Consider the following 72,089-nt stretch of genomic DNA (forward strand, 5'->3'; position numbering starts at 1 on the left):
ATTCATTGGCTTGAGTTTCCTCTCACTTTCTTTCTTTGCATGTGGATTGAATATTTCTCTAGTCTAGGCCTATTTTTTTTTATGGTCCTACAGACCAGAGTACAATGAGCCCCATATCTGGTGTCTCCAGGTGCTGCTATAATACAGATAAATAAATGACTGATAACAATACAGCCAGATAAATAAAATGCACTGGCCTAATAAGAACTACTGCATTAGTCAGGCAATTTCCACTCACTGAGGGTGAGCTACCAAAACAAAGCGAGAGATTTTATTTTAGTCTTCATTACTGCATATGTTAAATTACTCTCTGATATTTTTTAAACAGCAAACTATTATTAAATATTACAATTTAAAAGCCAGATCTCACATATTTTATAATTGTGATGTGATAATCCAGAATTTGTGAATTATTGACTGGAAGCCAGACACTGATTTATAACCCTGTGACTCTTAGAAGTATCCCAGGCTCATAAGCTGCCCCCAAGTGATAGATTTTGCATAGAGTTTTCTGACTTCACTGAAATCCATACAGAAACTCTTTCTTCTTGGGTCAGAAACCACCTATTTGGTTGGCACACAAGACATCCCAGTTACATTACAGCTGCCATAGCTTTGGTTTCCTTCTGAGATCGATCTAGTTTAGGCAGCAGCACGCAAGACACTTGCTTTTTGCCAAATCATCCTTTAAGGGCTTCCATAGCAAAGAAAGGTGTTTCTCAAAGTGGTGTATTTACAAATATGGGCTTTACCTTTTCTTATACCTAGACACACACTGTGCAGATTTCAAAACAGGTTTGACCTCTTTGACAAAGAAAACAAAATGTAATTGTAAAATTAGTTTGGATTTAATTTTAAAAAATATTCCTGTAAATACTTTGCTGAATATCACTAATTTAATTATCAACATCCAGCAACAGCTATTCTGAGATGTGAAACAAACTTGAGTTGTACAGAATAGGAAGAAAGGCGATGCTATTTTTCCTCTCAGTTACCATTTAGAGAGGAATATTCTAAATTGAACCTTGAAAGCAATCAAAATCTGTAATGCTTCCTTTTCAAGAGAAAACTCAAATTAATGAAAGATGTTCTAGGAAATAAATCCTAATAAGATTTTTTCCTAGCTCTTGAAAATGGAAAACCTTTCTAAAAGTAATTTATTCTTACTAAGGTGTTGATTGTGTTTCTTTAACACAAAAGGGCTTGGGGGGAAAGAGAGGTGGGGCTTTTTCTATACGAAGAACAGTAAAGAGCACCCACTGCCTATAGTACCTCGATTTGGAAATATAAAGGAGGTACATTCTCCTCTCCACTTTCTCCTTACAAAGCTATAACTGCTTATTCCCGGCATTCTGCTGTTTCTCATATTTTGAGCTCAGCTTTTCACAAGAAAATACAGAATTTGTCACAACAAATTCTGGCCTGTCTTCTGCTGAATTTTGCGTTAAAATGTTTGTTGACTTTTAGCGGCTAATGGTCATTGGGTGGTAACATAAGGCTGGGCTGGGGAGAAATTTTAGGTCCTTCACATTGGTTCTCCTGAAGATCGTGTGGCCACGCAAAAGCATGGGAAATACAGAACAATGGTCAGTTCAGCTTAAAAATTCCCCTCCCACAAGTGCAGAGATCTGGTGATAAGCACCAGGGGGAAGGGCCGGGAGACCATGGAAAGGGGGTGTGAACCACTATGGTGAACATTTGATGCTGCAGCTGGGACCTTGAATTTATTCACCAGCTACCAGGTAAATCCCATCTCACCCCAGCACAATGCAATGGCTTGGGGCAGTGTTGCCCAGCATGAAGGAGCACTGGAGCTCTGCAGTGAATTCCATGCCACCCTCCTCAACTTCTTCACCAAAGCAGAGCTGCCTGTCTGGGCTGATCAGTGGTGCTACATCCAGGGTCTGGTTTGGGGCCACGACATCTATGAAGATCACTCCTACCTCGGCTGCCACCACAATGTTACCAGCTCAGCCGCCACCCCCCCACCCCGCAAATCTGCTATGCCCATGTTCTCTCCAGCTCTATGCCACCACCACCTCTCTGCTTCCCCGTAGGTGTCAGTGGGGATGTCTTCTCTTCCTTGATGGAACATGATCCCCTGTTCCCAGATGATCTGACAAAAGCTACCGTGCCTGCAGAAGGCTGCCCATGAGTGCCACCTGAGTGGGATTTCCACCTCTCAGACGACAAATGAAGAAAATTCAGCTTCACAGGCAGCTCCTTCCCTTTCACCAGGGAAGGGGAAGAAGAGATGGCCAGCAGGAGGGTAAGGGCCCCCCACACCATCCCAATTTAGTCCAGCACTATTCACAGGGACAAAAATGCACCCCATAGCTGGGGAGAAGGGAAATAGATATCAGAGGAGGACTGGAAAATTTCTGTATTTTGGTACAGAAGACTTTCAGAGCTGAAGGCACTGTGATGGGCTGGGTTTCTAGGGAAGGTGAGAGAAAAGGACAGAAAGAATTTCCTCTCTTAGAAGAGAAGATAAATGGGATTATCTAGTTCCCCTCTTTTGTTAAATCAAAGCTGGGTGTAACTTAGATATATATTACAGAAATTGCCAAAGGTAAAGGCGGATTGTATTTTAAATATTTCACACTTACCTGTGTGCATTCCTCATGATTTCAAACCCGCAATAAATAAAGGAAAAAATACTATCACCTATTTTTATGGTTCTCACCCGGCACTTCCTCAGATTCTGACATAAATTTCAGCCTTTGTTTTAGAAACAAGGCTGTTTCTCATGGTTAGAGAGAAAAAGATGAAAAGGTTAAGCCTAAAGTCAAAATGCAGAAGCCACACCAAAGAAATCCAGTGTTTATCTTCACTTCACAGCTCATTTTTTAAGTCTTAAAATACAGTATTTTCAGCGTTCTAGACTGTCAAGAGTGGCATACAAGATATAAAGGAAACGAAGCACTAAGCATACTGGACTTCTATGGTGACATTGTGTTTGCCACAGAGAACCCAGGAAGGTTTTAGAAAGAAAATGATAGCACAATGTGGATGTATAAATATTGTGCAAGTGCTTTGCCTTACTTCTGTCTTTGACAGCTCATGAGGTAATAAACCTGGCATTTTTCAGATCTTTGTACTTTTTCTGCACAGATGGGTGTTCTTGAAATTCAAGAAAACTCAGGTGATTGAGTGGAACAGCTCAACATGAAGGAATAGCGTGTGCTATTTCTCTCTCCACTAAGACACATTTGTAATAATAGTGCTAAGCAATGTGAGTGTAGTTTATCATCTATTGATTTATCATTCACATGGTCATAGACACAAGGAATTTGAGATATTATATAGCAGATGTCTCACTAACTTCCAATTCTGATTTTAATAATTATTCAAAGCAGAACTTAATGTGGACTCTAACCCAGTAGGTCCTGGTGTGCTATTGATGGAGTCCCGCCAGCCCCAGCAAGCTGTGGTCACCTGGGAGTCTCTATGAATATTGTCACTTACCGCCTTGGGTGGCAACGGTCTATACCAGGGATCTCAAATATTTTATATTACTAGGCTGCTCTTAATCCTTAGTATGTGTAGTGCTATGGAACCTATCACGAAGCCCATAAAAGAAAGTATTGCAGCTGAAAGCAAAATTTGCCCATTCCAATGACACCCAAATGTTTTATGAAAAGGAAAAATACATTATATTGAAGACAGTGTGACCACAAAAGGTGGCCAGTTCTGGTAACGTGGTAACGGTTTGTGAATGTGCTCAGTGTGCATTTATAGAAATCTAGAACTTGCTTGCACTGATGCATGTCTCCTAGGGGTAAGAACCACGTGGAAACATGTGAAAAGGAGGAAGGAGACGTAAATACACTAAACCTTCATGCTGATTCTTTTCTGAGTTTTAACTTTTTATGTGCTTTATTACACAGTATGTAGTCACAGTGTCTATATAAAAGAAGTTGTGCCTAATTATCAGGAACCAAGGACTAGCATTTGGGTCATTCTCAGTGTGGGTCCTGGCCACACTGAAAGATGCGTATTTATGAATTAAAATTACTTACTAACAAGGGTAATGTGCTACCATGATATTTGCTACTTAGAATAAAAATCCTGAGAGTGTGTCGAAGTCTCTCATTAAGCTAGTGACTAAACTGAGAAAATAAAATTTAAAAAAAAAAATGAAAATGAAAACCTGAAGACATTCCTCTTGTTCCTGCTCCAGGTACCTTGTCATGGTAGAAACAGAAACCGTGAATGACCCCAAATTAGACAGGGTCAGAGTGCACGTACCCAGATTTATCAATGTGCTCCTTTACAAGGCTATAGGCAAAGTTAGACATCTCTTTTCTGGCACAAATAGCTGCAGATTTATCTTGTTTACTTTACTCTGAGTTACTTTAGATACTGTTTTCTGCCACTTTGCATATTGCCAAAACAAAGATGTTACATCTGCTTCATTTAAAATTCCTATAATTCCTATAATTACAGCCAAGTTTCAAACCAGCTTTGAGCATTTAGCAGAATCGAGCAATAACTTATCCCTTTGTATTTTGAAAATGCTATTGATTTTAATATTTGTCAATGTAAGTAAGTTTTTTAGCATGGTCATTCCGAAAAATTGCCTCTCAGAACACTATTTTCCTAAATTGCGTAGTCTGCGATAAATTATTTTAAACAGTTTTGCGTACATCAAGCAGCTGAGCTGAGTTTGAGGCCACAATAAATGATGTCTTTATCTTATTTTAAGTACTAATTACTGTAATAACCGCGACACCACTGTTGTCCATACTACTTTAGACAGCAGAGAGGTTATAGTTCAGTTTTAATAGTTCAAAACAACTCTTTGCTATATCAATGACAGGGTTGCTTGTTTTCATTTAGTATGTTATATTTTGGAATGCACAAATAATTTATTTAAATAAAAGTATATACAAATATGAAGAAGGAAAAACTCTACAGAATTCAGTACAATGGCTGCATGCACTGGGAATGATGCTATGATTTGCTTCATAGGCGTGGAGTATGAAATGAAAACTAAGAAAAATTTTGGCAGTGTGCTGAAAATCCCATCACCACATCGAAGGTTCTTCAAACCTGCAATATATATTATGAATAAAAAAAACCATTAAAAACATTTTAAAGGCCCTTCTGAAAAATCCAAAGTTAGAAATACCTAAAACGTTCATTTTAATAATAGCAGCTATAAGGAATATACGTAGATATTTGCAGTTAAAAGATTGTATATGCAACTCCCATCAAAGCAGAGGGATCCTGGTAGGCCAAATGTCTATGCTTGGGTACCAGAACTTGTTCCTCCATACCGCTGCCCAGATGGCATGTTTTTACATCACTGCAAAGCTGCTTACGCCATTAAGTAACATTTGAAGAAATTCAGGTAGAAAACTATAGTGTGTTGAAATACAGAGACATTTTTCACTCTTACTCAGGAGTAAACAGTTTCCAAAGAGAAACTGGGCCAAAAAAAACCCCAAAAATAAAAACCAAACCACCCAAACTCCCCCACATGTCATGCTGTTAGCACCTTCAAACAAAACTGAAGTTCACAGCCACTATCCTAATATCATTGTGGTATTCCACCACTTACTATCAAACATTTGAAATATGTTTTGCATGTGATGCTGAGGGTACGATTTGATTTAGAGGACCTCTGCTTGGAAACAGCTGTCTACACAGAAAGGTAGTCAACCCAAGGGAGAACATGGAGAGAAACCAGGGGAAATGCATTTGCCACAAGTTTTGCCACCTAAAAGTTGGGCTTCTAGTCTTGATCAAGCATCTAGTTTGCCTCCACAGTCACTGAAGAGACAGTGACACCTTCAGAAGGCAATTGATCCTGTCCATTTTAGAATGGAAGGCTCATTTTGGAGATACCCATCCTTCCAACTGACTGCAAAGGCAGCCTAGAAAACTACTTCACACTTGATACCTCACTTTTAGAGGCTGGGGGGGGGGGGGAGGGGGATATACATCCTGCTATTGAGTTTTAAAGGTTTTCTCATGACTCCACAGGATCAACAAGATCAGAAACATGACACCTCACATGTTTTTGTCATAAAAACTTATTTGACCTCAAGTCAAGACATCTCCTTTTCTTATTCCTTAACTTCCTAATTTTTAACTTGTTTCTATAAGAATCTCTCTAGGGTTTCTTCACATGGTCAGACACACACCTAGACTACAAAATACTTTGGGGCATAGGTTGGTAAAGTGAAATGTCAAACCAGGTGGTCCAAGAGATGAATACAGTTGTTTCATAGAACCTCAATATTTAGTTACAGAGTTCAGTTCCTAAGAGCTCATGAGGTGTGTTTGTCTGTCACTGATTCACTGAGTGAAAATTACTTCTGCTCTGCAACTGGCTGCATATATACCTATTTCCAAAACATATACTTCATTAAATTAAGTTCAGAATAGTACCAGCCTGCCTTTAATTCATTTAGCCTGGCTTCCTCCAAGAGAAAGGCTTAGGCAGCTGTGCTGTACCTCGGCATATTTGCTGTGTGTCAAACTGTCCACCCTTGCGTAGGTCTCCTAACTTCCCCATCAGCTTTCAAATCCTCTGGACAAGTCAGAGAGAGGTACAGATGTCTCAGAGGTATTAAGTTCCTGATGTGCCTTGAAATACAGGACTAGGTAGAAAGAAGATTTAATTACATCCCCCTACATGGAGGAAAAAGCTGGAGTTGGGTTCAGAATCCATACAGGGTTTTATCCTAGAAAACATATCCATAGGAAACTAGGCATCATTGTTCCCAGTACTCACATGACTGTCATCGATGAATGACAAATACTATAGTCAGTGTAATGCGCTGTTATGGGGGGTATGAAATAAAAATCTGTTTCTCATCAATTCTTGATCTTAAATGCAGTCTAGTTTGTTGGTTTGCTCATGAGTTTTTGCTCCCTGGTGTGTTATAAATAGCATTATTGAAACAATAATAATAACCATAAAGTTTTCTTATGAAGGGGTGAAAATTACAGAGAGTATTAGAGTTTGTGCTACCCTGTGTGTTGCCTCAAATTCACGGCAGCGGAAATTTCCCATTATGCGAGGGCTCTGCCTTGTCATTACCAAAAACAAAATAGTCTAATACATTTCACTGCACTCCGTGCAGTTCTTTACATAAGCATCTGCAGAGAAAACTGCATCCCCACAGCTGTGGTTAGTCATCAAACAATAAGTCGCTGGGTTCCCATGCGCAGAACTGCAAGTCTCATGGACAACCCCTCTTGATGGCAGTAGAAATTTTGGTCACCTTCCAGTGACAAAACCATGCCCTAAGTTCAGTGTTACAGATTATTATTCTTACATACTTAACTAGTCTAATTGAGCCTTTGCACAGCTGATGAAAATGCAGACATTTGTTTGTAGACTCCTGAAATGACTACTGCATAAAGCATTTATTCCTGCAGTAGAATTATGATCAGCAAACTTCAAGCTATTGTTAAAGGCTTAAACTGAGCTCATTCATGCTTGATTGTGAGTAAGATTAGAACTAGTATTTTCTTCCACGAGCCAGAATACCTCCTGCAACTTATTTGTTCAACACACATACCTTTCAGCTGTGTAATTAGTAGTCACTATGACAGTATCTTACATTGTAAAGTGTCATTACCTAACTACATAAACACAGTATGTACATTTGAGATCTCATTGTTGCTTGGACACCACTGTTAGTTTAAACCAAATACAAATGGAAATAGAAAAGCTTTTTTTTCTCCTTTGTAAAATATTAGGTACAGAACCTATGTGAAATACTGTATTTTAAAGACCAGCACAGCTGCACATTTGTGTGTAAGTTACTGTATGTGCATATTTACCTCTCAGACACTTTAAGAGGAAAAAAACTAAACGTGTTTGAGCAGCAAATGAGTAGAAATATGCCATTTGGGAGGCTCTAATCCAGAAATGAATCATCATCAGGCATCAGCATACAATTTTGTGTAATGAAGGCCAGTATGGGTCAAGCCTTGTGGGAATGCTTCCCTTCCTTCAAACAGCATGTGTGGCCTGCTCCCAAAATCAAGCAACAAGGAGATTGGACTATATTTTATCTGGTAAGGCATTTCTTGCATTCACAGATGATGCAAGCTCTTAATAAAAAAGATGTGTTTTAACAACATGTTTATCCTGGTGTTGGTGGCATATGTTTTCTCCCTGTGAAACACATTTATTGATAACAAATGAAACTATTAAATTTAAATGAGAAGTGAAAGCCACCAAAAAACCTCTTCATACATACCTGGATCTAGGAATATTTTCTGTGCTTTCCCTCAACAAGAGGTCTGAGATCAATGTCTCTGGGCTTGATCTCTTTCCATATCTAAGAAAAGGAAAACATGTCAGTTTTCAAAAAGGAATATTAAGCACAATACCATTAGGCTTCTTTTACATTAAAAAAAAATTAACAGAGCAGACACAGACAAGTTTCCAGCAACTATTTTAACTTAACTCGACTTAACCATGTAACAAAATTTTCATTCTTTGGATGTATTTTTTTCCATAATCATGTTGCATGATAGTGTTGAGAAAATCTGACTATTTCTCAGTTTGATGGCTGTTCCTGGATACTCTAAAGCCTTGCACCTTATTGCTGTGAGTACAGAGGAAAGGGCAGGAAGCTGTACACGACGTGACTTCTGAACATGTCATTCCTGCCTGCAAACTCAGTTCCATCATCTTATCAAATTTTGCATTGGTTTAGATGCTACTGTATGGTAAATGAGGATTCAGTTTTATCTATTAAGTGACTAAAAAGCTAACTCAGATATGCCATATCATCCAAGGAACTGGCTGAGATTTTTTAAGATAGCCAGTACATTTAGGGCTGCCCAACACATGGTACATTTGGTTGTAAAAGCCGAGCAACCCCAAGGTAACCGTCATTTTTTAACTACATGGCCACGAGAGAGAAAACTTGCTGAATCGGAGTTTGTTGATTAAATGGTGTATCACCAGTTATCTTTGTCCTGTATTTACACAGTACCTGTCTTCCCATTGCCATTTTTTTAATTTTAAAACTTGGATATTATACATTGTTCAAGAGTTAAAAGTACTGCAATTCCTGGTTCTTGGGAAAGAATTCATTCTTTTTTCCTGAGAAAAGAGAAGCAACAATGAGCAGCCAACTTGACAGACACTTCATCATTATAAGGATTCATTAGCCTAAGAGTGATAACTACAAGAGAATGTTCCCTTGTTTGGAAAGAATTAAGATCATGGTTTGTAACTTGTGTACGTAATTAGACTGAAACACAAAGTACATCAATAGGTAACAGTTTTGTGAATGCTACCGAGTGAAATTCCGATTCCAAAGAAATAAAAAATGTAATTAAGGACAGATTTTATCCATTGCTATCAAGATGTTTCTTCAATGATTTGATCTAAATCTTGTGGGGAAAAAATAAAGAACACAAAAAAAACCCCTTCCCAGACTATATTTGAAAAGCTAGCAGTTTTACCTGTTGATGGCATGACTTGCTGAAAAGTGGAACCATATCTCACCTTTCAATCATTTTATTCAACTTTTTCTATTTTTACATTGCCTTAATCATTTCAGTACATCACTTCAGCTCAAGAAATACAAAACATCAGTTTTAGAATTTTAAAGTCAATTTCTTCATCTAAACTGCCTGAAAGCAGGTGTCTGAAAAGATTCAGCCAGTCATAGGAAAATGCTATTACAATTACGCAATCAAGCATGATGCTCAATCAAATACCTTGCACTCCATCACCACAAAGGGATTTCTTTCTTTCTACTTCCCTACTCCAATTAATATGGATGTGACCCGGACTTAACTGAAGGGGAATCTAATTTGCCATTGTTCTTAAAAGAACTTGATTTAACTAAACTTAGGCAAAACAGCTCACACTTAGGCAAAACTCCCACAAATGTCTCCAGAAGTTTTTTTCAGATTTAGAAATGGGTAACAATCCTCCAGTGTGCAGAATTTCTGTAAAATCATGAAGATTGCAGTGTTGGGGAGATATCTTTTATAAATAAGAGTTCCTTCAGCACCTTGGCTAAACCTGTGTTGCTACCTGTTCTAGACAGACAAACCATGTCCTCACACAGCAAAGCTGCAGACAAGGCTATCACTGACTGCCATCAACCAGGGTGGTCACGGTGCATCCGCTCATCCTCTCTCAAACGCTCAAGGCTTTCGTCTGCCCTGTAATTTTGCCCCTGGGAAACAACCATGCTACAGCCAAACTAAAAAGAGGTCATAGAGAAAGCTAGTATTTTCTTACTGAAGCAAATGCTCTGTGAGATCTTTGCTCTGGCTGCTCCGTGCTTGCTCCCTATCTACTCTGCCCAGCTCTGAAACAATGTGAATGCAGAAAGCCAGGCCTTTATTTGCTGATTTGGGAAACACGTTTATCAAATATTGTCACTATTTTAAAAGAAAGAGTCTCCAAGCTTTGTGAAAATACTTGGTGAGGTTTTATGCTCAGCTTGAGACATCAAGGCCTATTTTTCAAGTGTGCTGATAACCCACAGCTCCAGCTAAAGTCAAAGAGTAAACTGTACTTATTCTGATTAGGGACACGGTATCTCAGACTCAGCAAAGTCTCAAAGCTTCCTCTGAAAACTTGGGTCATGGGAGTCAAATCCCATTGATGTCCAAGGCTGGCAGTGGGAACTGTGGGATCAGGTGAGGGATTCAGAAAACCGCCTAAAATCCCAAGCTCTTCAGATCTGCTCCATTATACATTACAGGACATTTACAGGAAGTGGGAGCCCCAGTACTACCTAAGTCAAACACGTGTATTCTCTGCCCCATCTACGGTTCAAAGCCATTTCCAGCAGGAATGACTTTACTGTTTTGCCACAGCGCAGAAGAGACACAGATGCGAGAACAAACTACAAGAGGCAAAAGGAAGAGGGTCTATTGTCAAGAGACAGTACAAGTAGTAGTACCAAGTAGCAGAAGGAGTAGTGATTCAAGGAAAGATGGGCCCTGAAAAAAAAACTCCCTGAAGAGTGCAGGAGAGTGGTATGAGGCAAGGACCACGGGACAGTTTTGAGAAGAGAGGTGGGACTAATCCAAAGACAGAAATCTGCAGGGTAGGAGTCTGCATCTGTGCTGATCATCTTAGGCTCCCTCTACAGTTATGAAGACCTGACGCCTGAGGAACAACAGATCCCATTGAAAATGAAGAGTCTGAAACAGACCTGGTGACTTGCACCCTACAATACCTATTTCACTCAGCTCACCTCAAAGGTGTATGAAGCTGATGGGCACAGATGTCTAAAGCTGAATGAGATGGATCTGAAGCAGAAGGATTTTAAAGCGGAGAGAGAGAAAGTCGGCCACACAGACTAGGGCTTAAGACAAGAAGTCAAAGATTGTCTGGAAGGAAGAAGCTTCATGGGAGCTAGGGTGAAGACCCTGTGGGTCAGAGTAGCTCAGAGTGGAATGACACTCAAATGCTTTAGTTAGACCAGAAGCAGAAGCCAGGAGGGCGAGCCAGAAGGTCATCCATAATCACAAAAACATCAAACAAGACTAGACAGATGAACCCGAAGAGGTAAAAAGCATCAATCTCATCCTGTTCCAGCATGCTCTTACTGCTCCATCTCCCCAGCCGCACAGTGACCAGGCACCAGGTCTGGCAACCCCTCCATCTCCCCCCATTACAGAGCTCCACACACAGAAGGCAGAGGCAAAAAGCTGTAAGAAGAAAGCAAACTTTGAGCACATCTGCTGAAACAGACCAAGTGATCGTTACTAAACTAGTCCAAAATACTTCAAAAGTTACTGATTCGTTTTGCAAGTGACTGCCTTGCTTCCAAAACAGGGAATCATCAGGAGCTCAATTAAGCTTTCCAAGTGGAGGTGGCAATCACTTAATTCCTGCACTGTTAACTCACCACACAGTGGAAACAGCAGCTTGTTTGTTTGTTTGGTTTTGTTCAGCTATGTATTCAGCTTTAAAATGCATATCATGAAGTCGCCATTGTGGTAGGCTTTTTTTCTGCCAGCTTCCTTGTACTTCCAGATAAATTCTGTTCCCTTTAAATACGAGAGGGTGGGTGGGAAATCTACGTAAAACCTGAAGAACAAAATTTAAATTCTATATTGTTTTATTCATCAGAAAAAATAACATTTCTGAACCCAAATCCATAAGAAGAAGGAGAACAGCCTCAGTCTTGTACTTGAGGCAGCTGTATATGTGCACCTCAAGAATTAGAAGGAAAAAACTACACAGTCCACGATAAGGCAAGCACACAGGACACACACTAGAAGTGGAGGGTGAATACCGAAAGGAGAGCTCATTTGTTTGAGTTTGGGGGTTGTTTGTTTTTAAATATGACCTGGTTTGGGATAAGAATCACCTTTGAAATCAGAGATGAATGAAACAAAAGAAGAGATGAGAGACCAGCCTAGAGATCCCAACTCATGCAAGGAAAAAGGGCAGCAGAGGCACAACTCAAGGATCAGATTATTTTAGCAGTAATCTAAACAAAAAGTTATCTGAGCACAGGCTATTGCACAGAAGCATACCATATACATGAACGAGCTGTGAATATTGCTTTAAAAGTCCAGGACTGAAGAACTGTATTTCTATCAGCCTCTTCATCTGTGTTATGCTATTAGTACGCTGGCAGGCAATGTTATGGGTTTGCTGGGAAAGCTCTTAGTTATGCCATGGCCTCCCTTCTAATTTAATTCTTCAGACTTCTAGAGGGACAAATGAAAGCCTAATTTTAGACGTCTCATCTGGTTTTGATAATAAATGAACAGATAAACGTCAAAGCTCTTCTGGGTCACACACTGTTCAGGGAACTCAAAGGAAACTTCTATTAATCACACAGCCTGAACTGGACAGATGCTCCCCCCCCAAAAAAAAAATATTATATTATTATTGTCACTTTTTTCAGACTTTACCACTGCTTTAACAAGCAACAGCGTCTCCAGAAAGCCAGTTGAGAGCAAGACAGGCTTGGGTCACACTGTATCAGCCTGAGATCTTCTTTGTGGTCTTCAGAGAGTTTTTGTTAGTACTAGTGAGTTTTTCAGTGCTCACAGCTGCGTTCAGCAACTGGAAAACCACAAAACATCTGAACACTCACAACTACAACAAGGCCAGAGGGGCACATTTTCCTCATCAAAATCTTCACCGGAGATGGTGGCAACAACAGAGGTGCGAAACCGTGCCTACAGCCCTATCTCACCTTCACCAGCTTCCAGGCTAGTTTTGGTTTCCTCTCTCTTTTTTTGGAGGGTAGGGGAGGGCTCCCTGCCCTGTGGTTCACACTCCTGCCTGCCAGCCTGGCTGTGCCAGGGCTAGAAAAGCAAAGGCAGTGTCGATACCACTGCCCCTTCTGCCAACTTGGGTGGTGGAAACTCAGCTTTGGACCCAGAGGCAACTCAGGGATGCATGGCTGTCACTTTCTAAAGGGCATCTGTGCACCCCATCTTTCTCCGTGTCGGTGGGGGAAGCAACAGAGAGGGCACCTCTCTTTCCTTCCCTGAGTCTCACCAAGGGAAGAGGCAGCCCGGCGGGCAGGGAGCGGGGCTGCTGGCCGGGCTGCTCTGCCTACCTCTGCCTGGTGATGAGGTTGATGTAGTGCCTCAGCGCCGAGTAGTATCTGGCCATGTCCTCTGCCGGGGCATCCTCGCCGGGGCTGTCCGGTTTGGAGGGGTACGCCTCTGCCAGGGTGCCCAGGCAGACCAGCAGCGACAGGGCGAAAGGCAGCACCGACACCCACAGCCTCACGGTGCCCTGCATCTGCCCCGCGGCGGGCGGAGGAGAGCCGCCGTCAGACCCTGCCTCGACGGCAGCGGGGCGGCCGCCTCATCGCCCCTCATCCCCGTTCCCGGCTTCATTCCCATCCCCGTTCGTTCCCATCCCCGTCCCTGTGCCCCCCATCCCTGCTCCCGTTCCCGGCTCCGTCCTCATCCCCATCCCCGTTCCCATCCCCGTTCCCATCCCCGTTCCCATTCCCACTTCCATCCCCGTTCCCAACCCCATTCCCGTTCCTATCCCCGTTCCCGGCTCCCGTCCCCGTTCCCATCCCCATCCCCGTTGCCGGCTCCCTGCCCGCCCCGTCGCGGCACTCACGGCTGCAGCGGAGCGTCTCTGTGCTCAGCGAGGCGCTTCTGTCCGTGGGTTCGGGGCTCCCGAGTGCGGGGCTCGGCGCCTCGCCGGGCTGTTTTAAGGCTTTCCCCGGCAGGCAGGAGGGGCCTCGGGCGATCACGCCTCGCCGGCTCCGGTCTCTCGCCCCGACCCCCCCTTCCCCCCGCCCCGCTCCTCCTGCCCCTGCCCTGGGTGGCCCCGAGGGGGTGCACCCCGCATCCCCCGCATCCCCCCCGCGGGATGCAGCCCGGCTCTGCCCGTGGGAACGCGCTGTCCGTCACTGCGGAGCCGCCCTGGGAGCCCGGAGCCGGCAGGGGAAGGGGAGCGACTGAGGGGAACGAGTTTACCGCGTCCCTGTTCCACCACCCCGAGCTTCTTAGGAGTGATGCTGAAACAAAGCCAAGAAAGCAAATTGGTTTGGGGCGACCAAAACTAAGAAACCATAGCCCCTGGCTCGGACACCACGCCTAAGAAATGAGAAATTCTCGAGGCTTAACTCCCAGAGGCGCTGGCAGCAGAGCTGCAGCAAGGAACACCAACCTGCCGTCGGGGTGACCCTCAACACCCCTGACCAGGGCTACCTGCTCAGTGGTTTTGTTGTGTTTTATTTACATGCCTGAGCGATCTGCCTCAGAAAACAGCTCACCAGTGCCATGAGATCACAACAGCCTTTCCAATAGCTGTCGCGACCCAAGGGAACTACTGTTGAATCTAGGACGGCTTCTCACAGCGAAGGGCTTCTCACGGGTTCTCACTATAGGGACTGATCCGGCCAAAGTGCCAGATTTAGGTGTCTCCCTAAACTTTTCCAGATCTAGAGTTAGTGGGAGAGATGGAGACCCTGACAGTGATCTGGTCCCTTGCACAATGGAGCTCTGAGATAAGAAGAGAGGGCGTCTTCGAGCAACACACCCTTCACTGATCACGGCAGCACCTGACTACCACAGTGCCCGGAGCAGGATAAGGTGAATCCAGCCCAAATAAAGTTTCAGAATTTGTTGAAGAGTTTGGTGGAGTTGGAAACTATTCATACGTATTAGTAGAATTAAGTTAATTCTTTAGAAACAGGTAATTTGATTAGCATCTTGATGACCAATGACTAATTCCAGTTGGAATGACAAATCATGACTCTGATCATATCTTATTTTTACTTTAATTTGAAGGTAAAATAACAACCACCCAAGTAAGAACATTAGACATACTGACAGAAAGCTTTAAGATGTATTCTAAAATTACATCATACATATATTACTGTACATGTAATTGCTGATTCTTATAGTTATTATCATATGCAGTTATTGGTTTAATAATAATCCAGCATATCCTGAAAAACAATATTCAGTTTGCACAGCAAGAAACCTTTTTTATCACTCCAGAAACAGAATTTCAGCATTATCTAAAAAATAGCTATCAAATAAATTTGCTCTTGCAGCATGCGAGGAAGCTCCCTGAATCGTGTCCATTTCAAGCCATGAAAGAAAAGAGCACTCTAGAGCTCTTAACGTCAGGTGATATCTTGAAATCTTCATGACTCCACAGTGCATTGGTCACAAAACTTACAGCAATATTACAGGCTGCCTTTTATCCCATCCTGAGTGAATAATTTTCCATGGCACAACCAGCAACCCTCGCTCCTAATTTCAGCAGATCTGTGCGTAGGGTGACATCACATCTTACAAAGTGGCCTCACTGCATCTCCATGCTCTCTGTCCTCAACACCAGCAGCACTCCTGCACATTCGTTGTCCTCGTGGTGGCTTAACAGAAGCAGCTGATGTGACAGTCTGATACCTGCGACACTGCAAATGCCCTAGAGAGCAACTGTGATTTGGTTCCACCAGTTTCCCTTTGCCACACTGAATCCAGTAAAATGCCAATCCAAAGCTTGCATTGATCCAGTTTATTAGCTTTTGTGGGGTGGAAGGAAAAAGCAGGGACAGCATCTAGACTGAAGCATCTGAAAAGCGGTGCCCCAACGACAGCTCCCACCAGCTCTAGCCCGATTCTGTAGTAACCACCTCTAATCAGTTCATAGGATTGGGGGGCACTTTTTCATCATCAAATTCTTTCACCAATTACAACTGAGGCTGCTTCTCTCTCACCAGCACAGCTATTTTTATAGTATCAATCTTCAAGGTAGTTCAAAGGAAGAGGATTAAGCTAACACACTAACAAAGCAGAACAAGACAAGCATGAAGCCTGGCATCCACGTGCTCACTTGGGCGGTAAGGAGGCAACAACATTTCCCCACCATGGGTACATCTATATTTCTTGACACAGCATTATGTTGTGCTGCCGTGTTTTGGCACAGCACAGCTCCAGAAACCCTGGAAGAGTCGCTGTTCTCTTCCTTCTACCTCCTGGTGGTGAGGTACAAGCAGTGATCTGCTCCCTACAAGGAAATGATCAATGAATCATACCTGCTAGTCCCACTGCAAAATGCGGGGTCAGGAGCTTCCCTCAAAAATAAGGTACAGATCCCACTAACAATCAGAGTCCCTCACAGTGTGAGGAGGAGTGAGGGAAGCCTATTCTCTTATGCAGGAGGAGGAAGCAAATTTGCCTCCCGTACACTACAGCAGCTCCTGCAACTGCAGGCTGCTTGGCAGGGTCTGGGGAGAGGTTTTCTTTTCTGTGGCACCATGACCGCAGTCAATTAATTTGCTGTATGTTAACTTTGGATGAAGCAGTATCTCCCAGCTTATGCTGAGTTCAGACTAACCCTGAGTGGCTTAAAGGTTCACAAGATGTTAAACCTTAGCTAGCATCTCCAGAACAGCTCTTCTTTCTGAACAGTTTCAGCATTTAATTTGGAAAGCCCAAAACACTGAACCCAACCTTTTTTTTAATCACCTTGCTTTCCATGGTGCCTCTTTCTGTGACAGTATTGAGGCATTGCTCGGCTCCAGGTTTGTGCTTATGCCCCATTTCATAGTTTAAGACGAAGTATATAACTTAGAGCTTTCTTGAGTTTGGAAGCTTCCATGTTTGAAGTCATTCTGTAACTTATTACAAAATTCTCCTCTCTCTTCTTCTGTCAGAAACAGTGAAAATCCAAAAAGGCTCATCCAATCCCTATCATAAAATATATATTAAGTTTAAATAATGCAAACAAAACATACTTTGGATATGTAACATACTCATCAGTATAATCTCAATGCAACAAATACTGGCATTTTTAAGCTGATGAAACAAACCTTATACCTGAAGTTACAGACATATATAGGCTCCAGTGTATCAGTGAGACTGAGTGTCCCTGGGTCACAGTGGTCTTAATGGGTGTTTTATGAGTGGTTTCCAGAGTCAAGGCTTCCTGCACAACAACTGCCAATGATTAGTCTACATGGATGCTTGACCAGCGTTGCTGTCCTCACAAAAAGCAGGCAGGAATTTATATTCTGGCAAATGGCAGAACTTTCCACAAGCAGCTGTAGGACAGCAACAGTAGAAGGTGAGGGTAGTTGGAAAGAAATTAGTAAGACTCAGAAGAGTTGGATAGAGTTAAAGAATGCAGTCTGGGAGAGAGAGTAGAAAGACAAAGGCATAACTCAGGTATGGCAGCACTTAAATATTCACATATTTTCTTTGCCAAATACTATGCATGTGCAGATGTGCAACTCTTAGCTACAGTATAGCTACGCAATCAAGAGCTTGAAGAGCTACATACAGAGAGAAAAACAAGCGTTTCAAAGCTCTGAGCAGGTATCAATGCCAGGTAGAGCACTGATTGGGGGGAAATAGTGAAAAGGAATATGACAGATAAATTTTGCCATTTCGCCTACATTTTAGCGTCATGACATTTAAAGATTCAACAGACAGCTGTTTAGACTACAAATTTCAGACTACACTAAAAACAGGACAATTTCCAAGTTATCAACATATTAAAAGCGAGATAAAATTATTCTTCAGCAACACAAGAAAAAAATTCAAGTCATTTATTAATGGATATGTGTATGATTGCATTAAACAGGGGCAAATATTTGCCTTACTTAAAATGAAATTCAGTGTGATTAACTTTGAACAGAATGTTATTTGTGGCATGTTTTCTGTGGTAGGTACAGAATTAAAGCTGTTCTTTTTATTACAAATACAAATAATGTAATTTTCTCACTGAAGCAAAGTAAGATTTTGTGCATCAGTCCTTGTTTTAAATACAAGAACAAGATCAATCTCCTAGTACAGTGAAAGTGTAAAAATTGGAGTCCCAGGAAGAAAAGATCTGTGTGGTATGGGAGACCTGGAAATGGCAGATTTTATCAGCTGATGTTGCTTGTGCTCTTGTGGTTAAAAGGTCTCACTAAAGGTTTCCATAACTGAGCAAACCTTCCAGAAATGCTGAATCTTCAGGACCAGAATTTCAGTCAGATAAGCAGTGTATAATTATTCAGTAGTCACATGAATTTATCTGAACCAATTTGGATAGAAAATGGGGCTAATCCCACAAAATCAAGCACTCACACACTTTAACAATACTGCTGATTTCAGCCTGCTTACCAATAGCTTTGTAAAAGCTTCTCATTGTGCTTTAACACATCACACCAGTAACCACATTTCCAAACTTTGAGGTGTCCCTTTGCATACTTTTATTCGCTTCCCCTGTACATATCAATAAGTGCTGAACAGAACACCGTCTAATCCTGAAGCAAACACCCCATCCTGTCTGCACAGCACTAGTACTGTTTTCAAGAGGCAACCTGTGAGTCCAGCGAGCGTTATGCACGTTTTTAATACTCCATCAAAAAGTAGGGCTCTGCCTAAGTACAGACTACATGAAAATATAAGAGGGAAAAAAGAAAAGCAACTAATGGATCAAACCAAAGGCTCATCTATCTTGTCTTCGATGGCATCTAAAAGCAGATTCCTGTCAACAGGAAAAGCACATTATGCTCTTTTCCCACTCTTCTTTTCCCAGACTCTAGGAAGTTGCAGCTTAGGGACTTCCTACGTAGCAGCTGAGGTTTTCTAGACTATAGTAAGTTTTGAGCATCACCAGCCTCCTGTGGCAAAGTGTCACAGGATTTTTGCTGTGGATTATAGGGCAGGAATGGAAGTCATCAGCTGGCACTGTTCCTCCGTTACTGCTTTGTTGTGACTCTCTGCTCTGCTATGTTCCCTCTTCCCACAGACTGGGGGTAATTCAGTACCTTGGTACCTGGGAGATGGTGTTAGTCACATGCCAAAGCGGTGAGTGCCTAAATTGTCATGGTAACACAACACAGCAGGTACCAAGATACCATGCCAAGCCATAAAACCATCGTGGCATCTCCTGTCCTCCAGCAGGGAAAAGGAAAGACAGCTCTCCTTGATATGAACTACTTCTGGTGATGTAAGAATGACTTCCATATACCTACTTGGCTGTCACTGCAGACCCAAGATGAAATACAGGTAAGTTCTTTGCTATTTAAAGCAGTATTTTTCATAGCTTCACATCAAAGGCCCTGCAAGCATTTGACTCACAATCTCAGCAACATAAGACTGGAAACCAGGAAAATAAAACCTGGTTTCAGTGGATTTTAAAAAGAAAGTAGTTGTTCTTGTTTTCTGAAAACACAGCCAGAGAGACTTCTGAAATTCTGCAACAAAGTCAGAGAGGCATCAGCAATTGCCCTGAGGACACATGGTGCAATGTAGAGTTTTGACAGGAACACCATGGTACCCAAATAATAAACAACCCTAAACCTAGTATTTGCAATTGTAATGACATTTGTTTCGCTAAACCTTCTTTTGTTTTCCACTCCCTGAGGACAAGAGAAAAACAGAGACAGATTAGTAGGATGGAGATCAGAACACTACCTCTGGCAACACGTCTACTGCTGAGACCAAAGTCAGTAAGGAATAACTTGCAAGAAGATAGAGTTTTAAGGCAAATGAATCGAGTATTTGTATCAGAAACAGAAATTTCTCCACACCAAAAGACAGTGATTTTTCATGTGATTTTCCTTTTCACATAAGGAAGTTGACAAAGTAGTCATGACTTAAAGATGACCAGAATTACTAGAATTAACTGTTCTCTGCTTCACTGTATGCCTTGACTTTGATCCCTTTAGAGAGGGAAATTGGAGAGAAAGTGAGCAAAGTTCAGACAGGCTACACTGTCAAATCATGCTCAGTGACTCTGCCTGAAAAGGAAACAGGACTTGCCTGAAACATAAGAGGTATCTGAGGCTGATGGGATTGTGCCAAGGACTGAAGAGATCCAATCACACTTACATGGAGAACTGTCACATATTTACCTGCAGGGAGTAAATCAGAGAGGCAGATATAAAAAAAGACATCTGTAAAACTTCTGAAAAGCTCAGCTATGTGTGTTCATTTGCAGAATATTACCACTTACTGATATGTGTACAGAAGTGAATTCATCTACATCCAAGGCACTGAAGCTGAAAAATATCCTTGTGCTTAAAACGCAGGTATTATACACAAAGAACATCTTCTCTCCTGGCAGATTCATAGTCCAAGCACAGTCAGAATTGCTTTTGCTTCCTGTCCTGCAACACTGATACAGCTGAGAGTTAACTGCATCCTGGATTGAATGTGTTGAATGCTTTATTACTTGTCACAGCATGCAGCACAGAGAACCTTAAGTGCCAAAGATGCAGCACTTTTTAAAAGGAGATCTAACCTTGAAAACAGGAGTGAAAAAATTATTAATTCCATGGTAATATGGGATGCTCTTTGCCTCTGCTAGCTTTGGCTATCCAGAAAGTAGGCTCCTGCACTAAGAATTTGTCCAGGCTCTCCTTATGGTCAAAAAAATAAAACAAGGCAGGCAGCTGCAGAGCAGTTCACCTAAGACAGATGTCCATCACAACTGGGACCCCAACAGGAGATGCTCCTCTCTCCCCGTCATCTTAAAACACAGAGATCATAGACTACCCAGTCATGCACAGTCAAAGAAACTGAAGAACAAAATGCACACTGGTGACAGGAATCTTTCATCATCACTAGGGCTTGTATACCACAGAGGACCACAGCAGTTGTCCATACTAGAGATTATTATTCATTTATACCCTGACATTCACATTTGAAGCAACATTCCTAGGATTTAGGAAAGGGACATACACTTAGGATAGTGTTGTACCAACTGTGCTGGTCTCACTGAGCAGGGACACATGGAAATGTTTTGATATGCTTCTAAAACAATGTCCAAGTGGTGTTGGCTGTGCACTGGCCTTGTGTAGTTCAACTATGTCTTAGCTAATAGTCTTTTAACTCCTGCTAAATGGGCGAGTTCCAGCAAATAAACTCTTAGAATCATAGAATCACTAGGTTGGAAAGGACCCACTGGATCATCGAGTCCAACCATTCCTAACAATCCCTAAACCATGCACCTCAGCGCCTCATCCACCCGCCCCTTAAACACCTCCAGGGAAGGTGACTCAACCACCTCCCTGAGCAGGCTGTTCCAGTGCCCAATGACCCTTTCCGTGAAAAATTTCTTCCTGATGTCCAGTCTGAACCTCCGCTGGCGGAGCTTGAGGCCATTACCCCTTGTCCTGTTCCCTGTCACTTGGGAGAAGAGGCCAGCTCCCTCCTCTCCACAACCGCCTTTCAGGTAGTTGTAGAGAGCAATAAGGTCCCCCCTCAGCCTCCTCTTCTCCAGGCTAAATAACCCCAGCTCTCTCAGCTGCTCCTTGAAGACTTGTTCTCCAGCCCCTTCACCAGCTTCGTTGCTCTTCTCTGGACACGCTCCAGTCTTGTAACAGTAAGAGCGAGCTTATTTTATATATTACAAGCATAACAAGAACAGGAACTCTAGCACATTAACATATCTTCTAAAGTTCTTACACTGTTATAACTAATTATCTATTTCATAATTTAGTTCTTACCATTTCCTCTTAATCCACTCACAATTTTTTGAAAGGCACTAGGGTCCTGGCAATGTAGATTAAAACACATCTTCGACAAACATGACTGCAAATAGATTCTGCCTGATTTAATTACTTAAACTTTTTTTTCCTTTGCTTGCATTTTGACAATATTTGTTTATATTTAGTAACATCATATATTATTTTATTAAAATTAGCAGTGATGTTATTTATGCAAATAGAAGCAATTGAGCAAGATGTGATACAGTGCCCCTCATCCTACTGCTGTGCTGTCTGTCTGGAAAAGACAAAGGTCTTTATAAGAGCTGTAGTACTTGAATGGAAACCAAATTCTGGGATGAATCTGTGTGGGTCAGATGAAGAGATCAGCTGCAGGCTGGAAGCCAAAGGCAACATGACACAGTTACATGTACAATACTAGGGCTCTGCTGATAGCTGGAGGGATGGTCTACAGAGAACACTGTAGATCAGGTGTTGATCCTTCTCAGATTTTCAAAAGCTTCAAGCAATAGCTTCATGGAACAATATTTTAGTACAGCTTTTGCCCTTTGCTCTGCAAAATACACCTGGCAAAGCACAGATGTGCTATACAAGGTGTCCATCCTTCAAATCTTGAAAAGTCTGGATGTCAGTCAGCTCTGGTTTTGTTTACATAGGCTTGATCCTTTCATTCCCATTTGTTATCCTTGTGTTTGAAGAAACTACTGTGATGAAGCTGTCATCTGCCACCACTTTGCACAACCCCCCAACAATTTCCTGGCCATCTGGCAATGGGAGACTGTCAGTTCACTGCTGTAGAGTCAGCACTTGTTCACAACAAACACATTGGCATCAAATTCATAATTTTTACACAAGGATCAAAGTATTATTAGTCAAAAAAGCATATAAGAAATTGCCAAACCTGAAATTGTTTGCACACTTCAGTATGTTCAAACGAAACTAATAAAACATTGTTCTCAAGAATCAAAATCTCAGCTGCACAGAGAAATTCCTCAAACCTTATTTGTTTGTTTCATAGCAGATTTGATAGATATTTGTAAATCAGCTGAGATTTTACTAGTTATTAGAATTGACATAATCACTAAATACAATGCAGAGATATTCTGGTATTTGGTTGGATATTTTTTCCTATGTATTTCTGATGCTCTTAATTGTTCAGAATGGTTCCCTGTTTCTCAGACAGTTTCCAGACAGTTGGGGCTTTTTGCCAAGCAGAAGAAAATCACAGTCAAAATGCTCCATTATTTAAAGGTGTTAGATCAAACCAATCCCTACCGTAACTTTCTCAGACTCAGTGGTGCTATTGAATTTTAGTAGCTTCACTATTGTGATGAATTATGCTTTTTACGTACTGACCTTAGAATGCTAAACTAACATGACATTACTTTTGTGTTATCATGATGATATTGAGTTTATATTTCCAGGTTTTAGATTTTTTTTTTTTGTACAGGTAACAGCAATATGTGGGCTAAAGTCAAGCAAAATCTCCCCCAAACCTGATCAAGTAGTCAGAAGCACACAGGAAAACTTTCAGAACATTGGTTTCTCTTGGAGTTATAGCCACTTTCACTACTGGAAAAGACCATACTAATAAATCAGCCACCAAGGCTAGATAACTACTGATGGAAATAGTTTTAAATATATTGCAACAGGATGTGTTAGCCTATTTAATTATAGTGTGGCCACCTGCTCATTTCTTATCGGGGTCAGGACTCTCATCACCTATGTTTAAAAACCAGTCTTTGATACATTTTCAGGTAAAACTTTAATCTTGTTGTTTACTGCGTCTGAAACCAGTGTTTCCAGCATTTCCGTCTCCAGAAGATCTTAATACAGCCACCCTGTCACGAGATGGATGATAAAAGTACAGTAGAAAAAAACAAAGAGAAAGAAGACCCTTGGAGTCTGGTTGCCCAGTTCTAGGCATTTTCTAAGAGTCCCTGCCTTCTAGGGAGTTTGATGAAGAGCAAGACAACACAAGCTCAGTTACTTACTGAATAGGGTCTATCTAATAGGGGCAGTCTCATTACAGGGTGGCATTGCCATAAGACTGGGGAGGTTTTTCAGTCCTGTGTGGCTTTCAGGGGCAAATTATTCCCATGATGAACTTCCAAAGTTTCATTTATCAGCACCTTTGACTGCTGATATAATATGTCAGTAGTAGTACAGGTCAGACTCACACTGGCTGTATTTCACTGAAACCATCTTTGTCTGTCAGCTTGTTTGTGCTGCTCATTAACAAGTAACCAAGCATCTCATAAACAGCAGTGAAACATCACCTCCACAGTGCCGTGCAAAGTGGGAAAGCACTGCTCTTGTGTCTGGCAGAGGAGTGAATAAAATCAGGGAAGAGTAAGAAGTTTTGCAAAGAGAGCCTTGGCAGAAGTAGGAACACTGACTCCAAGTGGTTTAATTTGCCAGGAAAACATACACCACCACTCCTCACTAAAAGCAAGTGACCTAACAAAGTCAACGAGAGGTGCCTTTTGAGCAAAAAAAAAAAAAAATTGCAATGTCTTCTGCATGAGTTCAGTAGGCAACTCCTGCTATACCACATTCTGTGTGGACTAGAAACTCAGCTCATGTCCCCTGAAGCTGTCCATACATGCTTGAGTGGTCCCACAAGATCTGCATAGCCTCCAAATCTCTCCCAATGATTTAGGCACCTATAACTCACCTCAATTCCAGTTTAGGTGGAACTGAGACAGTATGACTTTTGATTTTTCTAGTTTGCTAAATTAAAACTACTTCCAAGATCAACATGGGCACTAGGATCAGATTGTGTTCCATGTTTCTACCACATTAAATCTAAGATAAGATCACCTCAAACACGGAGCTCCCTCTGCCTTGTAGCTCCGAGAAGCATTCTGCAATTTCCCTGTCATTTCACATTTCTATGGAACTAGGTTTACATTGTGGTAGGCCTAACGTAAGAGTTGTACCTGTCAGTGATTTCAGAATTTCTCTCAGCTGGCTTCAGCACTGCTGGTAAAGGTGTGCTAACTCTTATCAAAAGTACAGTTCCATATGGAGGAAGTTGTATCCACTAAATGAAAAAAAATAGTGCTACTGCAGAGCATGCTGTGAAAGAAATTATCTTCCCTTGGAAAGTGTTTAGATGTCAGTCTTACATCACTTTATGTGAATTACCTATTTTACAAAGTTTTTTTAAAAGCAAAACACATGCAGTTTGCAATGGTTTAAAAAAATGTCATAGAGCACAGCTGAAAACATATCTACGCGATAATATGGACGAAGGTAATTTTCTTCTCATTGCTATTAGGCTACAACGGTATTGAGCTGCAACATCACATACAGCATCCTGATACACCCTTCCGCGAGGCATGGTGTCTGTACCATCAACCACTGTCATCTGGTCCAGTTTTCCCTCGTTTTTTGTTTGGGCACTCTAGAAATTTTTTATTCTGTTCAAAGTCCCAGATTCTTCTAATTGTTCTAACACAATTCAATGAGCTTTTTTTGTTTCATTCTTAAATGTAGAAAAGTTATTGCATCATTTGTGAGAGCACAAATCCGTGCCTAGGCATAATTAACCACCCTCAGGAAAGCGCTGCCTCTGTTGGGGTTTAGACTGGGCCCATGTTACTTTTACTGACGTATACATGACCTGCACACATGTTCTCATGAAACACGGATGAACCTCCACCAAGAAAAGGGAGAGGGCAGAGGAAGCCAAACCTCCATTTTGCTTTTTGCCTCTGCTTTTATGTTGGTAGTTTGAATATTGCTGAGACATTACCAAGAATGACTCTTCTGACAGAAGAAACCACATCAGATTAAGTCTCAAGTTCAACCTCGTTTTACAATCAAGTAAAAATAAAAAAAGCAGTAAGCTTCTAAAAGAAAAAAACAAACCAACACTGCTATTTGAAGTTGCACACACGTTTCTGTAAATAAATTTGGTCACCACAGAGTTTTTTGTCAGACATTAGTTAGCCCGGAGGTGTCCTTATGAACAAGTTGGGCCTTTTGAGATCCACTGAGCTCATCTTTGACTTGTGATTTGTGGAGGTGGGAATACGCACAGAAATTACGTATTGTTGTGTAGCAAAATGGCCACATCTGCATTAGCAACTGCAGTTATCCAGTTGGTCACAAAGGCAAGGGGCCAGCACAGCTTTTGTCCACACAACTAAACTGTTTGCTCATCCCTAAAACACGGTAGTCTTTTCTGAACAGCTTCTCTCTGTTCTGGTCATCTCTGACAGTGCCACCTCGTGGAAATTTATCATCTACAGAAGTCTTGACTTATTTAATTTTGTTTCATTTATTCATTTGGATTACTTTTTAAGAAATTATTAGCCCTCTTGAGTCCAAATCGTTGGAGATAAAAGGATCAATGGGCCAAATGTGAAGGACCATTTGGAGATGTTCAAAACCACACCAGCTGTAAATCAAGTCTTGCTTATTATAAAAGGGGAAAAAATAAAGCCAAAAGAAAGAAAATGGATGATTGTGTAGATTTGAACATAGATTATGAGATAGGAATTTTAACACAAGAAAAGTGGTAAGTGAAGCAAAAGAATGCAAATCTATGGCAAACAGGGCTAACAATAGGCAGAAAGACATTTTGAACATAAAAGGAACAAAAGGAATCCTAACAGTGGAACAGAAAATTACAAAATTGTCAAAAGTAATATAGAAAAAGCAGAATTGGTCAGTAACTAACCATTGTATAGTTGGCCAGGGGTCAGATGATATGATCATTTTGTAAGAAAACAATGAAAGCATTTTCACTTAAACAGTGCATCAAGACATTAAATAAGAGCAATTGATTTTAGACGTATTTATAGCACTAAATCTCAAAATGAACACATAAGAGTTTAGAAGGAGATACATAAAAACCTCTCCAGAGCACTAGTGTTGATTTTTCAATAACTTTTGTAATCCTGGGGAAGTTCCAGAAGAGGATAAAAAGTAATATAACACCAGTATTTAAAAAAATAAAATAAAAAAAAAGAATAAATGATACAACTTAGTTAATCACAAGGTTCTCAAACTGACTAACATCAGTCCCAGGAGGAATAGAGGAGTGGCTGATACAGGACCAAATTAATAAGGAACAAAAGGGAGGCATTATAATCATCATCGCTCCGCAGGGTTTGGGGAGATAAATATATTCAGTCAAACTAATTTGATAACTTTCTCTGATGAGATTTCAAATTGGCTGATAGAGGTAATGGTGTCGCTATATTTGGGCTTTTACAAGGCACTTTATGCAGTCAGTACCATATATTGCAAAAAAACATTAAGAATGCTGTGAATCAACACTGAACACATAAAAAGTATTAAAACTGGCAAGCAGCTATGTACCAGAACATTATTGTAAATATGTGTGGTTTTAGTGAGGTTTGGTGGGGATCTAGTCCTACATCAGTTAACTTTTTTGCCTGAGATGCGGAAGGAAGCACAAAACCATCACTGAAAAGAACTGTAAGTCACACAATGACTGGGTGAAAAGTATATAATTAAGATGATAGATGGCTGATGCAGAGGGATTTATGGTGCATTATGATGCATCAGAAGTGATGTATGATATTACTGCACATCAAAAAATAAGCACATACTTTCCCCCATGTATACATAGACCAGCAGGAAGACGCATAAAATAGGGAACATAAAAGCAAACATTCAATGCTTAGCCAAATTTTACCACTTGGCAAGGTGGAGAGAAGAATAAAACATGGTATTAAGACCAGCTGGTAGTCATATGTCTAGAAACAGAGGAAGGAGGGCATCTCTAGGGACTCAGTTTGAAGAAACAGTGTCCCTTATGAATATGAGATCTCATTCAAGTAGGAACTTAATTCCCAGAAAGGATCATGGGCTCTCTGTTCATCTCTGTGGCCAAAAAAGGAGCCTCAGATCTCCTAAAAAGATGAGGACCTGATCCTGCTTTTGCACTGAACATAGATGTAATCATGACTGGAATAAAATGTCCTGGAAAGGACATTGATAACTGAAAGGGATCAAGGCAGCACTGAGAAAGATTAAAGAACAAGAGGAAGCATCTGCTAGTAACACTGCAGGAACTCAATCTATCTAGTTAATGAGAGAAAAGGTTAAAAGGTAATTTGACGAGTCTCTAAGCACCTACGAGGGAATACAGCTTTGCTAATGGGTAACTCATTTCTTTAGACAAAGAAGAGCAAGTAGATGAAAGTTAAGGCTGGAAATATTTACAGTGGAAATGAGATGCAAAGTCTGGTTTTGGTAGAAAACGGACTTTGAAGCACGTTTTCTGGAAAGGGCGATTTTTAAACCAAGGCAATGTTGTTCAAAAGCCAGTACTGTAGATCAAACACAAATCAACTCAGGAGAGTCCTACAGCCTGTAATACACAAGAGGTCAGACTGTAGGACCTACTTCTGCCCTTACTATGTATTTATGGAGTAAAACTGAGTATAGCTGGCATAGAGACGTTTCCTGGGTCTGCAGAGAGTCTGAAATAAGAAATTAAAGAGATCAGCACTGCCACCAGGCTCAGTAATATTAGGTCCAAGGTTTACTCAGCTCAAGTGTGTGGCACAACATCAGCAGAAGGTTGTAAATTCAATAGCAGGAAAGAAGCTGACAACCATGCTCCTGTAGGTGTACTGCAGTTGGCTGTTGAAGAAGTGAGCTGCTGGAGACCACTGACCTACAACCCCAATGAGGGGATACAGTGTACTGGGGAAAGAAATAAGCTATACAATGGGATTGAATGATTCCCAAGACCCCAAGATGGTTTAGCCTTCCCTGAAAAGTGATGCTACGATGGGACACTCACTCTTACAAGTTCCCTTACAAGAACTGTGAATTCTGGATGCTAAATCCTATGTCTTTAGTATCAACACTGCCCTTACAGCACTTATTCCCCATGTAAGGGAAGGAAAATACGATTAGCCCTGTGAGGATAACATGCGGCAGAGGAAGATACAAAGAGGAAGATACCAAACCAGTCTATAAGTTATGGAAATATTTTTTTGTATATATTATCAAAAGGTACATGCATTAAACATATAGAATTATGTTTATAGAAAGTGTGGACACAGGAGCATGAGAAGAGAAAAAAAAACCCAATAAGAGGAGCAATTCTTAACAGAAGAAGTCTGCAATAAAAGGAAAAGCCGTATCTAAGACAGCGTTGCATGGTATGAAATTCAAGATTAAATCTAAATGAAGCAATTTCCTTCACAAAACAATAGGTGATATTATAAACTGACAAATTAAATGGAGGAAAAATATTATCTGCCACCCACTGCTTCCTGCATTTTCATAGTTAAAAACCTTCACTTTGCTCGCAGAGTGCTTTAATTTGAGCCTTATGTTTTCAATTTCTCTCAGATGAAGATCCTCATCTCCCTGAATTCTCCATAGATTTGAGGCTGGCGTGAGAATAACAGAGGCAATCACTTGTTGTTAACAATGGCAAATACAAAACAAGCAGGAAAGAGAAACAATCCTTGCCAGGCCTTGTAATTAGAAATTTGGCTTGGTTCATGCAAGTTCAACTCAATCCAGATTTTTCTGTAAATGCTGAAGGTCCAAATCCAACAGAGAAATGTTGCTGGAATAACACAGAGGATGAATTTAACCCAGACAGCTTAATGCCTGTGTGTTTCCATGTGCATGTCTCCGAACATGCAAGAGGTGAATGCACAGATTATAAACTAACAACAGAAGCATTTTACGAGGAGCAGCTGTAATTTTTTTGCCAGTTCCAAATACATTGGAGCTATGTGTCTTTTCAGACAACACAAAGACTTTTACAGCTTTTGTGCTAAATGTTTGAGTGCATGGGCACAATACATCTATATATTTTACCTCTTTCCTTTGGTTCTGCTTCATAAAAGATTTTTTTGCAGCCCTACTGCTGGGAAAGACTCCCTAATACACACTGCAGCAGTGCTTAGTGGGATGGCTGACTTGAGCAAAATGATCACTGAACTGGTGTTCACAAGAAAGAATTTGATTCAAAAGTAGGTAGTAGATACTCCCAAGGAGGGATATTTCCATAGCAGTACCAGAATCCAGAAATATACAGAGGATGACATGAGCCAGAGATGTCCTCCAGCCTAGGATTGTATGTCACCGTGGCAGATGGCATTTTTCAGCTTCCAGTAAAGATGTTTGGTGTTGAAAATGCTTAGGTGCAATCAAAAATACAGCCAAGACACAAAGATACAACGTGAATACAGGGTAAAACCAATTAGACTTAATCAATCACATAAAGGCAGAGCCAACTTCATTCGTGTTAAATTTGACTACACTTTTTCTAGACTTGCACATTTCATGAGTGTGGGCTTATATATGCGTTCTTTAGCACGGTGTAAAATTTCTGTGTGAAAGTACCATGATTCTCTTCTCTGTACAAGCCAGTTCTTTAGGCTTTATTTCAGATCCTTTTTGACATCTTTACTTTTAATCTCTGACCTAGAGGAAAAAGAATTCTTCTTTCCTTGTAACACTTACACATTTATAGAAAGAAACTGAACTTTTTTCTAGACCAATCAAGCATCTAAATTACCTCCTGCCTGAGAATTTTACAAAATCAATTAACAAATAATTATTTTTTGACTAATAGTACTGTCTCTTAAGTGCTTAAAGCAGGGGTAAGAAAGGCTATGACATTTAAGGCAGTGATCAATTTCTACACTATTCACTCATAATTCAAAGGTATGGTTCAGCTCCTTCGTAATCTGGACAAGTTTGTTAACGCTCAGAGAGTCTGAGGACTGATTCTGCTCTGCCTACTAGAGTCTTTTCTTAGAACATAGGTGGTCCTTGGTCACAATTCTATTCCATTCAAACTTTGGAGAATTTCTTTATAAGTCGTTTTTCAGGCTAAAAGTGCCAGTAGAACTCTCTCTGGCCTGTTAAGTCTTAGAAAATACCAACATGAAACACGGAGGCAATTTTATTTTTTCTGGTTTTTTCTGCAGCACGTGAATCTCCTTGTTTTAGTTCAATGTGGGTTATTCAAACCTTCTCCCTTGATTTTTAGGAAGGGATTGATTTTGAGTAAGTCAGTCCTTCAGGTCTCTTGCTAAACCAAAGGCTGGAGAGCTGTTGATAAAGCTATTGTCTCTGCATAGGATAAGTATCACTGCACCTATAGTTCTACTGAGTTCCTCTATGGAGTTGTGACTCTGCAACCTCATTCCACTTTTAGCTGAAAGCAGCACCGCACCAAGGCAGATGATAAGCTAACATTACAGTTTTTAGAGGCCACAATCTCAAAAAAACAGGGTAGCAAGTGCATGGATTGGCAGATACAGCAATAGTCATTACAATGAGGGTACATAACTAATTCTGGGAAATGATATTCAAATATTTAAAAAAGACTCTTACCATCCATAATGACCGTAAAAACCCTTACAATGAAGCACTACCCACTTGTAATTGCTGGTTGTATGCTGGGGTTTTCAACTGAGGCTTTTTCCTTATTTACCTTATTATCACAAAATTGGGCAGAGATAGTTAATATAATACACAGAAAAAAATTAGGCCTTGCACAGAGCAATCTGTACTTTCCTTCCTCGTTTTTAGGTTTATTAGAGATAACACTAAGCAATTTCATGTTAAGGTAGAATGAGGCTTAATTGAACACATTTTTTCCAATGCTGTGTATTGTTTTATATAGCAAAAATACTAAGAACAGGTTTTCATTGAATGAAAATAAGCATCACTTCATTATCATTTTAAAGCCATTGCCAAGCATAGAGCATATGTTCACCTCCGATATTTTTTGATTTTTCTCCCTATAGCTTGGACACCCACATAGTTAAGAAACAGCTTGGAAAACAACTATGCTTGCAAAACATCTCCCCTTCCAGGACAGAAAGCTGTTCACATTATAGCAATGTTTACCGAGAGTTCTGTGACACTTTATTAAGACATACAGTGCATGAACAGTGGTATCCTGCCATCTACCTGCAAGATGAATGAAGACAAGGCTGTCGTCCTGGTGCTGCAGTAACAAACTTTCACTCTTACCTTTACACACCAGGTGTTCCTTCTCATCGTATTCTCAGTGGCTGACCTTCAAAGGCAGCCTGTTCAAACAGAGAAGGGGTAGATTGAAGTTTTTTATGCCTGTTTGCTCTCAGTCTTGGCCTAAAGGGTCTCCATGCTCTTTCTGAGAGACCTGTGGAGTGAGAGGCTATGGTAGAAACCACAAGCTCCCAGTGTGCTTTCTTCTTTAGGCTGAATGTTACCCTTTCAGTCAACTTCTTAATGACAACAGCTGGGTTCCAAGGCTGCAACTGGCAGCCTGCAAGCTCTTTCTGTTGCACAACAGTATCTGTAGGACAGATGTTTTTAGATATAACGGTACCAGAACATATTTTCAGTGAGTGTTCATGAGCTGTTTGTTGGATGTTAGCCCAGTGTGCCTCCAGGTTCTGCTCAAGTAAAGGAGAGAAATGGAGTGCTTCAGCAACGTCCACAGAAAGATACTTGAACGACCAAATCAGCATGAGAAAAGAGAAGAAAACATAGGCAATTGGTCTTAATCAATGTGTTTCCAGTGGGAGCTTGCTATATCATCATCTTAACCGTCCCCCATCCACTTTGACCCTAATCAAGTGCCCAGAGAGCAAAAACCTTCAACCTGAACAAAGTCTCTGTGAAGCTTGGTCCAAGCCTGAAATCAAGTGCAGCCCTTTCTCTGAGCAGCCGTCCCTGGGAGACAGCAAAGAGCTGCAGGCAGAAAGCAAGGAAGTCCAGGTGATGTTTCCCTCCACTCACTAGTAATGAAATCCTGAGCAGAGTAGAAAAAGAAAGTTCACCCTCACAAGGGATGCAGTAAACTGTTTTTCCTTCCTCCTGACTTGAGAAAGAAGGACCTGTGCCCAAGAGGAAAGAACAAAACCAAATGGGTAGTATGTAGATAACTGGCAAATGGATACCTTCTCTCTTAAGGATGGGCAATCATTTTGCTGGCTCGTATTGAGTATCTTCACTGGACAAAACAATTATTTGAAAGGAATCCTCAAAGCCAGATGTGCACCTTGTGTGCAGCTGCTGAGTTATCTTGGCTAGTTTTCAGCTTCTTGTCTACCTCTTCTTGATCCCTCTCAGTTTTAGCTGCGTAAACAAACATGCTTTGCCAAACACCGAGAATGATTTCACAGCAAGGAAATATTTCTCAGGTACATCCTATTGATTCTGTGGAGAAAAAGAAGAAACTACATTATTTAGTATCCACGCACTGCAAGAGTAACTGAATTCTTCTTACAAGTGTAATTTTGGTAGAACAAGTATTCTGAAGGCTGGATAAAACTCTATTGTTTAAAATATTTAAACACTAATACATTAGCATGCTAGTATGTCTGCATCAATAGTATACAGAGAAAAAATACTACATTCAGCTGTAAAATGTTCTAGTAAGCTGCTAATAAAAAATAAATTAGCATAGTGTAGCCATTCTAATTTAATAATCTTCAGCTTTTTATGATATATGACATAGTAAGTAAACCTTATTTGCTGCTTACACACACACATTTTATATTTATAAATACATTTGACGTCAGTGTATAAGCACATTTATGTTCTTTCCTAAGGATTCATACATCAAATGATATTCAAATTATATCTGGCTCCAGAAAAACCCTACTGGGATATGCAGCAACTAAATGAGTTCATTCAAAACTATTTGTGGTCGTTTTCAAACAGGAGTTACGGAAATAAGGGAATACGCATATTTAGGGTGATTAATCGGGACATTTTGTCTGCCAGCGCTTCTTAGAATAACTAATTGGTTTTCCAGCAACTGTGCATGGTAGATCTTGGTTAGCTGTGCATTAACAAAGGGCAACTCACTGACCCTGCACAGTCAGACATCATTATTTTCAATCAGACCAGTCAGTTTCTAGGGTAAATTACAAATCCATCGAATATTTTTGTTTGTTGTGCAAGTCAGGAGGCTCATGGAATTTCACTCCCTTTCTGGCATTAAGAGATAAAAATTGAATTTCTTGTTTGTTTGATGATGCATTTTAGAAAAATTGCCACCTGCCTTTTTGTTTGGAAAAAGTCTTTTTCTATGTGTTTCTTTCTTTTTTTTGGCTTAAAGTTAGAAGAAAGTACATCTCAGATAATACCTGACTATTATACCTCTCAAAAAGATACCACTAGAAAGGACCAACTTAAACTTGACTGACTGGCATATTTGAAATAAAATATTGCTCCAATCATCTCTTTAAAACTTGGTGTTGACTCAAGTAGGTGAGAAATAGATTCTGGCTTGGAAGAGGCATGCCTACCTGCAAAAGTGTGTCAAGTCAGCTGTTCTACTTTCAGGTACAATTATCTTAGTATTTTGGCTTAAGTCACTAAAAATACATTGATTGTTTATGTTTGATCTCTTCCTAGGATCAAAAAGGCAGAGGAAATCAAAACATCCTTTAAAACTGTTCAAGTCAACGGTAAACCTCCTCTTTCCCTCACTTTTCCTACTTTCCCCTGATTTCTTCTCTCACGGAATAATGAGGGAATAAAAGATGATGAATCTCATGAGGTTCAACAAGGCCAGGCGCAAGGTCCTGCACCTGGGTCAGGGAAATCTCCGATTTCAATCAAGGATGGGGGATGATGTGATTGAGAGCAGCCCTGTGAGGAAGGACTTGGGGGTACTGGTTGATGAGAAGCTTGACATGAGTTGGCAAAGTGCACTCGCAGCCCAGAAAACCAACCGTATCCTGGGCTGCATCAAAGAAGCGTGGGCAGCAGGGCTAGGGAAGTGATTCTGTCCCTCTATTCCTCTCTTGTGAGATCCCACATGGAGTATTGTGTCCAGTTCTGGAATCCTCAACATAAGAAGGATGTGGAGCTGTTGGAATGGGTCCAGAGGAGGGCTACAAGGATCACCTCCCATATGACGACAGGCTGAGAGTTGGGGTTGTTCAGCCTGGAGAAGAGAAGGCTCCGAGGACACCTTACAGCAACCTTCCAGTACCTGAAGGGACTACAAGAAATCTGCAGAGGAATTTTTCATAAAGGCATGTAGTGATAGGACTAGGGGGAATTGCTTTAAATTGAAGAGGGGAAGATTTAGACTAAACGTAAGGAGGAAATTCTTCACTGTGAGGGTGGTAAGGCACTGGCATAGGTTGCCCAGAGAAGCTGTGGATGCCCCATCCCTGGAGGTGTTCAAGGCCAGGTTGGATGGGGCCTTGAACAGCCTGGTCTGGTGGGAGGTGTCCCGGCCCATGGGGGGGGTGGGTGGAATTAGATGATCTTTAAGGTCCCTTCCAACCCAAACCATTCTATGATTCTATGATTCTATGAAGGTTAGGCAAAGTATGAGCAATCTCTTCTGTTTATAATCTAAACCTTGAAATAAAAGTAACAGTAGTGTGTAAAGAGTCAGCTCTTTGTCCTCAAGCACCTGGTCTGTTTTTCTCATCACTGGGTTTCAAGTATTTACAGGTTTTCTTTGAGCATTTTGAGCAAACCTGGGAAAGAAAATGCTATAGAATGAGGAAGATGATGTTGGTCACCAATCAGAAATCTGGGAACGCAGAAGTGAAGGTTTTACTCTCTCAGCTCAGGCACATGCAAGGTGTTCCCTTCACTTTCCCCCGTTTCATGATCAGTGTAATGCAGTCATTTGTGGCAAGATGCAATATCTGTGTCCCCAGGAGTAAGGACACCAGTATGCTTGCTATTTGTGGAACACTGAGGACAGAAAAATCAGAGACCTGAAGTTTGAGTTCTCAGTCAAATAAAAGACACCAAAGGGTTTTTTGTTCCATTTTTTTTATTTGGTTTTCATTTTTTCAGGGTCTGGAGCACGAGTCTTATGAGGAGCAGCTGAGGGAACTGGGGCTGCTTGGTCTGGAGAAGAGAAGTCTGAGGGAGGGGAGACCTTATCACTCTCTACAATTACCTAAAAGGAGGCTGTAGTGAGGCAGGTGTTGGCTTCTTCTCCAAGTAACAAGTGTCAGGATGAGGGGAAATCACCCCAGGTTGTGCCAGGGGAGTTTTAGGCTAGATATTAGGAGGTATTAGTGTACTGAAAGGGTTATCAAGCATTGGAACAGGCTGCCCAGGGAAGTGGTGGAGTCACCACCCCTGAAGGTATTCAAAAAACGTGTAGACATGGCACTTCAGGACAAGGTTTAGTAGGCATGGTGGTATTGGGCTGACAGTTGGAATAGATGATTGGTCTTTTCCAGCCTTAAGGATTCTATGAGTCTATCATATTATCATAGTATAGTTAGGATTGGAAGGGACCTTAAAGATCATGTAGTTCTAACCCCCCTACCATGGGCAGGGACATCCCACTAGATCAAGCTGCCCAAGGCCACATCCAGCCTGGCCTTGAACACCTCCAGGGATGGAGCATCCACAACGTCCCTTAAACCTATTCCAGTGTCTCACCACTCTCATGGTGAAGAAATTCTTCCTAATGTCCAGTCTAAACCTGCCCCTCTCCAGTTTATACCCATTCCCCCTGGTCCTATCTTCACAAGCCTTTATGAATAGCCCCTCTCCAGCTTTCCTGTAGGCCCCCTTCAGGTACTGGAAGGTCACTATAAGGTCTCCTCTGAGCCTTCTCTTCTCCAGGCTGAATAGGCCCAACTGTCTCAGCCTGTCCTCATAGGGAAGGTGCTCCATCCCTCCGATCACCTTTGTAGCCCTCTTCTTGACCCATTCCAACAGCTCCAAGTTTTCCTTATGTTGAAGATTCCAGAACTGGACACAGTATTCCAGATGAGGTCTCACAAGAGAGGAATAGAGGGGCAGAATCACCTCCCTCGACCTGCTGGCCATGCTTCTTTTGATGCAGCCCAGGATATGTTTGGCCTTCTGGGTTGTGAGCGCACACTGCTGGCTCATGTCGAGCTTCTCATCAACCAGCACCCTGTAAGGGTCAGTAAAAGGATTGATTTCTGTCTCAACATTTCCCGTCAGGGGCTAAACCACAGGTGCAAGCCTTGTGATAACGGCCAAAGCTGGTATGCTTTGTACCTGTCAAAGTTGGTACAAGACAAATGCTTTGTACCTGTCTCTAGGACCCTACTATTGTGAAAGATCCATGAAGCAAGACCGCTATTGTGAAGCGAGACAGGAAAATTAACGATGGGACTTACCAGAGACCCATACCCCAACACAGCATGCGCAAGGACAAGTTCATCCAAAGTTCAAGGTGAGGATGACTACTAGCCTTCATCGGGGACCCCAAGTCAACCACCACTGCCAGGAGGAGCGCATGCTCAAGGGGGACGAGACCTGCCTCCAAAGCCAACCACACCTCAGACACTCCTCTCTTGGCATGTGTAGCCTGCCAGGTGGAGTTTGGCGTATCTCCACAGGACTGAGGTGGGACAAAGGCAGGTCGCAAGGAGGAACCAGGTGCGTGGACTTGCATAAAAGACAGCTCTGGAGCAGCTGAATTTTGAAGAACTTTCCCACCATGAAATGACATCGATCGAAGACAGAAGCAAAGGAATACCTTCTGGACCAGGACCCCAGAGATGTTTGTGGACCTGTGGTGGTAGCTATAACCCACCTTTTCCTTCTCTTTCCTCCCCATCCTTTTCTTTATTCTCTCTCTCTCTCTTTCTATCGCAAGCCACTTTAAGGGCACGATTAATAAAGTTCCAAAAGTTACTGTGATTTAACTCCCTTGACTTGTTGAATTATTGCTTCACTTTCTTTTTGCACTCGGAGATCTTAGCTGAAAAGAACCATCACGGGTCTGCTTACAAGTGGACCGTGACATGCCCCCAAGTCCTTCTCTGCAGGGCAGCTCTCAAGCACATCATCCCCCATCATGTACTGAAAACGAGGATTGCCCCAACCCAGGTGCAGGACTTTGCACTTGGCCTTGTTGAACCTCATGAGGTTCACACAGGCCCACTTCTCCAGCCTGTCCAGGTCCCTCTGGATGACGTCCTGACCTTCCAGTGTGGCAACTACACCACTCAGCTTGGTGTCATCCAGAAACTTGCTGAGGGTGCACTCAATCTCTCTATGATTTTGATTGTTTGCAGAAGCCTCAGCCATGAGGTTATGTGCAGCCATGTGCTGCCACCATTTCTCCCTTCAGCTTCCCAGAGAAGGCTATGTAGCAGGCCAGGGAAAGGAAAGACTTGTTACCAGAATCGTAGCTTGTGTAGAAACATAACTCAGCCACAGGGATGCCTGTGCTGCCGGAGTCTTCTCCCAGCCACGCAGTGAACGAGAAAGGCCACAGGGAGAAAGGCAGACACATGTCTGCAGATAATCTGGGACATCCAAGGTACAGGTTCCCCTCCCGTCACTGACTTTATGGACAAGTTAGCCTTACCACCTTCCAGCTGTTTAGGACAGCTTGTCTTCCCTTCACTTCCATTTCATCACAAACCTCCTCTATGCCCTTAAGCAAGCTGCTTCATCCAAATCAAAGAAGATTAGCTTCCCTGTTTTCAGGCTTCCATTGGTAAAACGAGAGTCATGGCTCTTCTCCACTTCAGAGGGATGCTGCAAGGATGTTACATGAATACTTGTGAAGCACTACAAACACAAGTATTTAGGAGAACATCAGAAGGTATAAATCTCTCCCTGCTCCCAGGCTAGCCTTTTCTTTCATCTTCTTATTGCTGATGAGTTGAAGTAGAAGTTGTAGCTGACACACATTTCCCTTAATAAGGTGCTAGAGCCATTTCTTTTAGAATGGTGTTTCCTACACAAAACCCATTTCCAAGCTCCCAGATGCAGGTGCAAGTCCTATCCAGTTTTAAGTACTGGCACTTAAAACACTGTGATATTAACACAATACCACAAAAATAAAAATGTAACATTGATTTTCAAGCGAAAAGTTAGGCTGAGCAATAAACTTGGGTTTTAAAATTACCTCCATCAGAATCTAAGTCACTATTAGTAAAAGATTAATCCACTTCATAAATGTATAATCTTTAACTTTTTCCTCCCCTTTTATCAATATTTAAAGTTGTCCTCACATCTCAATCCATTTTTTTCAGTCCAAATGTGTTTTCCCCCAACACTTGTAGGATTTACCTTTTGTGTAGGGTCCTACTCATCTTTGCCAGTGCTGTGCTCCCCTTCAGTGATGGAGAAGGCAGCCCACACTTTCCTATGGTTGTATATACAAATTAAGTGAAATCAAGCTGCTTTTATAACCTAGTTTGAAAACATTCAGGGTTATTTACTGTTGTGTTTATAAAATTTTGAGTAACAGGGCACATGTTTTTAAAGAAGATGTAGAATAAACAGGCTTGTTAGTGTGTAATTATTGTGTATGAGTTTCTGGTTAGTTGTTTCTATTTCATTGGCAAATGGGATGTGCTTGAAAGCTTCGACATCAATTCAGCTCCAATATTGGTACAGCAGATGAATGTTTTCAAGGAGGGGCAGAAATGTCAAGTCCACTGACGAATTTACAGTACAATATAGGGAAAGAGGAAAATACTGTTTATGGATTGACTTCTCCAACATGGTACTTTTAATCCTGCAGAACAACACTTTAAAAGCCCATTAACAAAATGTTTCTTTTCCCACTGAACAGTCTTTATTTTTAGATTGGATTCTTTATTCTATGGGTGCGCTTAGATTGATCTAGCAAAACTATACAGCAAACTGCACTGAGAAAGTGGCAAAAGGGAGGGTGCATTTAAGAAAGAAAAACAGTCTCATCCACTAAAAAGAGTTTGTCCAAACCAAGGTTACCAGCTTGAGTCCTCTCTTAGCTGTCTGGTCACCCATCTGCAGGCAGCTTTCCACAGTGGCTGTTATTCTCCAGAGCAAGGAGTGTCTGCTCCGACCTGGCAGGACATGAAGCAGGTCCAGATTGAAAGTCGGGTAACTATACGCACCTGCTGTGTCTCAGCCGTGATGCCTCATATTTGCTTGGGCACAGTGTTGCACCCACAAAGTACAGGTCCTGCACCTCCCAGCCAAGCTGGAGCACAAGCAGTGTTCAAACAGGCTAAAGCCCAAGCCCAGGGATGTGCCCTGTGAACACACTCTTCCTCTTGCCACAGAGCTCCTGCTATTGGTCCAGATTCCTACATCAATGGTAAATTATTGAAGCAGCAGCAAGTACAAAAAAGAGAAGGTGAGTGTACCTAGAAGATACATGAGCATGAGTAAACCACTTGTGAGGGATTACAGAAAGCATCATCCAGGTCTCTCCTTGCTCTACAGAGTAAGCTCCTGCATCTACCTGCTCAGCCAGTGAGCCACCACCTCAGCACCAGCACCGATGTGAGATTCAGACTTCACAAAGATACTTAGAAACCAGAGTTAGTCCTTGCAGGAAGCTGATGCAAAACCTTGTCGCTCATTCAGTGCACAGCTCACATGACCCTGCATAAACTTGAGATTTGGACAAACACATGGTAAACCAGTCACCTAGGTTTTGAACATGAAAGTGTGCTGGAGAAATAGAGCAAAGGAATTTAATCTTTTGAAGTCCTCATCACATTGGATTCATTTAGCAGGCTTCGCTTCTCTTCTGTTTGCAGTATCACGACGTGTTTGACTGACATTGACGTTAGAGTGAAATAAATGCATATTAGCAAAAGGATACAGATAAGAAGTTAGAGAGAGAGATATCGGGATCAGATTGTTAATGCTTTCATATTCAGACTTTATACAAACGTCCATATATAAAAAATAGCTTTTGCAAACATCAGAATGTTCATTACACTATTCAGAAACAGCGGTTTACTATGACAATCTGCTGAAAACTGCCTCTGTGATGATAACAGGAAATCAGTCACTTATTTTGCTGGATTGTTCATAAAACTGACAGACAGGCTCCGACTGAATCTGGGAAGTCTGCACCTGGTCAGAAAACTGTGAGATTCGACAACAGTCTTTCTGCTGCTAATAATTATGCACCAGTTTAATCACCAACATCATGCTTAGCAAACTGAAAGCATAAAACTGGGTAAATGACGAAGCTATAGGTATTTAAATCATACAGCATTTTTTGTTCAATTAGCACAGTGATGAGTTGCTCTTTTTTTTTTTTACATTCCAGATGATGCTGACAGTATTTAAAACTGAGATTAGAAATTACAGCAGAAGAATCTGACTTGTGACACGTCATAGAATGCCATTTTGCTCCAAACCAAATATAGATTGTTGATCACTAGCTGAACACACCTGCAATGCAAGTAAGATTAAAACTCTGTTTGTTCTTTCCTATGTATAACGGTCACTTCTTTGATTCCTATTTTGCATTCAAATTAGTTCAGCTGAGATACACAGAGTACGGATGAAAGGTTGATTATATCATTAGTAAAGTTGCCCTGGATCAATTTAAATTTATTACTCTTCAGAATGAACAGAGAGATCTCTGTGGGAGAATAAAAGGTATTTCCAGGCACAAATCTCATCAATTGTCAGATATGTGTGCATGTTGGTTTAGGCTTTTGTTTTTTGTTTTCCCCTACAAGAAAGATGCACTACTATTTCTTTTTAAAAATATATGTTCTTTTAATCATGTAATTCAGTCACAGCAAACCATCCTCACTAGCATTATGCCTCACATTTGACTGGCTTTTGGCACTGACAAATAGTTATGAAAGTGAAAACTTCGTTAAGTACACTGAGAAAGAAAGTTTAAGGGAGTTGGGGGGGAAGAGGAGAACATGAGGCTCTTTCAGCAGCAATAAGAATACTGATCCAACTTCAATCTTAGTGTTGAATGAACACTTCCAAGAGTCCAAGCACCATTTGTCAGTGGCTGATGGAGATACCAGACTGCTTTGGTGCACAGTACATAATACACTGTGAGTTGTTTGTGCAATTCCTTTTACTGTAAAATGCAGAGCTCTGCTGACAGAAGCTGGCCTCCACTTGAACTGCATCCTTCCTTTCACTGTCACGTACATGAGTTCCTGAGTTCTGTGGGGTGCTCCATGTTTTGTTCTCTTGGAGTCCTTGAAGAGCCAGGTGGACCTCAGTCCAGCAGCTCCCAGGAAGGAAGAGTCTGAGGAAAAGAAGATAGAACTCCTGTGACATTCACTGCTCCTGGAAAGAAGCAAGCCACAGCTGAGTCAGGCTCTTCCTGCACCAGACAAGGGAGAAAAAGGAATAGCAGGCAAAACCTGCTGGTGGGACAGGTCACCTCCAGTAATAGTCCCACGTGTCCCATCCCACCGCACACACACAATTTCAAACTGTAGCAGCAAGCCAGGCTCTGCTCTGGGCTATGACAAGTCGGACACCATGTTCAGGTGTCCTAGCAGCATTCTAAAGTAGTCTATTAAGTTGCTTCGTTGTATTTCCCCTCCTATCATAACCCTGTACATACACAGAACTGGGGATATTTGACCCATATGCAGAACTGGGCTATTCAACACCTGTACAGAACTGGCACTATTTGACATTTGGCAGCCAGACAGTTTGAAGCTTTGATCAGCTAAAATATACACGCCAAAATGACACTTGCTTTATTTACCTTAGGCCTTCAGAATACACAAAATGAAAACTTAAAATAAATTAAATTTAAGTACAGCTTTATCTTATGAAAAATACATACCTTTGCCAGAAGGCAGCCTACTGAACTGCCTTCCACATGACTACCAAGCTCAAGAAAGTTACTGGACACAGAAGGACTCTATTTAAGAGCAGCTGAGATCCATCAATTACTTGAAATTATTCTCATTCTTCCGCAGTAAGGTTTTGCCCTATGAAAAAGAGGTAGGGAATGGCTGGAGCTTTGCAGAGCAGCATGTGAGAGAGACAGAAACCTGCCTAACTGTAAGAGACCAACTTAGGCTAGAAGGGCACACCATTGCCACTTGTCAGAAGGATGTAGATGCTGCCCAGGCACTGAGGAAATGAGGGATATAATACTAGAGAGCCTCCCATCTCTTCTTATTTTCAAAGACATATAATTCTCAATGCTTTAAGCATAATGCTTTTGTCACACAGAGATATATTAGTTGCAGCCTTTCGGTTTCTTTATGTCATTGCCAGCTCGGTTGAGTGAACAGCCTAGAGAATCCACAGCCCGGAAAATTCCCTGGGTAGGTACCTACACGGTATGGTTTGGGGGCAGGATGCACTGAGGGATCTCTGCTGAGGAACAAAGTTTGTGGTGGCTGATTCTCTCCTGGTTTTCAGACGCCCAACAAATACTCCAGCTTTGAGAGTAGATCCTGCAGTCTTAGTGTGAGAAATACAAATTAGACAAAAGAGGCTTCTCTGTCTTGGAAGCATGTAAAACCTAGAAACCAGTTATATCAAGAGATGACTATTCAGGAGAGTGATAGACTTTTTTTACCCCACTTCTGCAGTGAATAGAAAGATTATGATGTTGCACTTAACAATAAATGACTAATTTCCACCTGGTTCATCCTTGTTAACCTCATCATCTGCCATAAAATTAAATCTATCAGAACCAAAAAGCTCTAAGAGGTGTTTAATCCCATTTTAATAAATACACATTTTTAGAATATGCATAAGACCCAGGGAATTTTGCAGTATTCACTGTGTTTCATGTTATTAAAATCTTCATCTTTGGGGGGAAGAAATTGTCTGGTTTGGGAAAAACACAAGAGTTCACACAGTACATAGCACAATTATAACAAACATTATGACATGAGGTTCAGCACAAGACTTTAATAGATTTATAGTGATTTATTAATGACAAAGCAAATTATTCTTATCCATAAATACAACTATTCAGGATCTGTTTAAAAAAGAATGCTTTTGTTTCAAAATCAGTCTGCTCTCAGCCCCCTGCATTTCTATTGGAAAGGTACCATTAAGTGGCCAAGTACAACAGTTAACTTTAAAGACTTGCTCTTCTATTAATTATATCGCAGGACATAACATTTCTGCACAGGGACCTTCTTCTAATATCTCCTAACTCATGACCTCATGAATTTTGGTTATGTGTGGCAAAGAAAAGCCCACATCATTAAGACTATAAAAGATGTATTATATTACCCCTTCTTGCAATTGCCACCTCAAACCAGGACCTTAGAAAAGAAACACCCACTCACACCCCAATTAATTAAACAATCAGTATCTCCAGAATTATTCCATGATATGATACAATAACAAGCAAAGACAACAGAACAGCTGGGTATGCATTTGAGAGATGCCACAGGCAATGCTGTCCTTCGATATGTTGTTTTCAAAAAAATTTATGGACACCTCCTTTGAAAAAAAATGAGAAGAGGTTTACTGAAAACATCAATAAAATAAAATCTGGGATATACTCTCTGAAATTGAAATGAGATAATAACGTATTGAAATTAATTCCTTCAGTTTTGCAAAACCTTCTCAGAAAGGCCATACTGGCACTATCAAAACAAAATAAGGCATTTTCTTCTATGGAGTGTTTACAGAGACTGCAGCATATGACAGAAAAAAACTAGTAAGAATGCAGAGTGTTCACTTTTCATCTGCAACAGTATTTATTTATGTATCTATATGTATCTAAGTGTAAATTATTTTATTTTAACAACCTTGCCCTCTTAATATCGGTATTTATGGATATCTATATTATATAAACCTCTAACAATTTTTGTGAATGAACTAACAACAGGGAAACAGTCAAGGAGAACCATGCGACATTCTTTTAAAACAATAATATTGCCTGCAAGCTTTGTCCTACCTCTTCAATGGTTATTTATAACTATATTTTTACGTATTACTCACAAAGTGTTACTGCCTTCCTTCTTAGGCATATTGCAGAGTAACAGCTCTGTGAGTCTGTACTTCCATGATCTATATTCCCCATTTTTGTTCTGTCACATAAGCACAGATGTGCATAACAGCAAGAGGACGAAAGCTTAAACATGACCAACAGTATCATATGCAACTGCAAAACGCTGCACCATTTCATGGACGGAAGTATAAATGGGGCTCTTAAGATTAGTGCAGGGTTATTTGTACACACACACACTTCGGGGGCTTTTGCACCAATATACCCACTGACAAGTGTATCAGCACAGTGCAGAGATCTTTTGGCCTCTTACCAACGGTTTCTGTTGGTGTTGAAGAAGCACTTCCAGAAAAGGCAGCCAACAGAGAGGTAATTCAATTCTGCCTTCTAGCAGCATTCACTCATGCATCACCAGTTTATCATTATGCTGCTTCAGATCACGCTTCTCAGATTTTTGCTTCTTGGCCTGAAAAAGGAAGTAGAAGAACCTGAGAAGAACAGGTTAAGTCAGCTGTAGATATGCTGACAGGTAGGCAACATAGCAAGTGTAAATCTGTTGCCAAAACAGTTGACCTGAGCTTGACTTTACAAACACAAGTGTTTCACGGAAGGTCTGCGTAGATAAGGTACCTTACAGACTGCTAAAAGGTTTTTGAAACCTTAAAAAGCTATCACTTTTCTTCCTGTAATGGAGGGCTAATATTTTCTACTAATAGTTCCATTTTGCGGTTCACAGAAATTAAGGGTATTCAAGTTCCAAATAATTAATTGAATGACATATTATAACCTCTTCAAAACAGGTAGGTAGTAGATTTACTGTCTGGATGTTTAATGGGTTACTACTTTGCCACATTACTAACCTTGGTATGCTTAAAGTTCACTGATTTAGTGTTTAATGAAACGCATGAGAAAGGGGCAATGTGGAGCTCAACTGGGAAGAGTTCTACAGAGATAATATACAAAATTGCAAAAAATGAGATGGTACCTTACAATTATTACCATTACTATCAAAGGTAGGGAGAAAAAGTGAGATATACTTTCACCTAAGCAGATGCAGGAAACTGGCACTTTAAAGTGTAGAAGTAATGAACGCTCATTATTTGAATTAATTTTTCAAAAGGTCTAAACCATTGCCTTTCTGAAAATGAAAACACGTAAAAACAATCTGAAATTCACCCTTCTTTTACATACCTGAAAATATAAGTCTTTTGAATAAAATCTTGTCTGAAGCATCACTAGTATTTGCACAAAACCAGTGAGAAGGATTCCTTTCAAGACATTCCTATAGCAAGGCTGAGTAATAGGAATCCTAATCAGAGCCAGCCCAGGGGATAAATGTCTGCCGTTGTTTACAGCACACTGTAAGATCTGAAAATAAGGTCTTAATATTTTTAAATGGCTAAGAAATAAATACCATCCCGAGAGTTCAGAATCAAAGACGAAATATTTATCATCTTTGTTTTTTAAATTAAACCATGATTAAATGAGGTTGTAACAGATCAAACTGGACTTTGAATCCCTCCATCCTAAGCTCAATGTCTTAGCAGCACATCTGTCCTTTCACAGGAATGAAAAAGGCACCCAGCTGGAGAAACACAGGGGACGTGCAGAGATTTAGCTCCAATCTGGCAGCATTTTTCAGAGCATGATTAACATTAAGAGGTTTGCTTGATGGGAAATACAGTGCTCAGCACTTTGTAGGTTCCAGTCTGTAACAACTACTTTGAAGAAACAAAAAACTGAGGAAGGAAAAATAATAACAAGCTGTAGGGCTTAACAACTGACAAGCTGAGTTAACTGGTGAGTCTTGCCATGCAAAGATTAGAGAGTGTTTCAAGGGAAATTTTGGTAATGCCCTGTGAAAGTCATCTTCTTGTCTGTGGTTATGGTTCCAAAGCAAACAACCTACCTTGGCATGCCCAGCCCCGTACAATCTATAAAAGTCCTTCAAAGTGAAAGGCTAAAACGCTCATGTTTGAACAAATCCTTTCTTAATCTGTGTTTTGTGACTTTCAGTATCTTCAAGTGCACCTCGAGCTCCTATGGAATACAGCAGGTTTTCTAAAGAAAAGGTCATTAAATGCCATTTTATGCATCCAATTACAAGATGAAGAGGCAAGCTTGCAAATAATTACCTTTAAGAACTTACGTTGTGTAAGCATGGTCAAGGCAGTCAAAAGCATAAGCCTTGGCAGTCTGTCAGGATAAGTTCCAGTCAAAAACCTCATTGTAAGTGTTGCAGGAGAATCAAGAAAGAAGAAGGGCTTAAGTTAATCAAAACTGAGCAAATATCTGAACGATAAATTTTGAAGAAAAATCTGCATTCACAGGATAAAAATGACGCTGAAGAGTTGCATGAATTCTCCTGACTGAATAAAAAGGTCCAAAATGTTACACAACAATGCTTTAATTTCAGCTCATCACTTTGATTAAAATTATCACAGAATACAGGGGAGAAACCCAAATATTTTACAATAATTATCTATATAACGACATATTCAACTATTGGCATCTGGGTTTCTCTCTTTAAATACAAAGTCATATGTGAGAACAGTGCTTACTGTCAACACGGGAGACGGTAGTTCTTAGATCAAACATTCACATTAAGTATTTTCTTATTTTGTCTGGTGCTTTAAGCTCAGCACATGTGAAATTTCCAGTAGGCTGCAAACTCAGTAAGGCACCTCTGAGGCCGCAGGTTACAGAACTGGAACAGCAGCATGATTAATTTTGCAGAGTTTGTATTGTGCAGGCAAAACCATGCCAGGTGACAAATAGGAAACACTACATATTTCCATTCCTACAAATCACACTTCAGGTCCAATCTGCCATCCCTCCCTCATGACAAATTCCTTGAGAATTCACCATTTTACTTGCAGACTGCACAGCTGGAGTTACTAATAGTGAAATACAATAAAGACAAAAATGCTATAAACCTCACAATTTTCATTTTCAGTTGTCTTCCCAAACAGTAATTATTTCCACAAAAAAAAGAAGCTGTGCTTTCTGCACATTGTTAGGCTCCAAGAAGACTTGGCATGGCAGAACTAACCTCAGACACAGCAATGCTGTTTCCCTTACACATTTCTGTCATGATCAGGCTAAAAGAACACTAAGTTGTTCCAGTGGCCCAGAAAAAATGTCTCAAATCTCCAATGGCAGATACGTGCAACATGATCATAAGACAAAATGACAGGTCAATCATAGAGCACATCTTGCTCATGTGCAAAACACAATACCTGCAAACATATAGAGTTAACTTTAAAACAATGCTGGCTTCAATAGAGAGGACTGCAAAAACAAATATTCCTAAATCTGAGACAAATTGTGTTGCCAAGCAATTATCACTAAATATTCAAACTGCCACTAAATCCATCAGTGAAGCAACAAGAAACTTGCATTTTATTTAAAATGTGCATGCCAGTAAAAATAGAACGGTAATTTTAAAATATTTTTCAGGCTCTGTAAGTTTTCCAGTTTTTTATTTCAGTGAAATAACCTGGTTTCTTCATCTGTTTATTCTGAGCGTTAAATATGATCAATAAAAGTCTCACTAGACATGAAACAAACCCTACAAACTGTGCTAGTGTTTGTTTCTGGCATACATTCATGTTGTTGAGTTCTGATATAACTGCAACTACTCAAGAAAATTAAAAACAGTTCTCTCTGTATTCATTTTGTAAAGCTTTGTTGTATTTCCAGATGCAAAAGAAGAGATGGCTGTGGTCCTTCAAGAGAATCAAAGCTTCAGCAAATTTTCAAATTTATCAGGCTGGAAGGGTTTAACAGAATATCATTTTGCACAAGGAATGGCACTTGATTTTTAAGGGAAATGCAATTTGTTTTTAAGTACTTCATTTAATGTCTGAGAAAAAACCCTGAACCTATCTTTTGAAATATGCCTTCCATATCAGATGGGATATAGACACCATCTTATAAGGATGAAATTACGATACCTTCTCATTTTAGCAGTATTTGCAATTATCTATATAAATTTTCTCCCATGTTACATGGACAAAATTACTCAAGCTCACTGCACTGAGGTGGTGACATTGGATCACATCAGCAGTCCCAGCTCCTGCAGAGGTAACATTTGACTTCTCCCAGAAATCCCTCTGTGCTGCCATGCAATGAATAATCGTGTCTGAAGGTAGAGATAAGTTACCTACAAGTTCTCCCTGGGGCAAAATAAGGAGGAACATTTCATTTCTGGCAGGCTGCAGCTCCCAAGTCCCACTACATATAAAGATCTCACTTAAGGTTTATGAAGCAACAATAAGAGAGTAGGAGAGAAAGAAACCTCCCAGGATATAGTCATTCACTTCCATGTGGACTGTTAATGAAGGGTCATTCAAAGCACGTATCTGCAGAAACAAGGCAGGACAGAAATTCTTTCTAAACCTCAATAATCAATGCAATAGCAGTTTCAATATAATCTCTCATCAAAGTAAATTGAATATGCAAAATTGGTCACACTCCCTGTTTTAAGAACTCTAGCATCATGTCACGATTTATCTATCAGGAGGCTTCAAAACCAGAGATCGTATGTTGCTCTGTAAGTGATGTATTCAGGTTTAATTTAGCAGATTATGAGGAGTTCTTATTAAAATATCAAGATTATTGTCGCAACCTGTAGGAATTGAGCTGTAGAAGTTGAGCAAAAGGAAAATACTATCACTTGTGTTATCTTAGCTTGCAGAGTCCCCAGTCAAGAGAGTCCCATTGTACTAGGCACATCCAATCTTTGCACGAACAGCCTAAGCCACATGTTAAAATGCAGTTTCTGAAGGAACCTGCCAGCAATGCAAGAGGGATTTAGGAGTACAGGTACACCCACTGTCCTAAAATCTATGTTTTTGTGAAACTCCCTTTCTATAGAGCTAAGGCATAAAGAGTGGGAGAAAGCAACATGTTTTTACAGCTCTTCTCACCCACACAGCAGTTTGAATGAATAGCAAACCAGATCATCTTCTACCTGGGGTGTGAGCCCACTACCACGTACCGACAATGTGAACAGCAGTTACAATGCCGCAGCTAAGCACTGCCCATCAGAGGCACAGATATTTCCTCAACCAGGTCTCCTCAGTACCTGTAAAAAAACCTGGAATATGACAGTGGAGAACAGCAGTCCAGGTGAGCTGCTCCTTTATCTTTCGATAGCAGATGCCACAACAGACCCAGAGCTCAATCTCACTTGCAGGGGACACATCTGTAAGTGACTTCAGGAAATTCATTCAAAAGGTGCCCGTGACAGGGCTTCAGTACAGCCTTCAGCCCAGTGAGCAAATGGGACTTGGGATGTTAAACATGCCTTCCAGTTATGCTTGTCTTTAAATGGCAAATTTCCATTGTTTAGATTTTTCTTTATTATTTAGTTCCTAGGCAATTTAGAAGCCAGTTTCTCCAGCCAGTTCCTTACACAACTTTAAGATTAGCTGCTACTTTGTGACTGCTATTTCTATTGAATTGCTGTCCGCTGTTTGGTTATTTTTATCCTTGAATGGCTGCCATTATTTCAGATCCCTATCATTCATAAGGGAAATTCATGTCATAGATTTGTCACGTCTTTATCCAAAATTAATCTTAATCTACTATAAATTTAACTGTTACTGTGATGTCCAAGTACTCGGCCCTTGTTAGGTCTCTAGAGTTCCCTATATTCTTTTGTAAATTCTACCTAAATAAGTAAAATAAATAGCTAAATAAACCTAAATAAATGCTCTTCAAAATCATCATTTACTTTCCTAAATTATAAAAACATGAAGCATTAGCTTTTGGGCGGACAATTTCAGCTTTGCTCTGTCTTGTATGTAAAGCTGAAGATTTTTTGGTATTTAGTCCTATTCTTGTACTACTGTCTAGCATACTCCAATTGAGATCCAATGACCACCTAGCGTGGCCTTGTCCAATGACACCAGGCTCTGGAGGAGGAAAACTGCCCACTGTGCGCAGGGGCTGCTTAGCGAGCTTCCTGCATGCTGTAAAAACATGTTGTTTGGAATAACTGTTAAACCACCTGAGTAACTCCAGACTGTCTGGCTGTGAGGAGTAGCATTTAATTGTATGAAGTAAATAGATGTTCTACTTGATCTTAAGGAAAGCACTCCTGCATTTCACGCGTTGTTTAGAAGTCAGCTCTAACTTGTAATCTCTGGCTTAAGTTTCACCAATCTTTGACTTCATTTACAGGAAGTATTGGCATTTAGCTTGGCTCTAGAAACAAAAACATTGCGGGGGTACACCCTGATTTTACATCCACTAGTACTCTTTTTCTTCTCAGCACTGGACTACAAAGCCTTTCAAATATCCCTTTACTTATTGTAGTGCTCCTCTTGCTTCAAGAGAGCACTCAGCCAGCGAGTTAGCTATAAAATTCCAACCTGTAGCACGAAACCTCCTTCGCAAACTCCTTGCATTGCCCAACTCTTCAAGTAACTTCTTCCCTCCCCATGTTAAACAGTTCTGTTTCCTGTTGAAGCAGATGAGCAACGGGCACTGAGAAAGAGCTAAAGCAAGGAGTTATTCATAGAACAGTGATTTAATCTTTGTTGAAAATAATTTGTGTCAAGCATACTGTCAGGTGGGAGTCCAATGACAATGTCGTTCCTGCCCTAGCTAATAGTACAGAAGCCCCTGTTGCTCCTACTCTCAAAAAAAAAAAAAAAAAAAGCATTTTTTTTCCTTTAGGGCTTAATTACTCTTGAAAAAAAAGAAGTTGCTTGTCCTTTTTCTTTCATTCTGTTCAATGGAAACTGAAATTAAAAGAAAGTTACATATGTTTCCGAGAGCATTTGAGTTTTAATGTTGGAGGTTCCTTTGTTTTTAGTATCAATGAAGGTCAGCCACTCCATACTATCATTGTGAGGCTCTTGTTCCACTTGGCTAATACACTCCACTTTCCATCACACATAACAATCACACATATTCTTAATAGTAGAAAGTTGCAGAAGGACAAAAGTCATGTGTGTGCTATCTAAGATCTCCTTGGAGTGAATTACACTGGATGAATTATTCGGAATTATTCAGAAAAAAGAAATTGTTTACTATTCTATCAGAACAGATGCTTCAGACAAAGAAAAGAGGAAGCCGTTGCAGCCTCTGACTGAGCCATAGCTTTTCACAGCTGAAAATGTTGTGCATGGTTGTGCAAATTAGCTGGTAAACTTTATGGAAGAACCCAGAAAGAAGCAATTAGAATTACAGTGCCGGTTAGAGAATCTGTAGTTTGTAATCAACCAAAATTGTGCAGTTTTCCATATTCTCTGCTGATAATGCAAATGTAACCTTTGAAGGAAATTGCTTCGTATGTAGCACATCCTGAAAGAAAGTAAAAAAAAAAAACTGAAGTCCAAGCAAATAGCTTTGAGGACAGTAGGTTATATATGCCTTTGTCAAGTCGTACATAAACATTACAGAAATTGAGAACAAACTCTATAATGCATGTTGGTCATTTGCACAATTAACAGGGTAGAAGAAGATCCTGACAGTAGAGGAAGAACTATGAACCATGAAAAAAAACATGGGCTGGATTGAAACTGGGGACTAGAGAGCCCTTGAGGAAAAAAGACAACAATCTGCATTGTTCACTTGAGAGAAAACTCAAGGGAGACATGACATCTTTCAAATATGTGAAAGATAGCAGCCAAAGAGGAATAAAACAAACAATACCTCAGAACTCTGGAGATAAAACAGAGCAGTGACCTTGAAATGCAAGCAGAGACAGTATGTAAATATTAGGGAAAATCTTCTATCAGGAAGACTAAATAAACATTAGAATGGATTGTTTAGGAAGATTGTAACATTTCGGGCAGTGTGATCATACAGGGGATCATATTTGCTACCTCACAGTTATGTAGAGGAGGAGAAGAGAAATTACAAGATTCAGTCCAAGGCAAAGAGAAGATAGTTGATGGTGATCTGGTTAGTGGAATCAGTCCTTTTGGTATCATCTCAGCATGACATACAATTACATGTAACACGACACTGCATCTCAGTATTAGCTGGTACTACTGAGATTACTCATTGAAAAGCTGTCCAAGGCTACTTAAGTTCACAACCTTGTCCACTAAAATATACCGTAGAATATGGAGATTGGAAGTTCCTACAAGTACAACATAAGTCATGGATTATTGCTACAAACTGGCTAGGTGTTCTGAATAGTTCCAATGGAGAAACCCTATAGAGATCTCAGACACAGAGCAGTGCATGGTTATACTGTGTCATTTTAGCCATATAAAAAGTTCTGACCCCTGTTAACTCTGGTGCCCATTCTGAAGCAATCAGCATTTTATTGCTACTATTTACCTCACAGAGATGCGGGTAGATTTAATTACTGTTGTCACCAGCTTTGAAGCCAGTTACTCACTACAATGCATAGTTACTCCATAAGTAATTATTATAAGAAAGTAATTTACTTGTTCACACTAAATAGTTTTCTAGGTCATAAAATAAATCATTGGAGATTTTCCAAGACTCCACCTTACATCATTTAAGGATTGACTTTGCTCCATTGTGAAATAGTAGAGTTCTCATCCTTTTTTACACAAGGGACAGAACGTACCATATTTATCTGTCCTCCTAAGATTTAGGGTTTGATTGATTTCTTTTTCTATGATTGTTCTAACATCCAGTCCTGGGTTTGGTTTAGGTCCTGTCTATTAATTTTTACAATGTTTGTCCTGTTGCCCAGAGTACCAGTTTGAAACTTATAAAATGAAGTGAACATTCAGCTACGTTATATGGTACAGAGATGTAAGGTTCATTGATCCCTGAAGCAAATTAAATACAAATAATTGCTTTCTTTTTCATTGCCACTGTTGCTAGCTTTTTCCCCTCCACATCCTGATGTGTGTTATTGGATGCAGCAGAATTTCTGAAGTTAAAGAAGGATAAATATCACATGCAGTGATGAAAACACATAAAGATGTTCCACAGTATTAATATGCGTCATTTCTTTGGCAAGAAAAGAGTGTTTGCTATTAAAATATATTGCCAATACTCTGAAAAACTAGCTAGTCAGTAAAACTTTTTATTATTTTTGTGGTATCTTCATTAATACTGTATACAGAGAAGTTGCAATAAGCTGCATATAACCATAATTCCAGCTCTATGATATGGATCAGAGAAATATTCATAAACATTTCTTGTAGTCTGGGCCTCCAAAGATTTGAGGCACATCAGCATAAACAGCAAAGGCTAGGCTAGCAAGCAGCAAATGCTTTATGTTCATGTCTAATTTTGTTTACTACACCCTACTACGTGCAGACCAGTTGTTCTCATAGAACCACAGTTATTTTGTTTATTGGGACAGACTTCAGACAATCATCTAGAGCTTTTGCTCCCGTTCTTGAGCTGGCTACAAAAGAAAGTAAAAAATGTAGAACTTACACCTTAGCCCAGGACTGGGGTGCTTTCTGCAGAAGTGCTTTCCGTAACCCCTTCCTTGTTGCAGTTATTAAAACAGTGACCTCCTATTACAACTGCACCTGTGGGGTGGCATATGAAGCTTATAATGCTGACTACCTCTTCTACAAATCTCTCCCGTTTCCCTGTTTACCCACATTTCAGAAAAAGCTGCCTCTGTTTACAGTGACTGGGCATTAAGATATCAAATGCCGGTAAGGGGAACAATAATTTCCTTCCCTAAGCTCTTTAAAATCTCTTAATTAACAAGTCTATTGTGGTCCCTATTCTGCACATCTCTTCTTCTCCGCCTGGCTTCTCCTGTTACTACCTGCAGAACACAGCATTTAAAACATCATAAATCATGCATCTTGGGCAACAATAATTTTGTAATCACCTTACTGCACTCATAACATTAATTTTCCTGAGAGCTTAATTTAAAAGCTAAACATGACACAACAGATGTCAAAATTGGATTTAGATGCTTAAACTGAATAAACACAAGCTAATGTCTCCACCATGTTTTGCTCATAAACAATGGCTGTTCTAGGGTGACCCCATTGCACTAATGACGATGAGATCTTTGTTTGAACTGTCTTCTTCACCACTCAATACTTGGCATGAAGGGATAGAAATGAAATTTAAATTGTAGTTACTTTATATCTGATTTTTAAGGCAAATAGTACAGCCTTATGAGTAAATATTGTAAAAGAGAATGTAAAAATCAAGGTTTTCTAAGAATTCTTGGACTGCAATGTCCGTTACCTTGTTAGCTCTGAGCTACAGAAAGGAAAGCTTTAAAAATATGCAATTAATCAATATGAGCACATCTTTTAGCTCAGTTTCAAAAGACCTGGAGGAAAAATCATGAGAGACATGGACAGTCTGTTCTGGCAGTCGCTGAAGATAAACTGAAATACAGGAAACATGGACCTAGATTGGCCAGGATCACAGTCCAACCTTTTCCTATCTCATTATAGACCAGCAGTTCCCAAGCAAGGAGGTACACCTGCCTCACAGGAGGTACCCAAGGCGGGATCAGTGGTGCCAGTGTCAGAGGAAGGCACGTTCAGGGGATAAATTATGTAGCAGACTTCTCAGACTCCATCTTCCCTCATCTGGGAGAGGACCAGCACTGCCGTGGGAGGTATATAGGGTCCCAGGAGCCCTTTAGGCTCTCTGTTCCTGGACATCGTAAGTGTTATTAGTGGCAGGCACATGCTCACAGGGGGCTGTCCACTGCCCCTCATTAGCAGAACGCACACTGGCACATCTCCTACATGAGAATGTGTGATTCCCGTGACAGAGTCATGATTACCCTTCCCTCAGCTGTTGGGGGGTGAAGCTACCCATGGACACACTTGAACAGTTATGCCAATACAGAGGTTGTCTCACAGGTACTCATATCCAAGATACATTTTCTCATGAACTTCCCCTGTGGTTTTAAGCACATAATTTAATGGAGAAGTCTCAAATCCTAGCCAGAATTTTCCCTGCAGTCAGTTAATACCCTAGCACAGAAGTATTTCATAAATCTGCTGCTGCACTCCACAGCAGTTGCTCTCTCAAACACTCTCAGCATGTAGCCACATGCTTTAAAACCTCCAATCCTGGGCTGGGCCCAGCTGGGACAACATCTGTACTGAAGGGAAACATTTCAGCTCTTGCTCCAAGTGATGCAGGCAGCACTGTCACTTCTGTTACTGCTATGCCATATAAAAGCTGCTGTCTTTTCCAGCAGGCTCCTTCAGCCCATCAGCACCACCACTGGTGTTTTGCCCAGATTATACAGCACTGAATGAGCTCAATGCAAGCCATGAGGTGCTGGTTCCTCCCCAGCCCTGTTAGTCCCACAGCTGTTGGGTCACCATTCTCCTCAGCTGATGGCAACCCATCTCTCTTAAAAAGCTTTCTAGTTAGTCTCGCGTAATCCCCAGTGAATGAAGGAGTAAGAAGACAGAACCTCCCAATGCCCTGTAAGGCAGATTCACTGCTGCTATCAGCTGGCTTTGCATCATGAGAAGAGGAGCAACCACCACTTCCTGCACTGCTCAGGGCAGAACAGCTCATTGCTTATGGTACCCCAAGTCCAGACAGATGAGCAGACTCCAGGAAACCTAAGGACTTAAAATAAGGAGCTGATGGCCAAGTAGCCAGACTGTCAGCATCTAGCACTAATGGGCCAATTACTGCTCTCGTTACAGTATTTGGCATTCACTCCCTTCACTCACACATGGAAAAGAAGACAGTCTTAAATAATAATGGGTATACTAACAAAAAATCTGAAGGTATAGGTCATATATCTTTATGTCTTCCCATCATATAACCATGACCCTTCTGAGAAAGGGGCACTGCATAGGCAGAGTACATTCAATTCATCCCTCTAAGCATATGGGACTACTTCCACAACAGGCAGCAGCTCACCTGGAGCTGAAGAAACTTCATCAGCAAAGCAATGTGAACTTCCTTCACCATGAAGAAAGCTGCATTCTAGAAGTGAGCAGAGACAACCAGAGGTACCAACACCTGAAATTGTTCTGCTGTGGCAGAAACTTGACAGAGATTATCTTTTATAATGGAGGATCCACAAAAAAATATATGCAGTTCAGAAGCATTTGGTCTAAGCAAGAGGATTTTATCTATGGCTTTCTCTCTGCCTCCTCTTCTCATATTCTTTGCCGTAGACCATGTGCAAATTGCTGTGATCTGTGAAACACACCAGTGAAGAGGAAATTTAGAGGCCAGCATAAGGATAAAAAAAGACACAAAATTATGATGGTGCCCTACTAAACCATCCAGAGAGGTCAAAGTGAGAAGAACAACTTTATCCTTCAAGGCTGCTTGTAACTGTGGGAAGCTCCATTAACTCTTGACAGTGCATCATAAAACATTACCTCTTGCTCTATAGGATGGATGGAGAGAAGACTTCTGCCAGAAGGGAACATTGTTCCTTTTCTGTGACAATGGCTGTTGTGCAGCAACCTCGGCACTGACACTGAGGCACAAAGATACTCAAATTTATCAGCAGAATTTACAGCCACCTGGGACTGCATCAGTTGCAGAGGCAGGCATGAAAGTCAGAGTTAATATCAAAGAACTGTCACTGGCAGCAAAACCTCCTGCCCTCACAAGAATTAATCTTGGGCTCTTCACAGACACTGAGAGGTGCATCATTACTTATCCGGAGTTTGAGCTCAGAAGTGCTGGGACTGGCTGCTTGCTAAGGTCTTCATAACTAACTCACCAAGACCCCTTACCAAGACCCTTTGGTTTAAACCTAAGACATAGAAGAGACAGTAACAACACCTTGTAGGAAAGGCATAACACAAGCTTCAGCCTGCAGCTGTTACTGTTCGTGACATATGATTAAATAAATTCTCGTTCTGTGTGAACTGATACCATAACTGAACGATAACTAAAAATTCAGCGGGGCAAGCACATCCTTGGGAGCCTTTACGTTTCCATAAAACTCCTCCAGGGATTTTTTTTTAACCTAAGGTCTTCCAATATTTTTGTTTAAATACTGAACACATGAAAAACATTTTGAAACAAAGTGCACAAACAGGATACGTCTAAATTACATCAATTTGTTTTGATGTTAAGCAATAACATTTTCACAGCAATCTGTGTTACTGACTGGCAAGCTTTACAGGAGACACAGGTATATTCAGATAAATTTCTTTGCAACCACTTCCTTCAAACATATCATCCATCAGAAGAACACTGGGGTAGTTGTGCTAAAAAACACGTTAAATATACTGCATCACAAATGCCTGAAGATTTTTATCATGATCTCATTTTAATCATCCCTCTGGTATTTTCCCCTCGTAACGTAGCTCTAAAATCATGCAAACTGTCTTCTTAGTAGGCCACAAAAACAACACACTCTGCTTTTTTTATTGGTGATGTTAAACTGCAAATTCCATGTAGGCCAGCCCTGCCTCTCTTCACAGTGGGGTATTTGTCACGTGCCTTCTTTCAAACATTTCCTATTGACAATCATTTTTTCCATATACAGGCTCAAGAGCTAAAAGAGCACTTCAGAAATTAAAAATTGACTTTAGCTCCAAAAATCATGAAAAAGGAGTGAAAGAAAACATCCCTATCTCTAAAGGCTGCTTTAAACATGAAAACTCTTTGGAGCTCTTTTCGCTTGATTGTTTTCACATTGCTCACATCTCTTCATGTTTCTTGGGATGACGACAGTCACTTTTCAAGATAGGATTTGTTTCACACTGATTGCTGGGACTGGCTGCTAAGGTCTTTGGAATTAGCACCCCAAGACGTCTCATTACAAAACCTTTGGTTTAAATCTAAGACATAAAAGGAAATTAGTTAGGCAGATGCAAGATAGACGTTAGCCATAGCTTATTAGGAAAATATTTTTAATAGTCATGAGAGGAATAAAGTTCATTATCTTCTAACCCACAGATGGCATTGGCACAATGCATAAAGGGTTATAGTAGGGTTACAACAGACTTAGTTTCATGTTTTTAATTGGATTCAGCAAGTGGTTGGGGGTGGGGTGTGAGAGGAAAATTCAAGTGAGGTTTGGCTTATATGTTTCTACTGCCTATGTGTCTCCATTATAATGATTAGCAAAATGAATGGGTCGGGCTATAAAAGTTGTTTAAATTACATTTTATGATACAGTATTAATGAAAAATACACACCAGAAAAAAGGTCAGCTTTGTTTTACAGTTCAAACAACATTAGAACGGGATTTAATTAGCTGTTTATCATTTTTTATTTAAAAGGGAGCACAGAGTGATATGTTCATTCACAAATCAGGGATGAGGTTACTAACCACTCTGGCCTTATACGGCTCCAACTTAGGGGTCCCCAGACCCCAACTCTGCTCAAGTCCCCACCATCCTGCAGCAATGACTCCCTGTACAGTGAGGTTTTTCCAGTTGCACACAATCCAGATCTCTGGTCTTTCCATGCTCTCCTTGACTGAAAGCCACCAACTTACATGAAAACAAAGACTGCTTTGAAAAGAAAAATTTTCAAATGCCCAATAATTTTTGGAGTCTACCTTTTCTGCCAGCAAAGTGTTTCAGATTGACCAACTCAAACTGGAGGCAACAAAAATTACTGGATGCCATCCAATATTGTGATCTTACACATCTGGATCTAAATCCTGCAGAACTCTTTAATCCTTTGCCCTTCCTTCACTTCCCAAGCGCTATCCCCCGCCCGCATTTTACAAAACTCAGTATTTTCAGACATTTCTGACAGCTACTGGGCAGGACCCAGCAGCCACAGGAAGAGGTGCGCTACTTCATATGCTGCAGGGTTCTACCTGTGTTGTTATCGGAGAGGGTATGTTGAGATAAAAACACACAGGCCTTCCACCAGTAATCAAAGAGCTGTCTTCCCCTTGTAAAATCTCGTTTTCACCTGCAACAGATCCTTATGCACAAATACTAATTTCCTCTAATGTCTTCTTTCAAGTTACCTATGACTTTGCCGTTCTGCATTTGTTTTCCTTTTCTTTCCAAATAAAATGCCTCCGGAACTATGATGTCAGTTCAAATTTATGAGTTATATACACTCCAGCCTCTGACATTAGGACAATTATTTTTTCCTCACAGGCACTTCTTGGAATGTACCTGCCTCCCTGAGGACTCTATCAAATTGTGTTAATACTAATGAGGCAGATGCCCCAATAACAAAAGGGAATAAACAATATTATGTTAGAAGATTAAGGGCACATTTCTTTCTTTTCTCTGAGCCTCTTTGAAGTTCTATTGTTCAATAAGCCTACAAGAAATTCATATATCTCTCCCACGAGAATTAGTCAACAATTATTCCACTTCCAAGAGAAAATTTATTTTGAGTCAATGTTTTTTAAATCTATCTGTTCATCGGGATTACTCATGCATTAAGGATGATTTTCAGTGTTCAATAGAAACTCCCGAAACAAGGAGCAATTAGAAACATCTGACTTCATGATGCATTTTCCCTCCAGAAAACCGAACGACTGTTTCTACAAGGAAAATGTAAAGACCCTCCATCTTCCAAGCAGTTATTAAGTGTACAGCAGAAGCAGTTAAATTTCAAAAGCTGAAATACAATAATAACTTGGCTGGCAATGAAAGTAGTCAAATGACTGGATTTGGTTGTACGACAGTAGAATAAACATAAACATTAACTCAGCTCAACTCAACTGAAAAAAAATGGCTAACAATACAAGCAATGGCACACAGCCAAGAACATAGGTCAGAAAGTCCTGGCTTTACCTTGGATTTCTTATCTAAATTCAGGCAAGCTCTGCAATTGCTTTGCTTCTGTCCTGAAAACCAGCAACAGGCCCATTTCACAGGATACAGCTTGCAAATTTACTAGCTAAGCTCTGGGTAGAGTGAAAGGAGGTAAAAGGCTCTCGTGTGTTATTTAAGAATGAACACTAAGAAGTTAGAGGTGCCTTTTACACATGCTAAAAATTAAGCATATATTTAAATATTACACCGATGCAGTGATTTAGACCTGCTAGAGCAGATGGGCTGCTGTCATGAGCCCGTCATCTGCCTCCAAGCTTCTTCCTGCAACCTGTTGGCCTGACCACAGCAGAGAAGGGAGAAACATATAGGGACATAGGAATTTCGAATAGCACTCTCTGATATGGATCTAAACATACGAAACACCCAGTCTTGTTGACAGTAAAGCAATTTGTTTGGCCTTCTACTTTTCCAGACAACAATCAACTAACCAGCTTGCCATAGTTTATTAAAGATAAGAGATTAAAGACAAACAATTTCTATCCCTAGCAAGAAAATAAATGTTAAATAGTACTTTCACCAGTGTTTCAGTTGGTAATAGTAAAAAAAAAAAGCAAAATGGGTATCAACATGGTCCAGTGTTTTCTACAGACTGGTCAGTGGCTTCTGACACTGCGTAATTTTCGATACAGTCTTTAACTAATAATTATGAAATCACAGCTTTTCTCAGTCACATTACACAGTGCAGATGAAAGGGAACTAATCCACAAGGCTACACGGATATTACATTGCACTTTTCATTGAAACCATGAAAGATGGCCTGGCTTGAAAAAGTGAAAAATTAAACACCATGCCTTGCTTATCTGTTCTTTCTGCTTACCACAAGGGAAAAAATGCACATGGGGCAGAGGAAGAAATCTCTAGTGGAGGTCTTGGAAAAGCAGTTCTTATAACCTCCCATTTAGGTCTCTGCCACACAAGCAGATGCAGAAATGTTATGCCACAAACTATATCTATTTCTCCTATCTTCTCCTCCCTGCTTTCTTTTGTGATTTTATTTCATTTCTGCCTTCTCCAGATGCACAAACCTGGCCCTACAGACGTATTGCACCAGCTAATGTTCAGAGGTGAACAGTCCATCTTGCAGTAGCCCACACAAGTTTTCTCAAGTGGGAAATGTCAGCATAATTCACTAGCAAATAGACAAACAGGACTGACAGGCTAGGACTAAATGCAATACATACTTCCTTCTCACCATCACTAAGAAAAAGAGTTAAATGAAGGTAAAATGGCAAAAGACAGTAACCTAGGGTGCCAAAATAAATATGATACTATAAAACAGGGAGGGAAAGAGGGGAAAAGAGAGAGAAAGAGAGAAATAAAGAATAAGTAATTTCAAAAACTAAATTAGAAATAGGATTATCTTCATAGAGAATCCTGAACAGGGATGCGCTCCATCTGAACACAAGAGTGGAGTATTAAGCTTCCTAAATTTAGTCTGGAAATGCTAAACTGCTCCATCAGCAGGATATAGTTCTGCAACAGTTACTGCAGTGGGAGACACTGGGGCAACCATCCTTTGTGTGGAATGAGACATTTAACAAAGCCTCCTGTGATATGGCTACTGAGAACAACCATGGACTGGACTCAAGGCTCCCAGGGAACTTTTGCATTCCTGAGTTCTAGAAGAGCCCAGTGCTCAACTGGTCTGCACACGCAAGCACTGTGGTAATGTGTGCTTAGCACAGCAGCGTCCAAAATGAATCCATGCTTTCCTTTTGGGACAAAAGGAAGAGACTGACCTCCCAGAGAGTTCACGATGTGTGAGCAGAGCTGTGACTTCCCAGAATCAGCAAGGGAGAAGTCATCTGTCACTCTACAATGAGCACCACCTGCCCCTCCAGCTAATATTTGCTACTATTTCACCGTATTATTTATATCCTGGGAAAGTCTTAATGAGCCTCAGGAAAGCCAATGCTTTGCCCTTAATTACTGAAAGATGCAGAAAGGGCTGTTTTCCCACCCAAATAAGTCTTGTGTTCTTTGACTAAAACACATTGAGTCCACTTATAGTCCTTCTCATTTACTTCTACTGCTTTGTACATCACTAATCAGCTCAGCATCTGGATGATTTTGCTACTGAGGTAGGGAACCAGACAGATCTCCAAAGATAACTGGGCACAGAAGGTTTAAACAACTGGTTTTAAGATGCATGGAAGTATGTAGCAGAAGCCCAAGTCTCCTGAGTTATAGCCTTAGGTGGTCACAGCACTACTGCCATGTCACAGCAACAAAGTAATGGCACCAGCAATGGGGTGATTTCTAGTGATTTTTTTCTATCTCTCACACGTGAAGGCTCTTCTCTACTCTAGTCTTCAGCCACTGTACTTATCCCCAACAGCAACTTGGTCTTCCGACAATTCCACAGAAAGGGGGTAAAAGCATTGTTAATCATTTTAATATATATATGTATATACACACAGAATAATTTATTCTCACATTACCACTCGGTTGCTGTCTCACTGAGACTATTGGCTTTTCAGAGCTGAACCAGACAACATTTTCTGTCCTATTCAGCATACTCTGGGTGCCATTAGAGAGGTTTAAAGCCTGTTGCAGTGTTCATCCAGATAGCAGTCACAGAAATTAGGGAGTAATGCAGCTGAATCCCTTAGTCATCCACTTGTGCTTCCCCTTCCTCAAAAATCAAAGGACAGGAAAGCAATTTAATCAGAAATAAACACAGAATTAGCAGTACAATTCATCTCCTTACACTCTATCCCCATCGCTTTTAGTAAGCAGAATCGGAAAAAAAAAAAAAAACAAAACAGAAAAAAATAATAACAATTTAAAAACTTGCTAGTATCACTGTGCTGCAGATTTCTTGAAGCCCTATTCCAGTCTGAAACAGAACTTACTCTGGTTCAGTGCAGTCTGGTTAAATAACTGTATTTTCAATAGCAAGGATCTGATAATAGTTGCACAACTGCAAAGCTCTGAAATTGAGGACTACACTTAAATATTTGTTTTATACAAACATGCAGTCCAATCACAATGATGTGGCTGGTGTAGCTGGCATTCTGCAATACATAAATATGCTTGTTAAAGGACATGGCCAGGAAGTCACTGTGATAGCCTAGTAAAAATATAATAGAAACAAGCAACGATAACAAATGGGAAAAAAAACAAGCCAGCTATAAAGAATATAGTAATTAACACGTAAAGCATTACTGAAAAGATTAAAGACTCCATTGCCTTAGAAAACAGTGTTTCTCTATGGCCCTCCCATCTAGCAAAAAAATGAAGGCAAAGGAGAATTCATCCTGCAAGGGCAGATAAAATATCTAGGAGCACAGAAAGTCTACAAAAAAGAGTTGGAAAGACTAAAAATGTTCAAAGAATAATTAATGAGAGGACGCACAAGAAATGTGTTGAAACCAGAAGTGCCATGAAATTAGCCTTATACCCTCACTGAAAACATGAAAAAGATATACAAATAAGGTAATAAAAAATAATGTATTCTACAGGGGTGGCAGGTTTCCCACGGGATTATCTTAGAGAAAGTGCTGTCAGAAGATACTGTAAAAGACAAACCTCTTTTTAAGGAGTCCCATAAGACATCACTTTCACAGAAAAACGGAAGCCTTTAAATAATATTGGGCGTGTTAAAATATAGATGAGAGATTTCTTTAAAAAATTGTTTGTACTGAATAAGCCAAACAGTAATTGCTCTGAACTAGGAGACGACTTCCCCTCTACAGATATAATTCTATAATGTCTATCAGTGGGACAAATTTTCTCCTTCAGCCTCTGCCAACAGTCTGACCCAAAGTATGAGCACCATGTTCATCTGAACCTGAAGGATATGGAGCTGTTGGAACTTGTCCAGAGGAGGGCTACAAGGACGACCAGAGGGCTGGAGCACATCCCTCGTGAGGACAGGCTGAGAGAGTTGGGGTTGTTCAGCCTGGAGAAGAGAAGGCTCTGAGGAGACCTTTTAGTGAGCTTCCAGTACCTGAAGGGGCTACAAGAAATCTGCAGAGGAATTTTTCATAAAGGCATAGGACTAGGGGGAATTGCTTTAAATTGAAGAGGGAAAGATTTAGACTAAACATAAGGAGGAAATTCTTCACTGTGAGGTTGGTAAGGTACTGGCACAGGTTGCCCAGAGAAGCTGTGGCTGCCCCATCCCTGGAGGTGTTCAAGGGCAGGTTGGATGGGGCCTTGGGCAGCCTGGTCTGGTGGGAAGTGTCCCTGCCCATGGCAGAGGGGTGGAATTAGATGGTCTTTAAGGTCCCTTCCAACCCAAACCATTTTATGATTCTATGAATGTCCCTATTTCATAGCAAGTCTTACTAACTTGCAGTCCAAGGTATGAAAAAAATAATCTGCCTCAGAGTTTACACCAATGAAATGTAATCAACAGGCAAATTAGTATATACTTTGTGAGGGGCTTGCAAAGAGCATTTGCTGTGCTTTCGGCTGGCAACACCAGCCTGTCTGGCCGTGGCATCTGGCTCCAGCGCATATGGCACGCACAAAAATCACCAAGAGCACTGGTGGCTCCTGGAGCAGCTCTTTGCTCTCTCCACACTCCTGGATGTTGTTCCACAATCCCTGAGAGTCAGTATTGATTGCATACAACTGCAGAGCCCTCTCCTGAAATTATCCTATTACACCTAAAAGACTTAAAAATTAAGCAATTCTCCTGTGTAGTAAGATGCCATAATTAAACTCTCTCTTTTCATTTAAGACTCAGTTTGAATGAGACCTGAGACCATTGCAGTGGGTTTTGCCTGCGTAATTGCCAAGGGCTTTCTACATCAAGATTTTGGATTTGAGCAATATGCATTTATAACCACCCCAGCTTTCTCAGCAACACTGGCTTACACACATGCATCGGTGACAATGTCCTCAAGGCAAAACCAGAACTTTTCAGGATTTTTTTCTCCCAAACTCAGCCTGTTTATCTCTCTCACACAGCTGAGCAGAGACTCGGTCTTTACAACTGACAATGGAGAAGAATAAGATGGTATTTCCTGACCTTTAAGAAGCAGTTTGCCCATCAGCACTAACTGCACTATTTCACCGGTCTCTTTACCAGCTTAACTAGAAAAAGAAAAAGAAGTCCTGTGTTTTGCTCTCTGTGGAATACTGCAAGCTCTGTCCTGTTCTCAGTACCACAACTACATGTCTTCAAAAGAAAGGAGAAGCTCTAGTCTGCTGTGTGCATCCATCTCCCACCGGAGACAGGATGGCTGAGAATTTCTGACATCAAATAGGACATTGATGTGCTTATACTAGAGAAGTGGTTTTATTAGCTAGGTTTAAAGAAAAGAAATATCAGTTTAGAGTCAGAACAGACAGCACAGGGGTTTTTTTAAAGCCTGAATAAAGCAGTAGTTAAAAGCAGATATTCCAAGAGCAAAAAGGGTTGAGTTTGACTTCATATACGCAGTGCAAACATATCTTTAGTCAGCCACACTAAGTATGTCTCCAGAGCAGTCAGAGCGTGGGCCTGCAGTTTACGTGCAGGCATAAGGACATCTCTGGATGATCTAGTGCAGGTCCTGATCACACCGTGGCCAAAGCAAGGTGAACAATCAGCACTGACCGGCTCTCCGGGTATTAAGCCAGGACCCTAAACAAGCTTTGCAACTTGCATTAAATCCCACATAATCACACCTGATCATCTCCATACCCAAACTGACAGCCCTGGGCCACTCAGTGCATGCATTGATTCACCTGGGTGTAAAGGACCATCTTGAACTCAGAATACAAGAGGGTGCTAACACACTAAACCTCACTCAGGGCATTGGTATGAATTCATTCAATTTGCAAAGGATTTTTTTGGCAGTTCAAGCAAAGAAAAAAGCCTCAGAGAAAGTAAATTAATAATTTATTTCTCTTGAAGACTGAATTCAGCTGAAGGTGAAGCTGACTAGAGATTGCTCTCAGAGAACATCTGTTCTCACAACGCTGCCCTTGAGCAAGTGAGGTCTCGTGGTGGGTCTTTTAACATCACCATGACCCTGACCATGCCCTAGGTGTCCTCTCAACGCTTCTAGACACAAACAAATGAGAAGGATTTTGTACCAAACATCAACCTTTTATCTGAACCTTATCTGCACCACCACTGCCTCCCGGTATCTGGTGATGAATCAGAGCCTTGGGAATGGACTCACCCCTAAGACAGTATTGCTTTCAGCCTGCAGGCCAGAGAAGGAGCTAGGGAGACAAAAAGGTCCATCTGGGCTGGATGGAAGAGCATGACCTCATTTTTTGATGGGAGATACTGGAGGTGAGAAAAGGAAGCAGGAAGGTCCTCCGGTCTCCTTGTCAGAGCAGCCACAGGAACAGTGCTTAAGGGAATGCATTTTGTCTTCCATTCCCAGCTCTTCTCTCTCACATGTATATCTTGTATTCGCACAAGAATAATTATGAATTTGTAAGAGTTTGGCTTGACCACAGTATTCAGTTCCTTCCTGGTGACCACTGCTACCAGTTTTTCATTATAAGCCATTTGCACAGGCAGTGTCATTCACTCACATATCTCTCACGGGGATGCCTCAAGTGGTTTGCAGAGGCAACGACTTACACTGATCAGAAATAAGAGGGTTCAGCTGTCCCGGTAAGTGTATGCTAGCAAGATGTCCCTAATGTAATTTATGGTATCAGGATCACTAATTTTATTTTTTTTAATATTTTTAGGCCTTAATTAGTCCAGAACACACAGTTCTTTCAGTATACGCAGGCTCTTGTCTTTTACTTATGCCATAAATCCTACATAAATATACACCAATACACCCATTTTTTTCAACATGTTACATATTGATATATTTTACATGTCTACTGCTGTATTTAAACCAAGCAGCATGCCAGGAAAACCAACACTGATGAATGTTTTAAAGAATAGAAGCAGTGCTGTGGGAAATTGAGAAATAAGATTCAACTCCCAAGCAGTGGGTTGGAATACTTGGAAGTGGTATTAACAAGTATCCCTGCTCAGAAGCTCTCACAACAGGATTATGACCTTGCAGTTAAAATATTTTAGACAATCATACTAGATTTGCAACAGGAAACCCAAACCAATAATAAAATCTGGGGATTTACAGTTACATTTCAGCAATTCTGTCCTCTTTTAAAATCTCTGCAGTTCATTCTTATAAAGCTCCATTGACATTCCTGAGAAAGTCCCTTTTATTCACATTCTTAATGAAAACAAATTCTAGATAGTTTTATTGCTGAGCAAGGGTGCACAGTCACTATTCTCAAGGAGCTAAAACCTTCTGTGGCTGTAGCCCTATCAGAAGTCTTATGTGTTCTGACTGCCTTCCTAAGCAGACACCTAGACAGACGCATGGTGAGGATATGCTGGTCTTCAAAACCCAAAGGCCTCCCTGCTGAGGTTGTCATCACAACACCAACAAATAAGCATAATTTCTGAAGGCCATTTCAGTGACTGTTCACTGGTTCATTAGGCAATAATCTGATCCAATGAGGATCCCTCTTCCAGCTTTGTGAGAAAAGCACATCTATGTATTCATCCTCTTCACTCAGTATCATTGCTGTCTTTCATTTTGATTTCTTCCTCTGAAAGATTAGATATCTTTCTCCACCTTCATCCCTTTGTCCCATTAAATTCAGATCACCAAAGATATTCTTGCATTTCTCAGGTGCACCTAGCAATACTTCATTCACAATATTTCCATTAGCTTTTGTCTTAACAAAGCGTTTCACATAGTCAAAATTGGTTTTAATCGAGTGAATAAAAAAAACAACATTTGGAAAAAAAAAACAAGACTTTGCACTATCTGTTCAGTGGATGACTACTGCATTTATGTTTTAATATTTATGTTCACCTATGCTGTGCAGTTTATTGCCTCTTGCGTCTGCTATTACAGATGAAATAGGTATGCAAGATTTTGTTACTTTTTACACAAATCTGTAGAAACTCAGAGCCAAATCAATATGGAACTAAAGGAGAAATTATATTGCTGTTTCATGGTTGCACGGACTGGAAGGTAAACAAAAAATGGTATTAATAACCTTAAAAATAAGAATCTGGAAGTACTGCAAATAGCATAGGTTTGAGATGGACTCTCAGCACCCACTATATCACCTCTGACTCATGACCCCTCTCATTGTGCACCACTCTAGAAGCACAGCTGATGGGAGGGAACCAAAGGAGTACCCTAGAAACATAAGGAGAGAAAATTAGCAGAGAAGGCAGCAAGGAACACAGAATGCACCCTGTGGAAAGGAACAGAAATGAAAAATTTATTCTCAGCACCGTGACAATTACAAACCATGACCAAGGAACAAAACAAAGCAACATGACTTTGTAGTGCCACCAGCCTGCCAAAAGCATGAAAGCCTACATAAGACATCTTACCTCATATTAGTTCCTTGGTCAGCTGCCACAACATATCCAACACCACAAAACCATGGCAAGGTAGAATGAAGTTTCTGAGAAGTTACTGACCCTCAACAGCAGAATTAAAGTTCCTATTCCTCCATTCCTTACTTTCTCATGAAGACAAAGCATTCCAATTTAATTCTGCATTTGTTTCCACACTGTTTGGTGGCTTGCTTTTATTTTTAAATAGCAACAAAGTAATTATAACCATCAATATGATGGGATGAAATTTCTGCGTCAAACTTCTTTCCTTGATCTCCTGGCTTAGCTCAGCCTCATGGCTCTTCTCCAGCATGAGAGAATGTTCTCTGTGCCCAAAACTGTACATTACTATTTTAAAATAGACTATGTTACTCCCGCAATACAGTTTGATCCCACAATTACCCCTGAAATTACTGGGTGTATTCATTAAACACCGCACTTCTCAGTCAGAGCAAGCATACCATAGTCTGCCTCGTTGGAAGAGTCTAAGCAAAGTTTTCCAAAAGCAATATGCAAACTGCTTATCTGCTCCACATATGGAGTTTCAGCAGGAGCAGAAGGTGTTTAAATCTCCTGAAATTAGACTTATTTGACCAAATGCCTAAATTGTGCTTCAAGTATCTTTAATTTCATAGAACCGTAGAATTGTTTGGGTTGGCAGGGACTTTAAAAATCATCTAGTTCCAACCTCCCTGTCATGTGCAGGGACACTTTCCGCTAGGTCAGGTGACTCAGCGCCTCATTCAACTTGGCCTTGAACACTTCCAGGGATGGAGCTTCCCTATTCCAGTGCCTTACCAACCTCACAGTAAAAATTTCTTCCTAATATCTGATCTAAATCTCCCCTCTTTCAGCTTAAAATCATTACCTTTCATCCTATCACTGCACTCCCAGATAAAGAGCACCTCCCCAGCTTTCCTGTAGGCCTCCTTTAAGTAGCAGAAGGCTGCTATTAGGTCTCCCTGAAACCTTCTCTTCTCTAGACTAAACAAACCCAACTCTCTCAGCCTGTCCTAACAGGGAAGGTGCTCCAGCCCTATGATTGTCTTCACAGCCCTCCTCTGGGCTTGTTCTAACAAACCCTTGTCCTTCCTATGCTGAGGACTCCAGAATTGAACACAGGACTCAAGGTGAGGTCTCACAAGAGTAGAGAAGGAGAATGACCTCCCTCGATCTGCTGGTCACACTTCTTTTGTTGCAGCCCGGGATATGGTTGTCTTTCTGGGCTGCAAGTGCACATCGCTAGCTCATGTTGAGCTTCTCATCCACCAGTACCCTCAAGTCCTTCGTTTCGTGGCTGCTTTCAATCCATTCTCTGCCCAGCCTGTATTTGTACTTGGGATTGCCCTGATGCAGATGTTGGACCTTGCACTTGGCCTTGTTGAACTTCATGAGGTTAACAGAGGCCCACCTCTCAAGTCTGTCAAGGTTTCTCTGGGTGGTATACCATCCCTCCAGCACATCAACCATGCCAAACACCTTGGTGTCATTGGTGTACTTCCTGAGAGTGCCCTCAATCCCACTGTCCATGTCTGCAACAAAGAAGTTAAAAAACACTGGTCCCGGTACTGACCCCTGAGAAATGCCACTCGTCACCAGACTTCACTTGGACATTGAGCCATTGACCACAACACTTTGAGTAGGACCATCCAGCCAACTCCTTATCCACTGAGTGGTCTATCCGTCAAATCCATATCTCTCTAATTTAGAGACAAGGATGCTGTGCGTGGCAGTGTCAAATGTTTTGCACAAGTCCAGGTAGACGATGTCAGTTACTCTTCCCTTATCCAACAATGCTGTAGCCCCAACATAGAAGGCCACCAAATTTGTCAGTCACAATATGCCTTTAGCGAAGCCATGTTGGACGCCACCAATCTTCTCCTCGGTTTCTGTGTGTCCCAGCAGAGCTCCCAGGAGGATCTGTGATTGTGCCAGGCACAGAGGTGAGGCTGACTTGTCTGTAGTTTCCCAGGTCTTCCTTTTTTCTTTTTTAACAATGGGAGTTGCGTTTCCCCCTTCCCAATCAGTGCGAACGTCACCTGACTGACATGACTTTTCAAATGTGATGGATAATGGTTTAGCAACTTCATCCACCAGTTCCGTCAGGACTCACAGGTGCATCTTATCAGGTCCCATGGATTTGTGCATCTTCAGGTTCCTTAGATGATCTCATACCTGATCCTCTCCTACAGTGGGTGGTTCTTCGATTTCCCAATCCCTGCCTTTGCCTTCTGTGACTTGCGTGGTGTGGCTTGAGCCCCTTCTGGTAAAGACTGAGGCAAAAAAAGTGATTGATTGCCTCTGCCTTCTCCGTATCCTGGGTAACTAGGTCTCCCATTTCCATCCAGGGAAGGCCCAAATTCTCCCTCTTCTTCCTCTTATCACTGACATACAAATAGAAGCTTCTCTTACTGTCCCTTTTTTTTAAAATATAAAACCCACATGGCTTGTATTTTATTTTCCTTTCTTTTTTATAAGTTGCCTATATTATTTTTTAACCATCTGCTCTAATAAATATTTAAATAAGTTTTTTCATCTTCTTTACTTTAAAACAAAAAAAAATGAAAAAGATGGCTTGGCCCCCGTGTAGCAAGTCAACTCCTACACTCACTGTGAAGGGAACTTGCCTTGTTATACTATTTTTCAGCACATCCCTTTCCTTCCAAATTTTCAAGACTTGAATAAAAATGAGAAGACATTATACAGCACAGAATAAAAAGAGATTGCTCTGTAAATTTTCTTAGAAATTACAATGTTTCAAGCAAATCAGCACATTTTAACAAGCAGATATGTTCTTCAGCTTCAGAGCATACAATTTGATATCAGCTTATGGGCATTTTTCAGACTTATCTCCCATAATCCTTTAGCCACATCATTTCAGTGTACAATAAAGATCACAATAAAGCTTCAGTGGAGTCTTGGCTCTCCCCAATGAGTATAATCCAGACCTAACTTCGGAAGGAACCAGGTAGGATTTACATTTCTGAATGTATATATGACAAATCTGTGGTTGTTCAAGAAAAATCCTGTAGGCTCTTCCAACAATGCATTGTCCCAGATTCATTAAAGCACTTTTATCACCAAGATACACAAGCAATCAAAAGGCAAGTTTAGAGTCCTGGATTTTGTATTTGTTTCTTTTTGAAACACGCAGCATATATTCAACCCATTACGTACTTCTAACACCTCAGGGGGAAAAGACGTTTCCTCCACTCTCTTTGTCTTCTGCACCTTTTTTCCTGGAGTTTCTCAAGGAGAAACATCTCGTCTGCTGGATTAAGATCAGATGCAGTTACTGTCTCAAGAGTGCTTCCAGTTTGTATGCATTGCTGTAAAACATAGCATTCCTTAAGGGAGATACGACTCCAGGCTATGAATCTGATGCTCTTTAAAGCAGAAGTTATCATGCCTCTGATACACGGCTTGATTTCTGCTACTTTTGCCTCCTAGATCATAGATTAAAGGAAAAACACAGCACACCACTAGCCTACCAATGACAAATACATCAGTGCCCTGTATAAAGC

At 40.8% G+C, this 72,089-nt stretch overlaps 1 protein-coding gene across 1 annotated transcript; it reads right to left on the reverse strand.

Moving 5' to 3' along the window:
- Nucleotides 1-4,228: 4,228 nt before the first annotated feature.
- NPY (neuropeptide Y) lies at nucleotides 4,229-14,205 on the reverse strand. The gene is made up of 4 exons (XM_054060771.1): nucleotides 14,054-14,205; nucleotides 13,533-13,720; nucleotides 8,226-8,306; nucleotides 4,229-5,055 (listed from the first exon to the last, which is right to left on the reverse strand). The coding sequence occupies exons 2-4, from the start codon at nucleotides 13,718-13,720 to the stop codon at nucleotides 5,031-5,033; spliced, it is 294 nt and encodes a 97-aa protein (XP_053916746.1). The 5' UTR covers nucleotides 14,054-14,205; the 3' UTR covers nucleotides 4,229-5,030.
- Between the last annotated feature and the right edge of the window lie 57,884 nt (nucleotides 14,206-72,089).

This window comes from Cuculus canorus, chromosome 2 (genome assembly GCF_017976375.1).
Source record: "Cuculus canorus isolate bCucCan1 chromosome 2, bCucCan1.pri, whole genome shotgun sequence".
NCBI lineage: Eukaryota > Metazoa > Chordata > Aves > Cuculiformes > Cuculidae > Cuculus > Cuculus canorus.

What these genes read in the sequence shown, in the direction of transcription:
- NPY (XM_054060771.1), bottom strand. Translation starts at nt 13,720, where the DNA reads ATGCAGGGCACCGTGAGGCTGTGGGTGTCGGTGCTGCCTTTCGCCCTG. An exon ending in AACCTCATCACCAGGCAGAG is followed by an intron (nt 8,307 to 13,532) that starts GTAGGCAGAGCA and finishes TCCTTTTCTTAG; the next exon opens with ATATGGAAAGAGATCAAGCC. An exon ending in GAAAATATTCCTAGATCCAG is followed by an intron (nt 5,056 to 8,225) that starts GTATGTATGAAG and finishes TATATATTGCAG; the next exon opens with GTTTGAAGAACCTTCGATGT.